Raw genomic sequence first — 72,089 nt, 5'->3', positions numbered from 1 at the left:
TAGAAGAAGAATAAGATGAATAGAACAGAGTAAATAACATAAGAAAAAACTCATTAAAAATAAGATTACAGCAAAGATGAACAAAGATGGAAGAGCAGAACAAAAGATGAGAGCAAATGACAGATCATGGATTAATAGACAATGTGTTTAGAGTTAAACACTATCTGTATCAACTCATCAGGACAATAAGACAAGTCATTCTTTTTCTTTTTAATTCACACCATTTTTTTCACTGTAATTTTACTTCAACTAATTTGTTGAAGTCTTAAATAAACAGAAAAATATTTTAGTATTAAAATGTGTAAGATGTTTTAATATTTATTTTTATAACCAAGCAAGTGGTGCACTGACAGATTGTGTATGTGTGGATTTGGTCTGGATTAGATGATGGGATTGAGAAAACTATGGCAAAAAAAAGGGATTAAGGGGAAAAATCTGTTTTGGTTTGCGGTCAGACAATGATGTCACAATGAGCTCAATGATGTCGATGGAGAAGCAACTGTAAGTACAACGATAACCTCATGTGCTTTTCACTTCTCAGCAATAGGAGGTGGCAGCTGAGTGTAGAGACACACGTGAGCACAAATTATAGGGACAAAGCAAATCAATAGGACATTTCTGACAGTAGGTTTTTTACCTCTTTGGCTCCAGGTTAACAATTCCCATAATAAGGATTTTCTTTCCTGGTCTCAGGCCTCCTTTTATATGACCACAGAATGGAACAGTCTGAAATAAAACACAAGGTTTGATTTCATCCAAAAAAGAAACACATTTCAGATACGTACAATTGTATTGTGTGTGTGTGTGTGTGTCTGTGTGTGTGTGAGTGTGTGTGTGTGTCTGTCTGTGTGTGTGTGTGTGTGTGTCTGTCTGTGTGTGTGTGTCTGTCTGTGTGTGTGTGTCTGTCTGTGTGTGTGTGTCTGTCTGTGTGTGTGTGTCTGTCTGTGTGTGTGTGTCTGTCTGTCTGTGTGTGTCTGTGTGTGTGTGTGTGTGTGTGTCTGTCTGTCTGTCTGTGTGTGTGTCTGTCTGTCTGTCTGTGTGTGTGTGTGTGTGTGTCTGTGTGTGTGTGTCTGTGTGTGTGTGTCTGTGTGTGTGTGTCTGTGTGTGTGTGTCTGTGTGTGTGTGTGTGTCTGTCTGTGTGTGTGTGTCTGTCTGTGTGTGTCTGTCTGTGTGTGTGTGTCTGTCTGTGTGTGTGTGTGTGTCTGTGTGTGTGTCTGTGTGTGTGTGTGTGTGTCTGTGTGTGTCTGTCTGTCTGTGTGTGTCTGTGTGTGTGTGTGTCTGTGTGTGTGTGTGTGTGTCTATATGTGTGTCTGTACAAACAAATGAATTGCATTTCAGCGGCAGCATGTTTAGTCTGTGTACTAGAGTCAAAGCATTACTTGGTGTCATACAAATGCATCACCGCATATTGTACACTTTTCATCAAGAATGGAGCTGTATTCTGATATAAAGGTACAAACATCTGCATGGCCTACACTGTGAAAGGTGTAATTTTTGTAAGCGATTCATCATGTTTTTTCCCCCACAATGCAGCATTTCCCCAAAATTCTAGAATCATTGCTGCCAAGTAGCAAGTTATGTGCACCCCAGTTGTGTGCGATGCATCAAAAGATACAATTTTGTGTTTGCAGTTTTTATATCAGGTGCTATTTACAGATAATATTTGCAGAGTGCATGCAGCGGCGTAACTATAGCTCTATAGCTAATAATCAAACCTCCCCAGCTGCTCACTTACCTGCGGCAAGGAAGGGGGACGCATGTCGGCACAGAGTGGGCGGAGGCAGGATGGGAAGTGGGCGGGAGGATCGGAGTGTCTCCATCAAGTTTACATAATTTATTTATACAATGTCAGCATATCTTCCTCTATCACATAATATTCAATAACTTTGTGGGATATGCGAAAATATAATATAGAAACATCAAATTGAATTGAAGGGAGGGGGTGATATCAGTCCAACTTGCAGTACAGCAGTAAAGAGTGACTGAAGTTTATCAGAGCACAAGTCACATGACTTGGGGCAGCTGGGAAACTGACAATATGTCTAGCCCCATGTCAGATTTCAAAATGAAATATAAAAAAATCTGTTTGCTCTTTTGAGAAATGGATTTCAGTGCAGAATTCTGCTGGAGCAGCACTATTAACTGATTCATTTTGAAAAAAACATGTTTTCCCATTGCTGGTATCCTTTAACTCCCCTGATAGATTTGAAAGTTTCATATATATATCAGCTCTCTCCATTCTCTCTTCTCAATTTTACATTTATGTCTTCAAGGCTTTCCTGATGTGCTTTGTTATTCAGGCCATAAGTAATCTTAGCCGCCATTTACTTGCCATCTTATATTTTATTTATATATACATCGTCTATCTATGGATTGGCCTAAAAATGAAATGCAATCAAGGTCAGGTCTCAGTGGCCTATACAATAACCAACCTCTTAATGCTTTTTATACTTCTTCCTATGCAGGGGTAGGATTGCATAACAGGAACCAGAAAACTAACAAGGAGTTGAATACATTTCTGTAAAATCAGAGGTGTAAGGCTGCTGGCCTTGAGAAGTATCACAGTACCCCCAATAAAATAAGATTATAGTTACAAAGAGCTTTATTTAGCCCTTCAAAGAGCATTGTCAGCTACGTTTAAATTACATATTACTACCATTGTTTTATATCTCTCTCCTCTCATTGTCATGTATACTGTTGGTAACATAGAGAAAGGAAAACCCTATGCAATAATATATTGTATCAGTTATTTCTGTCTAATATTATTAACCCAGACCGGGATATTTCATTTGCAGTTGATCTCCATTTTGTTATACTAGTTACTGATGATTAATCCAGAGACTAGATAATTAGCATTTTTATTATTTATCTTTTTGTTCTCCTACTTACCTCCCAGTCTACAAAATCACTGCCTGGTTCTCAGGGTAAACTAAAGACCATTTTAAAAGACAAGGAACAGCATTACTACTGCAAATTTGCTAGTGATCCCCCCAATGAATTTAACTGGAGAACCTGAGCTGGTGCAAAAGAATGAAAAGCAGTCGCACTAATAAAAGTTAATTTTAAGGTGAACCTTTAAACCAAAAAAAACACAGGTCTTAAAAGATCTGTGCTAAACACAGTATAGTGAAGGATTAGTACTGTATGGGATCAGTTATCAGGAAACCCGTTATCCAGAGAGCTCTGAATTACGGAAAGTTCGACTCAATTTATCCAAATTTTTAAAAATATTTCCCTTTTTCTGTGTAATAATAAAACAGTATCTTGTACATGATCCCAACTAAGATATAATTAATCCTTATTGGAAGCAAAACCAGTCTACTGGGTTTATTTCATGTTTTCTAGTAGACTTAAGGTATGAAGATCCAAATTACGGACAGACCTGTTATCCAGAAAACCACAGGTTCCGAGCATTCTAGATAACAAGTCCCATACCTGTACTGTTGGGGTATATCAGATACATGCAAAACTCATGGGATGAGCAGGTCTGGGTCCCAAAATAGCGATGCTAATGCAGGTTCAGGAAGTTTTAGCTCCCTCACTCCCTTGAAAGACCCCCTACATGACATTTGGATGAGGTTTGGGTTGAGAATAGGGATGCACCGAATCCCCTAATCCTTGGTGAAAGATTAGGGTCAGGAAAGGAAAAAGTGGAAAAAAATTCTCTTTTGTGATGAGTCACGTGATTTCCCTATCATCCCCTAATTTACATATGCAAATTAGGATTCGGTTCGGGCAGGCACAAGGATTCTCCGAATCTTGCTGAAATTCCATACTGAATCCTGGATTTGGTTCATCCCTAGTTAAGAATAATGTAAGGGTACACAAGTTGGATGGATGTGGGTCCACTAGAGGTAAGTGAGGGTTGGTTAGTGATGAGGCTGCACTTACTGTAAACCAGGGATCCCCAACCTTTTGAACCTGTGAGCAACATTCAGAAGTAAAAAGAGTTGAAGAGCAACACAAGCCTGAACATTTTTCTTGAGTTGTCAAATAAGAGTTGAGATTGGCCATTTGGTAGCCCCTATGAGGATTGTAAACATTGAGACTCTGTTTGGCAGTACATCTGGTTTTTATACAATAAAACTTGCCTCCAAGCCTGGAATTCAAAAATAATCACCTGCTTTGAGGCCACTGGGAGCAACATCCAAGGGGTTGGGGAGCAACATGTTACTCACGAGCTACTGGTTGGGGATCACTGGTGTAAAGCATGTAGCTTACTATATAGTGTTTATACAAAGGAAAGGAAAAGCAACAACAACACCTCTAGTGGTCTGATCAGAAAACATTTCATTTAGGGCACAAATTCCCCAATTTAGTCAGGTACTTGATGCTGTAGAGCTCAGTTATGCACAGGTGCACTTGCCAATAGTAACCTTTCAGCAATGACCTATGGATAGTCTAGTACAGGGATCCCCAACCTTTTGAACCCGTGAGCAACATTCAGAAGTAAAAGAAGTTGGGGAGCAACACAAGCATGAAAAATGTTCTTGGGGTGCCAAATAAGTGCTGTGATTGGCCATTTAGTAGCCCCTATGTGGATTGTCAGCCTACATTGAGGCTCTGTTTGGCAGTACAACTGGTTTTTATACAACTAAAACTTGCCTCCAAGCCTGGAATTCAATAATAATCACCAGCTTTGAGGCCACTGGGAGCAACATCCAAGGGGTTGGGGAGCAACATGTTACTCACGAGCTACTGGTTGGGGATCACTGGTCTAGTACAAGACAGAAAATAAAGCAAAGAATTGATTTGTTGCCGTAGGTAGCAGGTATAGCAACCCCAGTATGTGAAGCAACTCTTCTAAATGACTTAAATCATTAGCACTGAATTTATTTATTTACAGAGGCTGCCGAACTAATGCTATAAATAAATCTCTTGGGCTAGAATGATCTGCAATTCATAAGTTGTGGTTGTTGTATTCCTGGAATTGGCACAGTGACTTCAGAACACACGCTGGTCTAATGAGAGAGCGCCTGGTCACTATATGAATAACACACAAGTCAGTGACTTTATGATCAGTCTAAAAGAATGAAAATAAAGTGTAAAATAGCAGCTTTAGTCCAGGCAGAATTTCTGTGTTATGTGTCTATATTTGTGTGTTTAATGAGACGCAGAGTGAGTGGGGGTAGTGGGAAGCTTTCCCATAGGATTTGCTGTGTTTGGGCAAAGCAGTGGAAAACTTGGCCTACCTCTCACTATAGAGTGGACTTTGTGAAGTGAAGAAAGTCACTGTTTGGGGATTTATTTATTTTTTTCCCATCCATATGGACAGCAGATTGATTTTAATAAATAAAATATGTACATCAGTATATTCATATTGTTCGTCTTCAGTAGTGGAAGCCGCATGCTGTTGACATTAGCGAGGGATGAGTTTTTTTTTTGATTTTTTAACCTATACACAGTGTTAACAAAAAGATACAACAGAAAGGGAACAGTAAAAAGGGCAAAGATACATGAGTTGAGCTGGCATTTGTAATTATTATGGTTAGAACTAAGTGGTTCGCTTTTATGTTAACTTTTACTATGTTATAGAATAGCCAATCAACTTTTCAATTGATCATTATTTATTTTTAAATTATTTGCCTTTCCTTTCTATTTCTTTCCACTTTTCAGATGGGGGTCACTCATCCCATCTAAAAAACAAATGCTCTGTAAGGGCAGAGACACACGCTCAGATTCGGGGAGATTAGTCGCCCGGTGATAAATCTCCTCTTCTTCAGGGCGACTAATCTCCCCGAACTGCCTCCCGCCGGCTAAAATGTAAATTGCCAGCTGGATGGCACTCGGAGCGATTCATTTTCCAAAGTTGCCCGAAGTTTCCCCGTGAGGCAACTTCCGGCGACTTCAGAAAACGAAGCACACCGATTGCCATCCCGCCGGCGGGAGGCAGTTCGGGGAGATTAGTCGCCCCGAAGAAGAGGAGATTTACTGTTATTGCTACTTTTTATTTCTCATGTTTCTATTCAGGTCCTCTCTTATTCATATTCCAGTCCAGTCTTTCATGGTTTCTAGGGTAATTTGGACCCTAGCAACCAGATTGCTGAAATTGCAAATTGGAGAGCCGCTGAATAAAAAGCTAAATAACTCAAAACCCACAGCTAATAAAAAAATGAAATCCAATTGCAAATTGTCTCAAAACTCTCTACATCATACTACATGTTAAATCAAAGGTGATCAACCCCTTTAAGGGACATTTGAAAACATAATAAACATCCACATTAACCCCTTAGCATTGGGTGACATATTGTATCAAAAAAAAGCCCAGATCTAGCATGGGTGTATGACAGATGTAACCAATCATACTGACCCTTGATATTTCACGTGAACATTTTTCATATAAATGCATTAGTTTAAGCACATTCCTGATGCACTCAGGGTCGGACCCAGATTCGCACCCTGTGGGGCTTCTTCCTGCCGCAACCTACCTTCATCGGGACGGTCGCAGCAAAAACATAGTGAGCATGCGTGCGCTTGAGTGGGGAGCAGAGGGGGGCCCTAGGACAGCAGCCCCGGACCCCCCAGTCCGAGCCTGGATGCACTTTATTATTAGTTTGCTTAGCTTTGCCCCATTGCCAGAACAACATGTACACACAATTGTGACGTGTTCCGGCAATAATTGCCACCTATAAACAGTTATCTGTATTGGGTGAAAAATGATTCATTGTGCTTCTGACACGGCACATGTTGCTAATTTCTACAGGATTCTTGTCAATATGTAAGTATACTGAAATCATACACCGGCCTTGTGTCTGGATGTGAACTCTAACACCACATTTTAGCTGAAGGTACAAACACCCCTTGATGATCCCCTTTTCAGTCCCTGGCGCAGCACCAAATTGTTGTTTTTCTATGTAAATTGGTCCCTAATCCACACAAAATTCTTGGTTAATAAAAAAAGAAATAGATTGCTTACCAGCCGTGGGAAATAAACCTCCGCTTGTACAGGTGATGTCAAGGGACTGCTCAAACGTCTAACGCCCATCTGCTGAAAGAGAAAAATATACAAATCAATCAGTACACAAGAAGTAAGGAGATATTTAGAATAAAATCTGAGATTATCCACCATTTCATTGTTCTGTTGAGGCATGAGGATAGCGAGGGTAGGGTTTCATTTAGAGAAGAATCACCTGATGCAGTTGGCAAGAATATTATATATATATATATTATAGGATTATAAGAACAGAGTTATATGGCACATCAAATGCAATGTGCAGGCAGCAAACACGCAATCAGCAGTCATGTGACTGTGATAATTAGCAGGTTTCTGTATCTGCAGAAAATTAAAATGTTGCATCAGGGATAAATAATAAGGATTATAGCCACTGAAACATCTCGGAAACTGTAAAATATCACTTTCTGCAATGAAACAAATGCATATGTATATTAAGCAGACATACCCCCAAATGTAATAAAATGCAGTCATTTTGCCCAGGAGCAACAAACCATGGCAACCAATAAGAGGTTTGCTTTTAAACAGGTGACCAGTAAATGCTACCTTCTCATTGGTTGCTATGGGTTACTGCTCCTGGGCAAACTTGGTGCCTTTTATTACATAACCCCCTAAACCCATAGAATGGCGTTGGTCATTTTACCCTATTTTACCCTATTATTCACTGTCCCCTCGACTGCACTGGCTTTTCATTGAGATTCCAGAATAATGAAAGTTCTGAATATGGACAATTAGATATTGGCATCACTGCTAGAAACCAGTCATTTATTTTGAGTTGCAGAGATATAAAAACAGATGTTTCCCACAGCTGGAAAATAATATTTTTTCAGCTTGCGACTTTATAGCCGCAAGCGCGTGGCTATAAAGTCGGAAGCCAGCAGTTGAAGGTGGCAGACAGGGCGAGCTAGAACCCCTCCTTAGAAATAGTATTAGAGTTGAGCCAATATTTCTTATATGTTTTAAGGTAAAGTCTCTTGGCTCTGAGTTGATTTCAGGTTTTACTGAAATATTCCTAGCAACAGGAAGGTAAATAAAGTGGGATGTTCTAGAACACACTAATGTTAAATTCCTTTTAACATAAATCCTTATAAAATGTTCCCTAGGGCACAAACTGTCATGTAGGATTAATTTCCAACCCATGTTCTATGTGCGTCTGACATGAATTTTAGGTATGCATTAAAACAAGCTCCTAAAAACAAAAAGTTTTCCTAGACTCACAATTAAAAGGCACTATTATTTTAATTCCAACAACATTCCAAGATGTTGTACTTTGCACTGCTGCCAGTTTATACTGTACTCCGCGTCTAATGTTCAGTTAAAACACGTGGCATGCCATGTGGGGACTGCAAGCAGATTACTATAAATACTGGGCGAGACGTAGTATACTCAACATACACATCAGAACTAAGAGAAAATACACTCTCATACAGAAATAGCACCCCGAAAAAGTTCCACTTAACAAAATGATATTCAGGTGTCCAGGTCAATCTTTTGCAAGTTCAGCATTGAAGTGAATGGGTGCCACATAAAGTGATCACAGACGCTTTTCACCAACCTGAAATGTCAGTTTTTAGCTCCCTGGTCTGTGTGAAATGGCCGTACTATGCTGTTAGAACTAAATATCAGTAGGACATGGAGAACCTCTCTTGTTTTTCTGAGCTAAACTAAATGCATTTTATGGTTTCTAAGCCTCTAAGGGTCGGGGCACACAGGCAGATTCGGGGAGAGTAGACGCTAAAATGTAAATCACCGGCAAGATTGCACTCGGAGCGATTCGTTATCCGAAGTCACCTGGTTTCCTCGTGAGGCAATTTTGGACGACTTCGGAAAACGAATCGCTCCAAGTGCCATCGCGCCAGCGATTTACATTTTAGCCGGCGGAAGCCGTTCGGGGAGATTAGTCTCCCCAAAGAAGAGGTGATAAGTCGACAGGCGATTAAATCTCCCCAAATCGCCCTTACCCTTACTGATCGGTTTCACCTCATGATTGCAGGGAGCATGGGAAGCAGTAACTGGCTCGTTTCTCAAACAATAGGAAAATAATCAGAAAGATATGTTGAAGGGTAACACAACTAGGTTAGATTAACCAGGCTTTTTTTATGTTGAGGAATTTGGATCAAAGAATGAAGTCCAATCGCAAATTGAAGGGTGTGTTTCTCTGCACGTAAGGATAATATTTATTTATGTGGTGCCTTACGTGTGCTTTCCAAGGTGACACTTCAGAAAATGATAAATGCAAAACAGACACAGGGGATTAAAGCAAATCTACTGGAGACTAATTCCTTTCTAACAGCCCATTCTCACGGTCCTGATTGGGACAGCTCCACGGTTCTGGGACCCCAATAATGTCAATCCTTTTCATTAGTGCTCCTACAATGTCAGAAACACGTGGGGTTTATTTACTAAAGCTGGCCATAGACGCAAAGATCTCATCGTATGAATTGAGGATTCGTATGATTTTCAGAACGTGTGTGGAGAGCCCCGACATTTTTCGTCCGGCGGAGATCGGTCGTTTGGTCGATTAGACAGGTTAGAAAATTTCTGTCGGCTGCCGATAATATCTCTGCGTGTATTGCCGATCGTACGATTTTCAGTGGGAGACTGTCACTAGCTTTGTCTATCGTACGATTACTGTCAGGGGCAGAACATCGGCTGATCTGTTCTTTTACTACTTTATTTGGTCGGAATGGGAAGACTTTGATCTGAATGGTTAGTGGCGGGTCGGGAGATGGGAAAGTCCGATCGCACATTGATTCGTACGATCGGATCTTTGCGTCTGTGGCAGCTTAAGGTGTGTGAAGTCGTCCCGTATCTGGCCAGTCCTACACTCAAATTGCATTGGATTCATTAAGAAATTCTATTGCTTCATTAGTCGCTGTATAAAATGTATAATGAAGCAATAGAATTGTTAATGAATCAGATGCAAGTTGAGTGTAGGACTGGCCAGATATGGGATGAGTTTATTATTAAATATATTGTAATGTATGGACAAACAATCCCTGTTTTGTTTAAAGGGGAAGGCATTTATCAGTAGCTTAAGGCACAAAGTGTCTCAATGTCCTAAATATATTGATAATGAGTTGAGTGCAGACGAATGTCTTGTATTTGTACAAACAACAGAAGCGACTTTGTGCCTGACAAGTAGTGAGAGCAGATTCCATGTCAATTCATATGACTGAGGGAAGATTGAGGGGAGCACCTGAGGTGTTACTGGGGGGCCCTGGAAGTTTTAGTCACAAAGAAGAAATCAATGTCACACAGGGCTCCTCCCACACACACAGATTTGGCCAGAAGAGGAATATTCCAATTCATCTCCCCCAAATTGTGATGCTTTTTTGTTGAACCAGTTGAATGTGTCAGTGATAATAAAGTGTAACAGGTCAGTAACGTGAGTGGAGTCATTTCAACCCTCCTGTAAATAAAGCTGATGGGCTGGTACAGTGTGTGCATAGGAATTGCCTCTATTTACCCTCAAATCTCTACATTGGTCTGTTCCTGGCATTGGCTATAGTTTGCACAAGGGAAGGTTCCACCGATGAATGGGGGGGTGCTTCTCTCCACACACCGATACATAATGCAGATTTGTTGCAGTTGTGATTGATCACATTTGCTAGTGTAGAACCGATATCGGTCAGCCGCATGTGTATTGTATTGTATTCTGCGGCAGCTCCCGCACATAACACGGTGCTCAGGTCACACAGGACAACACTAAGGATCCCGCGGCACCTGTAAAGTGGCACAACCCCCCCCCCCCCTCACTTGGTACATTCCCGGTGCTTATGAAGCGCCAATAGTGTCGGTGATTAATAGAACTTACCAGCGCTTCACTTTCAACCAGGGATCCCGCCATCTTGTACAGAAGCCTCACACGGAGAAGCAAAGGCTGCGGGGGCACCGGATCAGCTGGAGCCCGGGAGGGAGAAGGAGGTGTCGGCAGCAGGAGGAGGGGAGGTCTGAGTCCAACTCCACCAGCAGCAGAGAACACAGAGACCTGACCTGACACTGGAAAACCTTCCCACCAGCCGGGGAGAGGGAGGAGCCGATGAAGGAGGAGGAGGAGTTTCTGTGTCTGACAGGAGAGAGGCTCATAGTGAATCTCTGTCATCTGCTTTGGCTTCTGGAATCTCAAGGGACAGTTTAATTCTCATTTTTCACTAATCCGCTCCCTCCTGTTACTGAACTACAGCTCCCAAACCAGTGTACTAGTGCCACAACAACAGCTTTCTGTTACCTAATACCTTCCTCTACCCACTTACCCTCAGTATCAGCCCCATTCCCTGACACTATAAAGCCAAGTTATAGCCCAATATCCCTCAGTATCAGCCCCATTCCCTGACTGACACTATAAAGCCAAGTTATAACCCAATATCCCTCAGTATCAGCCCCATTCCCTGACTGACACTATAAAGCCAAGTTATAGCCCAATATCACTCAGTATCAGCCCCATTCCCTGACACTATAAAGCCAAGTTATAGCCCAATATCCCTCAGTATCAGCCCCATTCCCTGACTGACACTATAAAGCCAAGTTATAGCCCAATATCCCTCAGTATCAGCCCCATTCCCTGACACTATAAAGCCAAGTTATAGCCCAATATCCCTCAGTATCAGCCCCATTCCCTGACTGACACTATAAAGCCAAGTTATAGCCCAATATCCCTCAGTATCAGCCCCATTCCCTTACAATATAAAGCCAAGTTATAGCCCAATATCCCTCAGTATCAGCCCCATTCCCTGACACTATAAAGCCAAGTTAGAACCCAATATCCCTCAGTATCAGCCCCATTCCCTGACACTATAAAGCCAAGTTATAGCCCAATATCCCTCAGTATCAGCCCCATTCCCTGACACTATAAAGCCAAGTTAGAACCCAATATCCCTCAGTATCAGCCCCATTCCCAGCTTGATTCTAATGAATTAACTGATATGTACATTTTTCTGCTGATAACTGGGCTTTTGAGACAACAACCCTGGGGTTAATCAAAATGAAAGAAAGTAGATGATTAGGGCAACTGACAATTTGAGGAAATAAACTAAAGACAGAAGCGCAGGGGTAATAACAGGGGCACCAGTGGGATGACTAGACCTGGGCAGTAATACACCAAGAAAAGGAACGGTCAATAAATAAATATGGAGGAGTATAAGGAGCAGATAACACACCATACAGGACTAGGCAGAATAACGAGATACAGGAAAGTAACAGCAAACAAGGCCAGAGACCTTTTCCCAATGATCTGAGCATTAATATGGAAGAGGCTCAGATTTACAGGCCCTTATTCATACCTTGTGCCAGAAGGTTTGTACTGGCAGCTGTGAAATGAAAATACCTACAAGTATATAGTTATTGCTAATTTTTGTTACTCGTTTTTCTATGACGCCCCCTCCTATTAATATTCCAGCCTCTTATTTGAATCAATGCATGGTTGCTAGGGTCATTTGGACCATAGCAACCAGATAGCTAAACTTGCAAACTGGAGAGCTGCAGAATTAAAATCTTAATTCCATCTATTGTGTCCCTGTCACATCACGTACTCTAGAAAATGCTACTTTTTTACATATCAAACTTGATGATGATGATTATTACTCTGTGCACCTTTAAATCAGGATATATAATTAACTATAATTAACACTGTATTCAAATGAAACAGGACAAAGGATTTATTTTTTTTACTGAGTAAAGGAAAACTAAACCCTAAAAATAAATATGGCTCGAAATGTCATGTTTTATATACTGAACTTACTGAACCAGCCTAAAAGGTCAGCATCTTTGTGGTAATAATGATTCAGGCCTTCAAAGTTGTCACAGATGCTAATTGCACTGGATTTTCTGCTGCCATGTACCAATCATTTGAATTATTTACTAATCAGACGTATATTGTGACATTTCTATTATACAGTATATATTCAGTATATTGTGATCACAGCTCAGTAAGTGACAGCAACACAGAGCATGTGAATCAGCAGAAAAGAAGATGGGGAGCTACTGGGGCATCTTTGGAGACACAGATCTTTACTGCTAAAGGGCTATGGTTGCCTTGGGCTGGTACACAAGCACAAAACATCATGTACAACATTTCTACCTACTTCTTTAGTTAGGCTTTAGTTCTCCTTTAAAAGGTTACATTCTGTTACAGTTTGTGTGTTTTACATTGCACTCAGCATTCACCTGATGCTCCCTGGAAAGGAACAGCAAATCTCATACAAGTCAGTGGATCAAACTCCAGAGCATCGAAGAAAAGTGTACCGTGCTATCCAGAAACGTTAGTCTGTACCAAAACAAAGTTTGTGTAAATGAGAAATTCTGGCTGTAGTGGAGTTTGCTACAAAAATTGAAAAGGTTATAGTTTTGTAATGGAACATAATGAAAGTGATTTAAAGTCAACAACTTTATTGAGTAAGATGATAATCACAGTAAGTTTTGGGAACATTCCAGTTCCTCTCTCAAGCTTGAGATGCTCTGAAGGCTTGTCGTGAGTATATTGTTTGATACTGATGGAGCAGAAAGAAGGGAAACGAGTTGTCACTCTAGAAAAACACACAACCTGCAGCCACAGTAGGACTTACAATAGGCTGGATACAATTAAGGGCTATTGAGGTCTAAAGTGATTCTTAATATTTAGAACTTTCCATAAAGGCAATTGTTTATAAAGGTGACAATATATGGACTGTTAAAAGCTGCTAATTCAGTCCTTTTGTGGGCAGCTTATTGGCCTGGGTATGGGGCCTTCACACAGGCCTGCCTGACCCATATCTGTCCAAAGGTCAGCAGATATTGATCGGGCAGCAGACCTGGGCTTTCAATCTCTAGATTCTGGCAAATGCCAGAGGGGCTGATGTAAGATGCCATAGACAGTCACTATTTAGTGGACTGGTGGGGCTGTTTGGACCTCTGTGTACTTGAGGACCACATTCGTTCTTTGATTCATTAATGGCCTGTATTTACCATCAGTGTGATCTGATTGCTCAGCCACATGGTCAAAATAATCAGATCAGCTCAATATCACCAGTTTTGCCTGGAAGATGTATTAGAGGTCACTCTATTAAACTCACCAGACATCATGTCTCTCTACATGCAGAATTTGTGCAAAAGGCAGTTATTTTGTTACATTTTGTTTGTACTGGAATCAGTTATTTGAGTGAGCTCTAATTCATCTGCTAGGAAAGGAGCCTCCCTATAAGATGTATTGGATCATTCATCGGACACATCTACACAAAATCTAACAAAATAACTGCCTTTTGCACAAATCCTGCATGTAGAGAGACATGATGTCTGGTGAGTTTAATAGAGTGACCTCTAATACATCTTCTAGGCAAAAGGAGCCCCCCTATAAGATATATTGGATGTAACTGTCAGTGAATATCTGACACCCAACTGCTGCATGAAGAGAGAATGAAGAGAAACAGATGCTGAGAGAGGAATAGTGAACATAAACTTGATTATTTCAGAAACAATGCAGAATATTTAATTGATTGTATTTAGAATGTTTCTTATTTCAGTATGAGGAAGCTTATATTACATTTTCGCAATAGTTCCCCTTTAAGGATGAGGGATTGGAAGAGTTGATTGGGTTTATCAAATTGACACAGGTTTCAGCACATATAATGAGTAGAGTTGGCTAATATACAGAGATCAGGGGCTGATTCTCTTGTTTGACATATATACAAGGCACAACAGCTCTCTTCAGATGTGAGCCTGTCCTGGCAAATACTTTCCAACACCATCATTCTCAAGGGAACAGTTTGATCTATGTTTTCTGTTACTGTTCAATGGATAATATGGAGGTTTGTTAGTACAGGTATGGGACCTATTATGCAGAATGCTTGGGACCTGGAGTTTTCCAGATAACAGATCTTTCTGTAATTTGGATCTTCATGCCCTAAGTCTACTAGGAAATCACGTTAACATTAAATAAAGCCAATAGGCTGGTTTTGCTTCCAATAAGGATTAAATATATGTTAGACAGGAGTGGTTTATTCATTTACATAGTGTTTCTGTATTTCCAGTATTTTTCACTACATCAGATGAATTTGTTTTACTGGCATTTTCCACAAAGATGCTGATATAACAGGAACGTCGAGCAAACACCTTCCTTATGTTCCCACCCAGCTGCTATTAATAAACTTAACTATGAATAAACCTTAATGGTGATATATTTAGCCTATCCCCTGTGGGCAGGGATGGGTGGATATCTCCAAAAGTCTGCATTGCTCTCACTTGAAGCTAGAGGGTTAATAGTACTATATATGTGTGAGTGTATCACTGGCTATACAGTATAGTTTACCACTCCCTGGGCTGATCATTTGCTTGGCAAAGAAGGGAATCACTTTGGGGTGGTACAGTCATGTATCATCATTACATATTGTCATTGGTTCATTTGTTTAACCAAGTCATCAACCCGCCCCTTACAAATACCATTAAAATAGATAAAACTATTTTAAAAGTAAAAAAATACCACTTATTTTGCCTTTTTTTTTTTTTTATCTGTATAAAATTTTAGAGGGAACATATTTTTCTAGTCCAGCCAGGCACAACAACCAACAGCACAGCGAAGTGTCGGACTGATTCCTCCTCACTCAACCTCTTTATTCTCCTAGTCTTTTATCTCTACTTACTCTATTCTTCCATCATTAAGCATTTTTTTCCCATAAAGAAACAGGGAATGACCATGAAATAGGCCAAATGATTAGAAGCAAGAGGACCACTGACACCTGGACCCACTGGGAGTTTTCCTGGTATCCTGGTGGGCCAGTCCGACACTGACAGCAATGCTTAAAGAAGAATTCAACCATAAAGTAAAAAAATAACCACCCCTGCCCTAAATAGACCACCCTTCCTCCTCCCCCCAGCCTAGCCGCCCCCTGGGCAAATGCCCCTAACTCTTTACTTACCCCTAGGTGCAGATGCTGTCCAGTGGAGTTTACGGGAGAAACAGAAAATTGCTCCAACTGCAAATGCGCCGATACAGCACTTACTACACGAAGATTACTGAAGAGAAGAAGATGCAGCTCATGAACTCCGCTGGACAGAATCTGCACCGAGGGGTAAGTAAAGAGTTACCTAGGCTGGGGGGTGGAGGGAGGGGGGTTCTATGTAGGGTAGGGTTTATTTTACTTTACGGTTGATTTCTCCTTTAAACCATATTTAACTCATGTATGTCTCAATACAAGATAGTTTGCTTGTATTGGCATGAGTTCCGTTATTCAGAAACCCCTTACCCAGAATGCTAATTCCATAAGACAATACCTAATTCAGCCCCCCCCCCCTGAACTAGAGCACTATATGTGAGTAGGCACTTGGCCTGCCTATGGTGTAGGCATTCCTATTAGCTCCCTCTCCCAGATATTGATAGGCCAAGTGGAAAAATTCAGTTAGTTGAGGACTATATGCCTGTGTATCTGATCCGTTTGTTGGTGATCAAAGGGATTTGGCCCATCACATTAGTAATCTAAACAACCCAGTTGCATGTTTGGATCACCTACGTGAGAATGGTTCTATGCACAACCAGTACTGTAAATCTGTACCATTTCATTTGCAAAATAACATAACATATTGTGCCACAGTTAGACTGGACTGTCCAAGACCCACCATCTCAGGGGGCTCCCACTTCCCCTCAGCACCCAGCCACAACCCCCCTCAGGGCCCCCCAGCTGCAATCCCCATCCAACACCACCCCGCGATCAGGGGGCTAGCAGTGGAGTTCAAGGGGCAATGGAGCCCACCAGGTTTTTTCCCAGTGTATTTTGCATGAACGGGCTTTGGATACATAATTATAGGTCAAGAAGTGACTTCAGTTCCTTATACAGAGAAAGCAAGAGTACTGGGATATTTTGGAGGACATAAGTGCATCATAATAGAGACAGCATACAGTACTGAATAGTACAGTAGAGGTATGGAATCTATTATACAGAAACCTGTTATCTAGGAAGCTCCAAATTACAGAAATGCCATTTCCCATAAACTCCAATTTATCTAAATAATCCAAATTTTTCTTTTTCTCTGCAACAATAAAAGAGTAACTTGTACATGATCCAAACTAAGATGTAATTAATCCTTATTGGAAGCAACACCAGCCTATTGGGGTTTATTTAATGTTTAAATTATTTTCAAGTAGACTTAAGGTATGAAGATCCAAATTATGGAAAAATCTGTTATTCAGAAAACCCCAGGTCCGGAGCATTCTGAATAAAATGTCCCATACGTGTACAGCGGGAGAGTGACTGGTTGGCCCCTTATAATTTTGTGCATTGTTATCTTCCTAAGATTTATGGGGGTTTCACAATGATTATGCAATTAATCTGGGTAACATCTAGTCACAGTGTTGCATAAATGCCTTTTAAAGTCATTAGTCACTGGCTTAGCTACATGGGAAAGAAAGAATGTCCACAAAGAACTTTGCCAAGTAGAACTGCATGAAAGAGCTGGCATAGCATGGCTTAATCTATTAAAGAAATTGGATTAATTTAATAAGGTACACAGTCAAAACATACTTACTTTTATGAAAAAATTAGAGAGCATGATAGTCAATTACTTCTCTTTAGTTGTAATAGCCAGTTGTGAGAAATGCGACTATTATATTTAATGCAAGACGTGCACAACCCTAAATCACAATCATTTTTTATATTAACAAAATTACTTAATTTTGAATTAAGCACAACTGAGCTCTCCGCACTAGCCATGCGGCATCAGAAAGGCCACCTCAAGGCTGGAACCCCTGAAACACCCCTGGTTTTAAATTGTCTTTATTTTGCACACTCTTCCCTTGGAGATACATTCATATACAGGTAAAATCACTACATTTTAATGTTTCTCTGTTAATATCAATTTGTCAAGTAATTTGCTCCCCCTAAAACTTTTCGCAGTCAATGTTGCCCTTGAAGCCTGTGAAGAGACACCAACCCTGAATGCAAGAAAAAGTTCTTGATCTGTTGTAATGCATTTAGCATTGGAGTCCACCTCCTATAAGTATAGATCAGCTGTGGACAGCTAGGCTGGTCATATACAGGTATATCCAGAATAACTTATTGGCACATGTATGGGGTGAATCAACTAGGTAAGTCAAAATTCTGTCTGTTTAGGACCTCAGTAGCCATTGAAGTGGCCCTATATAGTGGTCTTGTAAAAGATTGTTGGTTGACTTTAACAAATGAGTGGATCTATTAATATATGGCGAACTTTAATCTATGCATGACTGTGAGGCTGAACTATACACCTGTCAGTGCTTTTTGGAAACAGAGCCTAATATCTACAGCAGCCTTCACATACTATGGAACTAAAATATAATTGTTTAATTTGCAGGTAATGTGCTCTAAATAACATAATGAATGAATGAAAAAGTAAATGCAGGTGTCTTCTAATGTCTTTATTCCTGTTCCTATTTTGGCCTGATGAGTGGCACTTTAAATGCAATATTGGGTGTGCATACCAAAGCTGTATTACTGCAAGGATTGGCCAACTTTCATTTGGTATAATTATTCCACCCATCTGATGTGCCCTCAAAATGATGTGTCATAACTATAAAGTCTGCTTCGAATTGGACAACTTACTGTGGCCATTATATTGAGAGGGTAATTACTGACATATGGCTGACCCACCCAGCTCACATCTAGGAGAAGCAAGCAGCTGTTAAGGCTTTGGTCTCTCCAGGAGGCAGAGCACATGGACAGACCTGCAAAAAAGATAGACCAAGTGCCATTGGCCTAACTGGGGGTGGTTTACCACCCAACAAATAAGTGGGCAATCTTTTACACAACAGTACGTTTTGTGTGTGTATCGACCAATACTGTAGCTGCTATAACAGGGGTGCCCAGACTTTGTCACCTCTCGATCTATTCTTGCCACATGATGCCATTATGGGATCTACTTTATGAGAACTCATTACAGGACGGCACAGAGGCAGTCCCTAATGCATTTTGTCCATTCCAAAAGATTTCTCTTTTGCTTCTTCCTGAATTCTGAGCATTCTGCTCTGTCCTTCTCCAGAACTGTAGTGATAAGTAGGTGGGAAACTAGAAATTAAGGTTCGTACCCCATTATTTCCCCATGTCCCTCTTTTATTGCCACAACAACTATTTCACATCCCCAACTATTTCACATATCACCTATGCTGGTGGGAAGCAGGGAGGGGTATTTATTATTGGGGGGGTTTAGTTCTCCTTTAAGCCTGTAACCCTCCAGCTACAGACACACTGCAACAACAAGAATCTACACTGACACCAGAATGTAAAGATATGTAACAATTACAATCTTTCCTTCAAACATTGGTCGCAGGAAAGATTCTTTGTTTTCAATACAAACGTGTTAAGAACTAAATCGTCAGAAACAATAGAATTCTACCTGTATCTGAACATTCAGCACTAACAGTGGGCAATGTTCGGGTGCCTTCAAAGTTTCCTGATCAAAATTTTCCAGCCGGCCTGAACAATATCGAAGTCCATGGGGCAAATTTACTAACCTCCAAAAGTTCGCCAGCAACGGCTTCGCTCACATCGCAACACTTCACCAGTCGTAGATTCGCCAGGACAATGGTAATTCACTAAAATGCAAATTTGCGTCCAGGGCGCCGAACAATGGCAAAGTTGCACTAGTGTTACTGTGGCAAGAAAAATCCACATCTTAGTCAATTTGCGTAGTTACGTCCATTCGCCAGAGCGCAAATTTGCCAGGCGTTAGGGAGAGAAGTAACGCTAGAGTCTATCTCCTTCGCTGCCGAAGTTACACCAGCGAACGCTAGTAAATCAGCAAAGTACCGAAATGACGTCACGTTGGCAAATTTTCGCCCCTTTAGTAAATTTTCCCCCAAGTCGGCAGTGCCGGACTGGCCCACCAGGATACCAGGAAAACTCCCGGTGGGCCCAGGTGTCAGTGGGCCCTCCTGCTTCTAATCATTTGGCCTATTTCATGGTCATTCCTTATTTCCTTAACACAGAGACTAAATAGATGGAATAATAGATTATAGTGTGTAAAGAAAAGAGACTGGGAGAATAGAGGTTGAGTGAGGAGAGGAAGCAAATAGAACTGAGAGTGGGCCGCTGGTCTAAAGTTTTTTGGTGGGCCCCTGTGTCCCACAGGTAGGGTTGCCACCTGGCCGGCATTTTACCAGCCTGGCCGGTAAAAATGATGGTTGATCCCAATGTTATTTGTAGGGAAAAAAGATAAATATATAGGAAGTCCGGTATTTTTTTTTCAGAAAAGGTGGCAACCCTACTCACAGGTCCAGACTGAGAAGTAAAATAGGCCCTGGCATTTCAGGTACACAGAGGCCCAAACAGCCCCCAACAGCCCACTAAATAGTGACTTTCTATGGCACCTTATAGCAGCCCCTCTGGCATTTGCCAGAACCCACAGATTGCCAGTCCGGGCCTGGTGTCCCAGTCCGACACTGCAAGTCGGTGCCTCTATGGTCACCTTAAGGGAAAAAGGCAAATATGATTGCCCTTTGAAGCCTCCAATTTAATCCACTGAACCAAGATATGTACTTTCATTGTTGCCTTGTTCTAATCACCCATAGAAAGAATGTGGCTCCAAAAATTAATGGGGAAACACAGGAAATGTTGTTCCCATAGAAACAAAAGGACTATGAATGAGCGTATCAGTGGCGTAACTAGATATTACTGGGCCCCACAGCAAATTATTTTTCAGGCCCCCAAAATGTTTTGGGGTTGACTTGTTTCTCCAATTTATTGAAATTTTATATGAATTAGGGCCTCATGGGGCCCCTATACCTCCTGGGCCCCCCTGCAGGCGCAGGGTCTGCTTCCTCTATAGTTACGCCCCTGGAGCGTATAATGACACAGACTGGTCTAACAAGGTGAGGCCAAATGAAGAGCAACACTTACAGACAAAACAAGAATTAGTGCTGACTCCACCTAATGACTACTTAATATGAGATGGTTGGTGAGGTGCGGTGTCCCTGAATTAGGGAGTGTACACACACTTTTTTTTAACTTTGATGTTGCGTGGGTTAGAAAAGTGAGCACAGCAATGGGCACCCATCACGCAAACGACTTTTTCATAAAAAATAAAATGTAACATGAATCAACTTTCCTAAAGGCGCTAATTACAACTGTTCAGCGGTTTGTGGTTATTTGTAAATGTTAATGAAATACAAAGGCAACTGAAAGCAGTATTTGTGTAAACAATGTAGTCAGTTATCTGTTACACAGCTGATTTGTGCTATACATTGTTTCAAAAGTCACAACAAGCAATGCAGAAAATAAAAATACATAAATATATACTGATCTCAGTAGAAAACACATTCATTCACAGGGGCGGACTGGGGGGCCCGGGGCCCACCGGGACTCCTGTGCAGGGCCCCCGTAACCTACTTGAAGTGAAGCGCCGCTCGGCACGCATGCTCAAATGGCGCTAGGCGCGCATGCGCAGACGGCGCTGCGATGCGCCAAAAAAAAAATATTGTTATTTTTTTATTAAAAAAACTGTTTGGGGGAGGGGGTCTGGCCCGGCGGGGGCCCACTAGGGTTGGGGCCCACCAGGTATTTTCCCGGTGTCCCGCCGGGCCAGTCCGACACTGTTCATTCAAATAACTTTAATACTACTTGCAGTTTGTAATGAATGCATATTGGAAGGTTGCTTCAAATTATATTTACTTAATGCAAAAATTAGTCTTTGGGTGGAGGACCCCTTTAATCAGCTAAGCACACCATGCACAATGCTGTCTACATGTAATACAGTACTTCTGTAGGTAAATTGCTGTGATGTGAACGCATGTGACATATTAATATGTTGGTACAGGTATGGGATCCGTTATCCAAAAACCCATTATCCATAAAGCTGTAAATTAAGGAAATGCTGTCTCCCATAGACTTCATTTTATCCAAATAATCCAAATATTTAAAAATGATTTCCCCTTTCTCTGTAATAATAAAACAGTAACTTGTACTTGATCCCAACTAAGATATAATTAATCCTTATTGGAAGCAAAACCAGCCTATTGGGTTTATTTCATGTTTACATGATTTTCTAGTAGACTTAACGTATGAAGATCCAAATTACAGAAAGATCCATTATCCGGAAAACCCCAGGTCCCAAGGATTCTGGATACCAGGTCCTATTCTTCTACCAAACTAAGATGTAATTAATCCTTATTGGAAGCAAAACCAGCCTATTGGGTTTATTTAATGTTTATATGATTTCCTAGTAGACTTAAGGTGGCCATACACATGGAGATCCGCTCGTTTGGCTTCTCTCCCAGATATGCCCACATTGAGATGGGGATATCGGGCTGATCCAATTGTGGGCCCTATTACTTGCAGTGTGCTGTACAGAGAACCTGTGCTGAGGACTATGGATAATAATACCCAGAAGGACTAAAAATAGTGCAGCATCTGTGACTTGCGGTATAAAGAGCAGAAGGTGAGAGGAGCTTGAAAAAACTGGATTTAGTAAAATGTCAGCCCCCTGTTTCTTTCCAACCCTTCTGTGAGGGTACCTAGATTAGCGCTGCAGGGACGCCTCCCGCATCCTTTTTCCACACGCGCTGATCCTTCTTTGATGCCGCGCTCGCAGCTTTCGAGTTTTTGATGCACATCTTGCGTGATTGTGCTAGCCGCGAAGTTCAAATATTTAAAGGTGCCATGTCCTTTTTGCCATTGCCCAACATAGGTCTATTTTCATAGTTCCTGGGTGTGATTTCTAGTTTGTCTTGCCTGTCCATGACCATTCCTAGTTTGCTGCCTGTCCTGACCTTTGCCTGTTTATTCACCACTCTCTTGGATCCTGTTTTTGTACCACGATACTCTTGGTTTTGACCCGGCCTGTGACCCCAACTATGCTCTTGACTCCTGATTCTCTACTGCACTGCTTGATTGGTATCAATCAGCATGAAGTTTATTGAGGAATACATTTGGGGTGAAAATTTGTTTGATGTAGAAGATATGATACAGCAATCTTTTCATGGTGTTTGTGATTCTTGGTATAATGGCAGAGATTCAAACATACCTCCGAACTGTCCTGTTTTCTGTGGGACAGTCCCAATATTGACAGCTCAGCTCAGAGTCCCGGATTTTTATTAAAATGTCAGAGTTTCAGTTTGATCTCCTGCACAGACACCAGAAAAAGATACAACATTTCTGAAACTTAATTAAAACAAGAGTCTTTTTGGCAGAGAGCCCAGAACACTCAGTACCTACACAAGATAAGCAAAAGAAACAATTGTAACTATTTAATAAGATAAGCAAGTCTATTGGGCAATTGCACCTTCATTAGCAAAACTATTATAACACATAAAATATGGCTCTAAAGCTCCCAGAAATGTGTTCAAACTTTTCAAAACCTGCCAAATTTTGTAAAATGGACATGGTAATAAGGCGGTGGCCATAAAGTGGGCATGGTCCTAAAATTTCACCGGACTTAGCGCAGCAGATGTTTTTGTACCTCTTTCCAATTTTACATTTTTCAAATGTTGGGAGGTACAAATACTTTCTGAGACTAAAAATTGTGCCTCTCCCTCTACTCTGCTGTCCTCTAACATATGCTATTAAAACCCCTATTTTAAACACCCTTCCAAGGTACAGTAGGTCTATAGTATTTAAGAGATAAATGGAAATCATCACGACAGCTTTCTTTCAGCTTCAAACAAAAAGATGTATCAGCAGCCCATCTCATCATCAGTTACTAACCTATATTGCATGTTGTGAATTAAAAAGACAAGAATAATACAAGAGAACTGTGTACTCACTAATTCAGATATGTAGTTTAAATATTTATGAAAACTACTGTGAATTATAAATATATTCAATTTTGGAAATAACTTTTGGAAAGAAGCACAGTTTAGTTGTTATCATTAGTTATTGGTTTGAATAGCACTCCCTCTCCTGACCTCAAGATAGTATTGCTGATAGTTACACCGTCCTGTGTGTGTAGTCTCAGTTCTGTATTAATTGTAGTATTTATACTCAGTGACCCTCTATCCATCTCCAGCATTAAAATACCCCTCAATCTGCAAGATCACTACACCCCCTACATTATGTAACTCTGATTCCAAAAGGAACACCCACCTTTATTTCTCAACAGATTGCACCATGATCATCTCTAGAATGGCATACATGTGACAAGACATAAACTGTTTGGCACCAGCATGCCCACTAATACTCATCCTGAAAGCAATTGCTAACTGTTAGTACCAGTAATACAGAGTTTGGATCTTTGAAAGTGGGTCTGGACAAACTGGCAATATGGTAGCTAACTGGCGGATCAGATTCAGTGTTGATACATATAAGGTTCTGCACCTGGAAGTATAAATGTTACTTATAATCCAATTGAAGTAAAGTTAGGACCTGGAGATACCTGTGTTAAAGTCCTGCACCAGGTAGGGTACCCGCGGAATACCGACAAAGTGGTAGGGTTTCAGGCAAAAAGTCCCCAATTCCCTGGGAGTGTGGGCAGTCATTGAGTAACCCGGCTGTGTACCCAACAAAGGTGCGGGCATGGTCCCTCCCACCATCACGTGTGGTTCTCATCGTTTTTTCCTATTTTTGTGCAGCGCTGCATGAAATAACTTCCCTTCCGATCCAAGTTGACCTATTCCCGGTCGGCTCGGGTAGTGGATCAGTGGGGGAAAATTGAGGGTTATAGGTCTAGGTTGAGGGTCACGGGTAGGGTTGCCACCTTTTCTGGAGAAAAATACCGGCCTTCCTATATATTTATCTTTTCTCCCTATCAATAACATTGGGATCACTTACCTTCCTATATATTTATCTTTATTCCCTATTAATAACATTGGGATCACTGGCCTTCCTATATATTTATCTTTATTCCTATTAATAACATTGGGATCACTGACCTTCCTATATATTTATCTTTATTCCCTATTAATAACATTGGGATCACTGACCTTCCTATATATTTCTCTTTATTCCCTATTAATAACATTGGGATCACTGACCTTCCTATATATTTCTCTTTATTCCCTATTAATAACATTGGGATCACTGACCTTCCTTTATATTTATCTTTATTCCCTATTAATAACATTGGGATCACTGGCCTTCCTATATATTTATCTTTATTCCCTATTAATAACATTGGGATCACTGACCTTCCTATATATTTATCTTTATTCCCTATTAATAACATTGGGATCACTGACCTTCCTCTATATTTATCTTTATTCCCTATTAATAACATTGGGATCACTGACCTTCCTATATATTTATCTTTATTCCCTATTAATAACATTGGGATCACTGACCTTCCTATATATTTATCTTTTCTCCCTATCAATAACATTGGGATCACTTACCTTCCTATATATTTATCTTTATTCCCTATTAATAACATTGGGATCACTGACCTTCCTATATATTTATCTTTATTCCCTATTAATAACATTGGGATCACTGACCTTCCTATATATTTATCTTTTCTCCCTATCAATAACATTGGGATCACTTACCTTCCTATATATTTATCTTTATTCCCTATTAATAACATTGGGATCACTGACCTTCCTATATATTTATCTTTATTCCTATTAATAACATTGGGATCACTGACCTTCCTTTATATTTATCTTTATTCCCTATTAATAACATTGGGATCACTGGCCTTCCTATATATTTATCTTTATTCCCTATTAATAACATTGGGATCACTGACCTTCCTATATATTTATCTTTATTCCCTATTAATAACATTGGGATCACTGACCTTCCTCTATATTTATCTTTATTCCCTATTAATAACATTGGGATCACTGACCTTCCTATATATTTATCTTTATTCCCTATTAATAACATTGGGATCACTGGCCTTCCTATATATTTATCTTTATTCCCTATTAATAACATTGGGATCACTGACCTTCCTATATATTTATCTTTATTCCCTATTAATAAACATTGGGATCACTGACCTTCCTATATATTTATCTTTTCTCCCTATCAATAACATTGGGATCACTTACCTTCCTATATATTTCTCTTTATTCCCTATTAATAACATTGGGATCACTGACCTTCCTATATATTTATCTTTATTCCCTATTAATAACATTGGGATCACTGACCTTCCTATATATTTATCTTTTCTCCCTATCAATAACATTGGGATCACTTACCTTCCTATATATTTATCTTTATTCCCTATTAATAACATTGGGATCACTGACCTTCCTATATATTTATCTTTATTCCTATTAATACATTGGGATCACTGACCTTCTATATATTTCCTTTATTCCCTATTAATAACATTGGGATCACTGACCTTCCTTTATATTTATCTTTATTCCCTATTAATAACATTGGGATCACTGACCTTCCTATATATTTATCTTTATTCCCTATTAATAACATTGGGATCACTGACCTTCCTATATATTTATCTTTATTCCCTATTAATAACATTGGGATCACTTACCTTCCTATATATTTATCTTTATTCCCTATTAATAACATTGGATCACTTACCTTCCTATATATTTATCTTTATCCCTATTAATAACATTGGGATGCACTGACCTTCCTATATATTTATCTTTATTCCCTATTAATAACATTGGGATCACTGACCTTCTATATATTTATCTTTTCTCCCTATCAATAACATTGGGATCACTTACCTTCCTATATATTTATCTTTATTCCCTATTAATAACATTGGGATCACTGACCTTCCTATATATTTATCTTTATTCCTATTAATAACATTGGGATCACTGACCTTCCTTTATATTTATCTTTATTCCCTATTAATAACATTGGGGATCACTGGCCTTCCTATATATTTATCTTTATTCCCTATTAATAACATTGGGATCACTGACCTTCCTATATATTTATCTTTATTCCCTATTAATAACATTGGGATCACTGACCTTCCTCTATATTTATCTTTATCCCTATTAATAACATTGGGATCACTGACCTTCCTATATATTTATCTTTATTCCCTATTAATAACATTGGGATCACTGACCTTCCTATATATTTATCTTTTCTTCCCTATAATAACATTGGGATCACTTACCTTCCTAATAATATTTATCTTTATTCCCTATTAATAACATTGGGTATCACTGACCTTCCTATATATTTATCTTTATTCCCTATTAATAACATTGGGATCACTGACCTTCCTATATATTTATCTTTTCTCCCTATCAATAACATTGGGATCACTTACCTTCCTATATATTATCTTTATTCCCTATTAATAACATTTGGATCACTGACCTTTCCTCTATATTTATCTTTATTCCCTATTAATAACATTGGGGATCACTGGCCTTCCTATATATTTATCTTTATTCCCTATTAATAACATTGGAATCACTGACCTTCCTATATATTTATCTTTATTCCCTATTAATAACATTGGGATCACTGACCTTCCTATATATTTATCTTTATTCCCTATTAATAACATTGGGATCACTGGACCTTCCTATATATTTTCTTTATTCCCTATTAATAACATGGATCAACTGACCTTCCTATTATATTTATCTTTATTCCCTATTAATAAACATTGGATCACTACCTTCCTATATATTTATCTTTATTCCCTATTAATAACATTGGGATCACTGACCTCCTTTAATTTATTTATTCCCTATAATAACATTGGGATCACTGACCTTCCTATATATTTATCTTTATTCCCTATTAATAACATTGGGATCACTGACCTTCCTATATATTTATCTTTTTCCCTATTAATAACATTGGGATCACTTACCTTCCTATATATTATTCTTATTCCCTATTAATAACATTGGATCACTGACCTTCCTATATTATTTATCTTTATTCCCTATTAATAACATTGGGATCACTGACCTTCCTATATATTTATCTTTCTCCCTATCAATAACATTTGTCCTATTAAAACATTGGGATCACGACCTTCCTCTATATTTATCTTATTTCCTATTAATAACCTTGATTATAACATTGGATCACTGGCCTTCCTATATATTATCTTTATTCCCATTAATAACATTGGGATCACTGACCTTCCTATATATTATCTTTTTCCTATTAATAACATTGGATCACTGACCTCTATATTTATCTTTATTCCCATACATTTCATCATATCACTGCCTCCTTCCTATATATTTATCTTTATTCCCTATTAATAACATGGGATTGGTTATCTTGATACCTATTAATAACATTGATCACTGACCTTCCTATATATTATCTTTATTCCCTATTAATAACATTGGGATCACTGACCTTCCTATATATTTATCTTTTCTCCCTATCAATAACATTGGATCACTTACCTTCCTATATATTTATCTTTATTCCCTATTAATAACATTGGATCACTGACCTTCCTCTATATTTATCTTATATTCCCTATTAATAACATTGGATCACTGGCCTTCCTATATATTTATCTTTATTCCCTATTAATAAACATTGGGATCACTGACCTTCCTATATATTTTATCTTATTCCCTATTAATCACTGACCTTCCTATATATTTATCTTTATTCCCTATTAATAACATTGGGATCACTGACCTTCCTCTATATTTATCTTTATTCCCTATTAATACATTGGGATCACTGGCCTTCCTATATATTTATCTTTATTCCCTATTAATAACATTGGGATCATATCACTGACCTTCCTATATATTTATCTTTATTCCCTATTAATAACATTGGGATCACTGACCTTCCTATATATTTATCTTTATTCCCCTATTAATAACATTGGGATCACTGGCCTTCCTATATATTTATCTTTTCTCCCTATCAATAACATTGGGATCCACTGACCTTCACTATATATTTATCTTATTCCCTATTAATAACATTGGGATCACTGACCTTCCTATATATTTATCTTTATTCCCTATTAATAACATTGGGATCACTGACCTCCTATATATTTATCTTTATTTCCTTATTAATAACATTGGGATCACTGACCTTCCTATTATATTTATCTTTATTCCCTATTAATAACATTGGGATCACTGACCTTCCTATATATTTATCTTTATTCCCTATTAATAACATGGGGATCACTGACCTTCCTATATATTTATCTTTATTCCCTATTAATAACATTGGGATCACTGGCCTTCCTATATATTTATCTTTATTCCCTATTAATAACATTGGGATCACTGACCTTCCTATATATTTATCTTTTCTCCCTATCAATAACATTCGGATCAAACATCTTTTTTTACCAGCCAGGCCGGTAAAATACTGGCCAGGTGACTCACGGTAACAGGTAGGGCCCAGGTATGGCTGTAAGAAAATAGACCCACGCAGGACTCTAACCTGTGTAGAAAGCAAGGCCAAGTAGTCAGTGCTGTATTCAATAGGGAATCTGTGCTGAATCATTGTGACCTGTGGACACCTGTACATAGCAGATCACAATACAATTTGCATCCAACTGACACAATTTATAGCCTCTTACATGCTGACCTCTAGTGGTTGAAATGTAACCATTCAAAACAGTTACGTTCAAAATACTGGTCCAAATATATAGCTTTTTAGGGCAATGGCACATGGGGCAATTGCTACTATTTGGCCTCCCATGCAATTTTAAAATTAATTACAGCTCCATTGCGATGAACTGCTCAAAAAGAAAATGGTTGGCCACTAAAATGCAAGTTGTGGGTAAAACTACATAACAAAAAAAATCTCAATGAATCCGATAAAAGTGGGTGTAGAACTGGCCAGAACAGGGAAGACTTTGGTATAGTTGGCTTGCTTGAAAATATTGTAATATATGGACATGTATTCAAAAAAAGAGAATAGCATCATTTATTACCTTTATACACAGATGGGGGAATGTAATACAGTAGAACCCCCATTTTACGTTTTTCAGGGGACCAGAAAACATTGGTGTAAAATCCAGGATAATGTAAAATCAGGGAAATGTATTATGCATAATATATAGGTGGGACCACAAAACACCAATGTAAAATGACGGAAAACTTAAAATCATGGTAATGTAAAATTGAGGTTCTACTGTATGTGTCGTTAGCGTCCTGTCTGTTGCCTGTCCTGATTATTGCACGTTTTGACCACTCTTCTGGATTCTCCCTGGTACTGTGATATTGGCCTGTTTTTGGTTTAACCCGGCCTGTTCCAAACATGTTGCTTGTTCTCCAATCCTGTACTATGTGCAGTTCATGTGCTTACCTAGAACTCTCCCCTTCTGGGATTTGGGATTTCAATCGTAACACTTTCCATACAGTATTGAGCATTTGAGGGAGGATAGTAATATGTATAAATGTGCTCTACCCAAGTAGTTTCACACTGCCTTGAAAAGATCACTTATTGCATTTCAATGAGCCCTATACGCCAAACCACACTGCTCCAATTACTTTGTCTCCTGCTTCAGCTCCTAACTCTTCTCCAGCTCCATCTTTGGTTCCAGCTTCAGCTCCTCATTTGGCGGTTGGCAACTCAAAGGGGTCTGGCTAATCTAGAAAGTGCAGCATGGCCAGGCCCCCCTTAACAGTTAAAAACCGCCAGGCCCAGGATGACTGACCCCCCCCCAGTGCCCCCCGATGGCAGCCCTGTATACAAGCTCCACAAGCTGCTGATACATCATGTAACTTCTCCCCATGCATGCCCATTAGATGTTTTCTCAGGAACAGAAAGAAAGCTCCATAGAGCAATTTTGCATATGCAAAACTAAATATTATATTGGAATTGCCTCCACTTTACCTATAAATGGTGTAGGCAATTCATATTACTGTCATAGCTGCCAGAGCAGGTCCTGAAGTGCCTCACAGAGTGAACATTAGATTCATAGGATTCTCCGCCACATTAAAGTCATTCCATTGCATTTAATAACAATAATTCAAATGCCAATTGCTGACAAAGCTATGATTAAAGTGTGACAGGTTGTGATGTTCTGGAACAGCTTGTATAACAAGTTATGTGGCCTCAATTCAATGTGTATAACCTCTTGGTTTAGAATGGTAGAACAGGCTAAAATAGCAACCATTGTGTCCCCCAGCATCCCATGACAACTCCTTAATAGTCATTGGATTGGATCAGACAAACATGTTCTCTATAGATATGAGATTGTACTCTTAAATCAAAGACAACTAATAGTAGACTAACAATATCACTGTGTGGCTGACAATGTTCATTGGGACCATATACTGTATTCATAATAAAAGTATAAAGACCTACCATTAATGCGCATTCGTACTACAGAGTGCAAAGATGCCCTTCTGAACCCTTAATAAATAAAAGTGCACGTGAAATAGATACGACCCTTGTCCAGTATCAATATTCTGTATGATCTAAACAACGGATTCATCTTTTGTCTCCCACAAAGCAAAGCCATTTTCTAAAACATTGTCTCTCACATCGTGCATCATGTGACCAGGCTGGGGGGGCTCATTTTTTGGACAAAATCAATAACGTAACTAATTAGGTTCGGGCCCGGGTGCAGCCTGGGCCCCTCCACCCCCCTCTAGTTGTGCCCCTGAACAAAATGAAACAAAATAACAACTATGAGGCTGCAGTTGCCAGGGAGACCGTGTAATGGTTTTGGGAGAGAGGCAGAGAAATAGCCATTGCTGAGATTTTAAACACCATTATCATGACCAGAGCCATTACTCACAACCTGTTTGAGGGGAAAAATCCTAGGGGAAGCCAGGCAAGGAGGGGGGGGGTTGCCACATTTCTAGAAAAAATACCAGCCATTTTATGTTTTTATGGTTTTTCCCTTTAATTAACATTGCGATCATGCAACATTTTTACCGGCCAGGCTGGTAAAATACCGGCGAGGTGGCAACCCTAGGGGGGGGGTCTATTGCCAACTACCCTGCATTGTCAGAATGGAAATATCAAAATCACTGCTAATACTGCTTTATCGCTATATTTTCCTTTCATAATAATAGTCAAATTTGTCAGCATGATTAAAAAAAAGGCATAATTTTGGTGTGGTGAATAAAGTGAAACGGGGCTGGAACTAGCAGTACGGGGAGCGAACAGAGGACTAAGAAGGGGCCATGCAGATAGATTGGTGGTGGTGTGTGTGTGTGTGTGATTGAGTGTTTTAGGGGGGTGGAGGCAGGCAGGGCCTGCTCTGTGGTAAAAGCCTGCCATTAAAACAAATGGTATCTGCAAGTGTCAGCTGACTCTGATCAGATGGCTATTTAGCCTAAGTCAAGCTAAAGCAAGTGCGCATGGCAGTGCGGTTTCAATGGTTTCAGGAAAGATTCTGCACATGCATCACACGTAACTTCTGCTGACGGCACAAACCTTGGAAAATTTTCAACAGCGCGATGCCCACACCCCGGCAAAACAATTGTAAACGTTGACAGCTCTGTACTTATTTATGTTCTTCAAAGAATGTGACACGGAAAATCCTATTTGCAAAGGGTAGGGAAGATATTGAGGCACCTGAGGGAATGTGTCTTGTGTGGCGGTTTTAGAGGGTGCCTATTAATAAAAGAATTTATTTTGCTCCAGTACAGTAGGGTAGAAAATCATCTTGTCATCTTTCCACGTCAACAAATAGAAGAACAGAGTTGCATTGTGGGCAAAAACATGACAAAACAGTGGCAGTATTTCGTAGTGTGATTTTGTTTTGTCTTTCATGTGCCGTTTCTCCAGGAGCCGAGCTTAGGATATTACTTTTTACTTCATCAGTTCTCCTCAGATAAACATTACAACCATTTTACTTCATCAGTTCTCCTCAGATAAACATTACACCCATTTTACTTCATCAGTTCTCCTCAGATAAATATTGCACCCATTTTACTTCATCAGTTCTCCTCAGATAAATATTACACCCATTTTACTTCATCAGTTCTCCTCAGATAAATATTACACCCATTTTACTTCATCAGTTCTCCTCAGATAAATATTACACCCATTTTACTTCATCAGTTCTCCTCAGATAAACATTACACCCATTTTACTTTGTCAGTTCTCCTCAGATAAACATTACAACCATTTTACTTCATCAGTTCTCCTCAGATAAATATTACACCCATTTTACTTCATCAGTTCTCCTCAGATAAATATTACACCCATTTTACTTCATCAGTTCTCCTCAGATAAACATTACACCCATTTTACTTTGTCAGTTCTCCTCAGATAAACATTACACCCATTTTACTTCATCAGTTCTCCTCAGATAAACATTACACCCATTTTACTTCATCAGTTCTCCTCAGATAAACATTACACCCATTTTACTTTGTCAGTTCTCCTCAGATAAACATTACACCCATTTTACTTTGTCAGTTCTCCTCAGATAAACATTACACCCATTTTACTTTGTCAGTTCTCCTCAGATAAACATTACACCCATTTTACTTCATCAGTTCTCCTCAGATAAACATTACACCCATTTTACTTCATCAGTTCTCCTCAGATAAACATTACACCCATTTTACTTCATCAGTTCTCCTCAGATAAACATTACAACCATTTTACTTCATCAGTTCTCCTCAGATAAACATTACACCCATTTTACTTTGTCAGTTCTCCTCAGATAAACATTACAACCATTTTACTTCATCAGTTCTCCTCAGATAAACATTACACCCATTTTACTTCATCAGTTCTCCTCAGATAAATATTACACCCATTTTACTTCATCAGTTCTCCTCAGATAAACATTACAACCATTTTACTTCATCAGTTCTCCTCAGATAAACATTACACCCATTTTACTTCATCAGTTCTCCTCAGATAAATATTGCACCCATTTTACTTCATCAGTTCTCCTCAGATAAATATTACACCCATTTTACTTCATCAGTTCTCCTCAGATAAATATTACACCCATTTTACTTCATCAGTTCTCCTCAGATAAATATTACACCCATTTTACTTCATCAGTTCTCCTCAGATAAACATTACACCCATTTTACTTTGTCAGTTCTCCTCAGATAAACATTACAACCATTTTACTTCATCAGTTCTCCTCAGATAAATATTACACCCATTTTACTTCATCAGTTCTCCTCAGATAAATATTACACCCATTTTACTTCATCAGTTCTCCTCAGATAAACATTACACCCATTTTACTTTGTCAGTTCTCCTCAGATAAACATTACACCCATTTTACTTCATCAGTTCTCCTCAGATAAACATTACACCCATTTTACTTCATCAGTTCTCCTCAGATAAACATTACACCCATTTTACTTTGTCAGTTCTCCTCAGATAAACATTACACCCATTTTACTTTGTCAGTTCTCCTCAGATAAACATTACACCCATTTTACTTTGTCAGTTCTCCTCAGATAAACATTACACCCATTTTACTTCATCAGTTCTCCTCAGATAAACATTACACCCATTTTACTTCATCAGTTCTCCTCAGATAAACATTACAACCATTTTACTTCATCAGTTCTCCTCAGATAAACATTACACCCATTTTACTTTGTCAGTTCTCCTCAGATAAACATTACAACCATTTTACTTCATCAGTTCTCCTCAGATAAATATTACACCCATTTTACTTCATCAGTTCTCCTCAGATGAATATTACACCCAATTGTACATTTGCACGACAGCTGAGATCAGCAACACAACATACATAGTGAGTCAATTGTACAGTAGAATAAAATCACTTGGTATTAGAGAGGGACATGTCGTGTAAAAACAGTAAAGTGTGTTTATTTGTAAGGAGATCCTACTATGCTCGTAGACAGGTCAGTGAACAACAATGTCTAGGAAAGAGGAGTGGTACAGTCCAGAAGGTGGAGCGAGTTGTATAACTGTTCTCTTTTCTATAGGATTTCATCAGCGCCCATTCAGCATATAACAGCCAATCACATTCACCAGCTGTGACTCACCACTGTCCATCCTCCCTCTACTATTGGTTAGCCGTGATTAGCACCGCCTCCGCCAGAAGTTCTATAAGTTGTATTGAGTGTTATTGTGCTGAGGTACCTCAGAAGTAACGAGCGTGTGGGACAGAGGACAGAGTGGAAGGAGTGTCAGTAAGTAGGGACTGTGTGTTTAGAGTATAACGTTATTATGTCCGCTTGTGGCGTTTGTTTGCAGCACGTGGTTCCCCTGCTGCTGTAGCAGAACTACAGCTCACAGCAACTGACAGCAATGTGATAGATCTCTGCCTTATTCCAGTGCTACTGTATGTATCACTACATGAAATTTAGTTTTCCTAGGGTTAAATGATAATCAGTTACCTCAGGTAAATTAACTCTTCTTTACTATTCACTATTCTGTCCGTTAACCTTTACTAGTTGCAGCCATTGTGCCAATGGGCTTGTTCACCTTTAAATTAACCATTAGTGTCATGTGCAGAGGGATCTTCTGAGACTATTTCCAAATTCATTTTCATTTTTTATTATTTGTGGTTTTTGACTTATTTATCTTTTTATTCAGCAGCTCTTCGGTTTGCATCTTAACCACTCTGGTAACTAGGGTCCAAATTCCCCTAGCAACCATGCACTGATTTGAATAAGACACTGGAATATGAATAGGAGAGGCCTGAGTAGAAAGATGAGGAATAAAAAGTAACAATAAATGTTTCGTCTTAGGGTCGCCCGGCAACATATCTCCTCTTCTTTGGGGTGACTAATCTCCCCGAATTGCCGGCTAGAATGAAAATCACCGGCGGGATGACAATCGGAACGTTTCGTTTTCAGAACATCTCCGTCATTTCCTCCTGAGGCCGGTGATTTTCATTGTAGCTGGCGGGAAGGCAATTCGGGGAGATTAGTTGCCCCATAGAAGAGGAGATTTGTCCCAAGATAACAAATCTCCCCAAATCTGACCATGTGTCTCTGCCCTTACAGAGCATTTGTTTTTTTAGATGGGGTCAGTGACCCCCATTTGATAACTGAAAAGGGTCAGAAGAAAAAGGCAAATAACTAAAAAACTACAACATATAAACAATGAAGACCAGTTGCAAAGTTGTTAGGAATTGGCCATTCTATAAAGTAACCTCAAAAGAGAACCACCCCTTTCAGTTCACTTTTAAAGTAAGTTATAGCATGTCTAAGCACTCTTTCAATTGGGCTTCATTTTTTCTTTTTGTTTTATGTATATTCAATTATTTTCCTTGTTTCCAGCAAATGAGAGTCGCTGACCCCACGGAGAAACCAATGCTCTGTAAGGCTACACGTTTATTGCTATTGTTACTTTATATTCCTCATCTTTAGTGATGGGCGAATCTGACCTGTTTTGCTTCGCAGAAAATTTGCAAAATTTCACCAAATGCGTTGAAGTCTATGGGCAACATTTTTTTTAGGGTTAAATGTAAAAAGCGTTGAGTGTCGAGTACAATGAGTTGAAGGGCTAGCACATACCAGACCACACTCCTTGAGTTGATGTAGTTAAAAAGTATTTATTTAGCAAAAAACATCACAACAAAGCCTTACGCCCCTAAAGCACGAAATGCGTAAGGCTTTGTTGTGATGTTTTTTGCTAAATAAATACTTTTTAACTACATCAACTCAAGGAGTGTGGTCTGGTATATGCTAGCCCTTTATCTTTTTTGAAAACATTTTGGTTCATCCATCGGAGTCATCACAACCTATCTTTCTACTCAGGCCTCTCCTATTCATATTTCAGTCTCTTACTCGCATCGGTGCATGGTTGCTAGGGGAATTTGGACCCTAGCAACCAGATTGCTGAAATTACAAACTGGAGAGCTGCTGAGTAAAAAGCTAAATAAGTCAAAAACCACAAATAATAAAAAATGAAAACCAATTGCAAATATCACTCTCTTCATCATACTAACAGTTAATTTAAAGGTGAACAACCCCTTTAACTTCTACTATTTGGAACTATGTGTATAGCTGTGGATGTTCGAAAGTCATAATTGTAGGGTGCGTGTCTGTATGTGTGGGGTACAGCTCTGCACCTGTTACACACCTGTGCTCATGGATAAACCACAGCTTGTGTGGAGATGTATGATTGTTATACACATTATGGAAACATCACACACAACTATATGACTGTGTGGTATCATTTAGCTGATGTTCTCCTTGTGCGCTCCCTCAAATGCAGTAAACAAAGTGCAGTTTTTAGCTCAATCACTATGTTTTTTCCCCCATAATGCAGCGTTCTCCCCCACCCAGAATTCCAAAATTGTTGCACTTGACACAATTGTGAGCAAAGTGTCAAAGGGTTGTTCAGCAACTGTCAGTATGATGTAGAGAGGGATATTCTGATACACTTTGCAGTTGGTTTTCATTTTTTGTTATTTGTGGTTTTTGACTTATTTAGTTTGTCATTCAGCAGCTTTGCTGTGTTTTGGTGATCTGGTTGCTAGGGTCCAAATTCCCCTAGCAACCATGCATTGATTTGAGACTGGAATATGAATAGGAGAGTTCAATTAAGGACACATTCCATTCTGGATACGTTATTTATTTATTCATATATTAAAAGTTGTCAGTTGTATGAATAAATAAAGGATGTGAAGATTTTTTTTAACGTATACAGAATGGAATGTGTCCTTAATTGAAGTCCGTGTAGTGAGAGAGTTAAAGTAATCCAATACCAGGATGTGGGATTGGAGGTCACGTGAGTAGTCTGGACGAATGGGGGAGCTCCACACTCGCAGAGAGGAAATCTGGAATGAATAGGAGAGGCCTGAATAGAAAGAGGAGTAATGAGTAATAACTATACATTTGTAGCCTCACAGAGATTTGTTTATAGATGGGGTCAGTGACCCCCATTTGAGAACTGGAAAGAGGCAAATTATTCAAAAATTATAAAAAAATAAATAATGAAGACCAACTGGAAAGTTGCTTAGAACTGGTCATTCTATGGGTAGACCTACACGGTTGTTTTCAGCGTGATCCGACTAGCTGCGACAAATCACATGCGACGGAAATAATGTAAGAGATAGAAATGTCGGATGAAGTCGCAGCGTTGATCCGACGGGATGCGACCGTCTGATGCAGACGATGCACGCTGCATCTGCATCCAACAGTCGTGTCACGATGCGACTTCATCCGACATTTCTATCTCTTACCTTATCCACAGCCTGCATGGCTAATTGGCAGTTCGTTTAGATGCATGATGCATGGCTGCACATAAATTAGTTCAGTGTGCAGCATGCATCTAAATGAATTGCTAATTAGCTATGCAGGCTGTGGATTCCATATGTGTTCAGTTTAAGGGCTCTTACCTGCATTCCCCTGTGTTTCGGTTTCATGTGTTCAGCCGCAGGAGTAGACGCACTGAATTCTTTTCAAGGGGGCTGTACTCACACAGACGCATGTAAGCGCTGAACGCAGGTTGGGACACAGCAAGTTGCATTTTTTGCTTACATGCGTCTGTGTACATCCCCATTGAAAAGAATTCAGTGCGTCTACTCCTGCGCTTCCCTGCGGCTGAATGCATGAAACTGGAGCGCAGGTAAAAACGCTCGTCTGTAAGAGCCCTAATGGTAGAACTACACAAGCGATTTTACCTGCAATAGCATCTGTTCCGACGCGCTGAGATGAATCGCAGGCATCACGTCGGATGTGCTTAAACTAAGATAAGTAATTGGAATGTCGGACGTTGTAGCTGCGTGAACGCTGCATGTTGCGTCTTCATCTGACAGCCGCGTCGGTTGCATGAAGCGACAACGTCCAACATTCCAATTACTTACCTTAGATTTGGCACATCCGACGTGACGCCTGCGATTCATCTCATCACGTTGGAACGGATGCTTTTGCAGGTAAAAGTGCTCATGTAGTTCTACCCTAAGGGCTCTTACAGACGAGCGTTTTTACCTGCGCTCCCCTGCGTTCCGTTTTTCTGCGTTCAGCCGCAGGGGAGCGCAGGAGTAGACGCATTACATTTTTTCCAATGGGACTGGACTCACACAGGCGCGTGTAGGCGCCGAACGCAGGATGAGACGCAAGATGCTGCATTTTTCATGCATTCGGCACCTACACGCGCCTGTGTGAGTACAGCCCCATTGGAAAAAATGTAATGCGTGTACTCCTGCGCTCCCCTGCCGGCTGCCGCTAAACGCAAAAAACGGAGTGCAGCTTCAACCACTCGTCAGTAAGAGCCCTTAAAGTACAATACTACATTTATCAATAGGCTTACGTATTCAATTTAAACTTTAGCCTCAGGAGTAACACTAAAATGATTGGTATAGTAGGTTGCACTTCATATAAGTACTGCTATAACTCTTAACAGGTTTTTACAATGTTTTCTGTCTTTAACAGGTGTGAAAATGTTTGAACATAACGTATTTAGAATTCTCCTGATTTTCCTGGCTTTTGCTGTTTATACAACAATGGTGGCTTTCAATGCTATAGCTGGTGCAGGACGACAAAGAAGTAAGCTTTAAACCTACACACACTGAATTCATCTTTGAATTTATATTTATTGCTATCCTAGGACACATGGGCTGATTTTCTAATATGGGTGACTCAGCTGCCCATAGTAAACAATCCAATCTTTTATTTTCCCACTGGTAACTATACTAGTGCTATGAGCAACTGCATCACTGAAGTGTTTGTAAATGATCCGTATATTATATTACGTACTTGTATGTACTTCATTTAGTTTGTATTTTGTTACAACGCAGAAAGGATTAAAAATTATATTTTTTCTCTTTTGAGCTACTAAAAGCAGACACAATCACTTAGCATTGTGTGGGACCTGGGTACCCCTAAAATATATATGTAATGTGTATCCATAATGTAGACTTTGTGGGTTCTATCCATCGGACAGCAAGTTTCATTTAAAGGGTTGTTCACCTTTAAATTAACTGTTGGTATAATGTAGAGAGCGATGTTCTGAGACAATTTGCAATTGGTTTTCATTTTTTTTATTATTTGTGTTTTTTATATTTATATTTATTCAGCAGCTCTCCAGTTTGTAAGTTCACCAGTCTGGTTGCTAGGCTCTAAATGACACTAGCAACCATGTACTAATTTGAATAAGAGACTTGAATATGAATAGGAGAAGACTGAATAGAAAGATGAGAAAAATTAGCAATGACAATACATTTTGTAGCCTTACAGAGCATTTGTTTTCAGATGGGGTCAGTGACCCCCTATTTGAAAGTTGGAAAGAGTCAGAAGAAGAAGAAAGCAAATAATTACAAAACTAAAACAAATAATGAGGACCAATTGAAAAGCTGCTTAGACTTAGCCATCCTATAACATACTAAAAGTTAACTTAAAGGTGAACCACCCCTTTAAGCAAACCGAAACCATTAGGCACCATTGTCTGAGCTATTTATGGGTCTGTATAGAACGTTATAAAGTTCCTACGCAAAGCCATAGTACAGGTATGGGACCTATTATCCAGAATGCTCGGGACCTGGGGTTTTACAGATAATGGATCTGTAATCACAATACCTTGAGTCTACTAGTAAATCATGTAAATGTTAAAGAAACCCAATAAGATGATTAAGGATAAATAAGGATTAATTATATCTTTGTTTGGATCAAGTACAAGGTATTGTTTTATTATTACACAGAAAAAGGAAATAATCTTTAAAAATTTGGATTTTTTGATTATAATGGAGTCTATGGGAGACGGGCTTTATGTAATTAAGAGTTTTCTAGATAATGGGTTTCTGCTTAACGGATCCCATATTGGGTTTCCAGCACAGATGCAGGGTTTTGGCAATCAAAACACCACATGAGACACCAGTTGATGAATCAAAGCATGCTCAAGGTTTAGTTGAATTATTTGCCTTTTATCTCTAATGAAGGAACTTTGCTTCTTTCTTGAGACGCTTAAAGTAAATTGGGTATAAGGAAAATGTGGTGCAGTTAGGGTTAGGGTCAAATTGGCATTTTGATTTTGAAATTTGAGTTTTTTTATGGTCAAAACTGTCAAATTTGGGTAATGATTTTTCAAATTCGATTCGAGTTTTTCAAAAAATTAGATTTCATATTCTTGCCCTTAAAGAACTCAAATTCAACAATTCGCCGCCTAAAACCTGCCGAATTGCTGTTTAAATCAGTGGGAGAGGTCCAGGGATCGATTGGGAGTTGTTTGCAGCCTTCCTGACATTCAAGGTTTTTTTCAGAGAAAAAACTCAAATCTAGTGTTTAAAAATCTAATTTGATTCGAGTTTTCAGGTCGATCCTTTTCACCAGAGTTTAAAAAATTAGATTTTTATAATCAATTTAGATTTGTCGACTCACAAACTCACATGGATTCGAAATTTGACCCTTGATAAATATGCCTCTGTGTATAATATATCAGCTGGTTTCTGCCGGTGTGAATCACAAACTGAATAACACATAATCCTTTTTTTCTATCCAATAGATCTATTCCTGCAAAGTGTGGGAAATATTTCCAACAAATTCAACACAGACATTACCCCAGCTGGATGGACATTTGCCTTAATCTGGAATGTCATATTTTTCTGGCAGTTCCTCTGGTTTGGATACATTCTTTCTGGAATCTGTAGAAGGTACATTTTGGTGTAATAATCAGTTGCTGTGCCCCACTGCAAAATCCATTTAGTACCCCCAAATGTTGGAAAAATATTTTCTGTTTTGCGCACAAACAAGGCAAGTATCTTTCCTGGCCACCCCCCCGTCAACATGGAAATCTATACTTATGGGTAATCTCCTACTGCTTCCCAGCCTGGACAGAAGAAACGGTTAATTTTCCAACCCCATAAAGCCCACCCCTTCCTATTCCTTCTCAGTCTTTTCTTCTGTCCCAGCCTGGATGCAGTAGGAGATTGTTCCCTCTGTATCTCAGGTAAAATCCTACTCACACCAGATTACCGGGTACAGTTCTTAGGAGATTCTCTGTACCTGAAGCCCCTATCCTGTGTGGCAACGGCGTTGTCTGGAAGGGGAGGCACGGCGGGGCTTGAAGTTTGCCGCATTCGCGGCTCCGGGTTGCGCTGGTTAGCGCGATGACGTCATCACCCGGCGACGGCTGAGAATTTAAAAGTCTGGCACCAAAGGTCAGCACTGCTGTTATTGTTGCCGTTTTTGCCGCATATGCAATATGGATCCAGCTGCCCCAAAGAGAGCCGCTTCCAAGGTGTTAGTGTGAGTACATCCTTCTATTGGGTTTCGAAAAGAATCTCCCCTAAATAGTGGCTTATACTGTGCCCTTATTTTTATAGTGCCTCTGTTCCTGAAGAGCCCAGTAAGAAGAGGGACAAACAGGATGCTGAAAGGAGATGTCGGGCATGTGATAATTTGGCTATGAAAGATAAAAGATTCTGCCAAGACTGCTTTGATGAATACCTCTCTAGACAGGTTAACCCTTCTGTGGCCAGAGAGTCCTTTCAGGATATGCCTGTTCCTTCTACTTCTGCCGCTTTGCCTGATCAGCAGTCTTTGATGTCATGGATTAAAAGTGCAGTATCACAAAGTCTTAAGGAGACAGTACTCTCTACCCCAGACTGTATTTAATAGAGAATCCTCTATTCAGGAAATTTTTTTCAGATATCAGTTCTTCAACTGATGAGGAAAATGCTGAGGACGAGATTTCAGTATTTGATCAAAAACATCTGGGTCCACTCATTAAAGCTATCAGATGTACTTTAAATCTGGAGGATCCAGGTCAGCTTTCCACCTCCATTGTTTTTTCCAAAAAAGCGAAAGTTGCTTTCCCTATTCATAAGGAGGTGCAGGATTTAATCCATTTAGAATGGGAAAAGATTTCTAGAAGAATTCCAGCTGAAAGAAAGATTGAGAAATTATACCCTTTTCTGGATGATATTCAAGATATTTTGAATACCCCTCCCTCGGTTGATGCTCCGGTAGCAAGGTCATCAAGGAAGACTGCATTACCCATAGATGATATATCTGCTTTTAAGCATCCTATGGACCGCCGCATGGAAACTGAATTGAAAAGATGTTATATGTCAGCTGGAGCAGCCTGTAAGCCTTCTATAGCGCTGGTGTAGGTTACTAAGGCACTCTCCCTGTGGGCAGAGAATTTAGAGCAGGCTGTTAAAGATCGTATTCCCAGAGAGAAGATTTTAGAAGGTCTTGAAGACTTCAGATTGGCTTCTAATTTTTGCCTTCAAGCATCTCTGGGCTTAGTGCAGTTGTCTGCTCGCTCAATGTCCTTTGCTGTAGCAGCTCGTAGAGCCCTCTGGGTAAGGTCTTGGATTGCGGACACCACTTCCAAGAATTCACTTTGTAAAATGCCCTATGAGGGTAAGAAGTTATTCGGTAAGGCCTTAGATGACATTATTTCAAAATCTTCAGGAGGCAAGAGTACCTTTTTGCCGCAAAGTAGAAGATTTCGTGAAAACTTCCAAGAGGAGGCCAGAGAATTCCTTTCGAAGAAAGATGATACTAGAGGATTCAGATTCGGAAGAGATTTCAGAACCTCAACTTGGCGCTCAGGTCAGACATCTTTCAAGTCCAAAGTTAGGCCTCCGAGATCCCCAAGGTCTTCCTCAAAGGCTCAATGACGGTCTCTCTACCCATCCTCCTGTGGGAGCAAGACTTTTGGCTTTTCAAGGAGTATGGGCCAAAGAGTTTTCAGACGCGTGGGTAGTCGCTACAATTCAAAGAGGCTACCTTTTGGAATTTTCTTTAAAACCTACCTTAGACCATTTCGTTGTTACAGATGTGCCCAGGGATCCAGAGAAAAAAGAAATTCTTTTTCATTATGTTCAACAACTGTTGATGAAACAAGCAGTTTCAAAAGTTCCTTTTCAGGAGGAGGAAACAGGATTTTATTCTCCTCTTTTTCTAGTCTCCAAAGCCACAGGAGATTTACGTCCAATTCTGGATCTTCGAAAAATGAACAAATTTCTGAGATATCAACCGTTCAAAATGGAAACATTGGCGACCATAAAAGCAGTCATTCAGCCAGGAGATTGGCTAGCATCCTTGGATCTAAAGGATGCCTACCTTCATGTGCCCATTGCTGTAGAGCATCAAAGATTTTTACGGTTTTGCCTAGAAGACCAACACTATCAATTCCGATGTCTTCCGTTTGGGCTAGCAACATCGCCCAGAACCTTTACCAAGATCCTGGTAGTAATAATAGCCAAAATTAAGACAAGAGAAGATAGAAGTCTATCATTATCTGGACGACGTACTTCTTGTAGCCAGAGATCCGAAAATGTTATCTGTCAACCTTCAGAGAACCAAAGTAGTTCTGGAGAAATTTGGCTGGATCGTAAATACTGCCAAAAGTCAGCTGATACCAGTTCAGAGGATGGTCTACTTGGGCGCTCAAATAGATACAGTTCTAGGTATGGTGTCTCTTCCATTACTGAAGATCCGGCATATGGTTCTGCAGGTCAGTCAATTCCTGGAGAATTCCTATACATCAGCAAGGAGATTCATGAGTCTCTTAGGTCTCCTCACCTCGACGATAGGTCTAGTGAAGTGGGCCAAATGGAGGATGAGACCGGTTCAGCTTTCGTTCCTCAAGCAGTGGAATCCTGTTGTACAGGATTGGTCTCGATCAATTCGAATCACCAGGGAATGCCGACAATGCCTTGCTTGGTGGAGGGTTCCCAGCAACCTTCGGAAGGGGTTTCCTCTCAAGGAACCAGCTTGGTTAGAGATATTTAAGGATGCTTCCGGTCTAGGTTGGGGAGCTCACCTTCTGGATCTTTATGCTCAGGGAGTTTGGAGAGAAGATCTCTCCGAGATTCCATCCAATGTCTTGGAGATCAGGGCGATTTTACAAGCACTTCGGGCATTCGAGAAGATCATTCTCGGTTCCTCTGTGAAGATCAGGACAGACAGTGTCTCAGCCGTGGCATATATCAGGGGCCAGGGAGGAACGAGAAGCAAGACTCTTTTCAGAGAGACGACACCGATCATGCAATGGGCTCAGGTTCACCTTCAGGACCTTACTGCTCAACACATTCCGGGTGTTCAGAATTCATGGGCAGACTGTCTGAGCCATCACCATTTACCGAAAGGGGAATGGGAGCTGAAGCAGGAGATTTTTGTCTGGATAACATCTATTTGGGGTCGCCCACAGATAGACCTGATGGCGACAGATCACAATGCCAAACTTCCGATGTTCTTTTCCAGAGCCCCTTGTCCAGGAGCAGCAGCAGTGGATGCCTTCTCCCAGGATTGGGAGAATCTCTTTGCTTATGTATTTCCCCCAATACCGGTAATACTGAGAGTCTTACGGAAGGTTTTATATACGAGAATGGAAGTAATAGCAATTCTCCCCAATTGGCCCAGGAGACCCTGGTATCCTCTGTTGAGGCGCTTATCAATTGCGGATCCATTACCAATCCCGCAGACCAAGGACCTGCTACTTCAAGGCACTTGCAAACATCCCAATCCAGTCAGTTTCAAACTGACGGCTTGGAGGTTGAGAGGACGATTTTGAAGGAATATGGCTGTTCTAATTCAGTCATTGAAACCCTTATTGGGTCCAGGAAAAATAACACCAATTCCAAATATCACAAGGTTTGGAGAACCTTTCATTCCTGGGCTACAAATAAATTCCTCTATCCTTTGAAACCTACTGTTTGTTATATTAGAGTTTCTTCAGGAAGGTCTTCAGAAGGGATTAAGCCTTAGTACCTTGAAAGGCCAGGTTTCAGCTTTGTCAGCGGTTCTAGGGAAGAGATGGTACAAGGAGCCATTAATACAGAGATTTTTTCAGGGAGTAAAAAGAATTCGACCTCCAGCTAGGTCTATTTGTCCTATTTGGGATCTTCCACTTTTCCTGAAAGCACTGTCGACTAAACCTTTTGAACCTCTGGAGCAGGTATCGCTATGGTTACTTACCTTAAAGACTTTCTTTTTGGTTGCTATTACGTCAGCCCGTAGAATTTCCGAACTCCAAGCTCTTTCAGTGGATCCGCCTTATACCATTTTTCATGAAAAAAAGGTGCACCTTAGACCAGTTTTCAGTTTCCTTCCTAAAGTTGTGACTAAATTTCACATCAATGAGCCAATTATTTTACCTTCATTTAAGAATCCTACATCTTCTCAAGAGAGAGATTTATCACTGGATGTTAAAAGATGTTTGGAAATATACATCAAAAGAACAGAGAGTTTCAGGAAGTCAAGAATGCTTTTTGTTATTCCCGCTGGGAAAAGAAAAGGAGAGCAAGCCGCTAAATCAACTCTAAGCTCATGGATAGTCAAGGCTATATCGAAGGCATATAAGGAGCAGGGCAGCTCTCTACCTAAAGGAGTTAATGCTCATTCGGTTTGTGGTGTGGCAGCCTCTTGGGCAGTGGAGGCAGGAGTCTCACCTGAAGAGATATGCCGAGCAGCGACCTGGGTTACACCCAATACATTCATTAGGCATTACAGATTAGATGTGATGTCCTTTTTCTCAAGCCCAATTTTGGCAGTCTATACTTTCTTCTGCTTCTTCTGTATAATTAAGCAGCATTATATCCCGCCCCTGTTTTTTTCTTGATTGCTTGGGTATAACCCATAAGTATAGATTTCCATGTTGACGGGGGGATGGCCAGGAAAAGAGAAAATTGATTAATACCTACCGGAATTTTCTTTTCCTGGCCATCCTCCCCATCAACATGCCCGCCCTGTTGTGACTTTATAATTTGACTGAGGAGGAATAGGAAGGGGTGGGCTTTATGGGGTTGGAAAATTAACCATTTCTTCTGTCCAGGCTGGGAAGCAGTAGGACTTTACCCATAAGTATAGATTTCCATGTTGACGGGGAGGATGGCCAGGAAAAGAAAATTCCGGTAGGTATTAATCAATTTTCTCTTATCCCAGATTCTTCACCGGACATGCTGTCTTTATATGCAATTATGACTTTTCCCTCAAATTCTTAAAGGAATTGTTCAGTATAAAAATAAAAATTGGGTAAATAGATAGGCTGTGCAAAATAAACAATGTATCTAATATAGTTAGTTATAGGTTGTTCACCTTTAAATTAACTGTTAGTATGATGTACAGAGGGATATTCTGAGACAATTTGCTATTGGTTTTTATTATTTGTGGTTCTTGAGTTATTTAGCTTTTTAGTCAGCAATTCTCCTGTTTTTCATGTCAGCCATCTGATTGCTAGGGTCCAAATGACCCTAGTAACCATGCACTGATTTGAATAAGAGACTGAAATATGAATAGGAGAGACCTGAATAGAAAGACGAGCAATAAAAAGTACTTTTAACAACAAATTTGTAGCCTTACAGAAAATGTGATGAAGGCAAATAATTAAAATACTGTAAAAAAAGAAAAAATGAAGGCCAATTGAAACGTTGCTTAAAATGAGCCATTCTACAACAAACTAAAAAGAGAACTTAAAGGTGAAGCACCCCTTTAAGATGCAGATGCACTCAGAAGACTCCTCCATTGCTTGCTTTTGGTTCTAATCGACAGAAGGACAGACTGAAAGAGCTCCTTGCTGATCCAACCCAGCATTCATTTTATATCCAGGCCTTCAGCATGGGGAACGGCTAGGGGGTTGCAGACCCGCAGGAGCAAACAAATGCCAATCTTGCAACCAACAAATAGGGTTTCTGCAAGTTATCTAAGGGGCATGTTTGCTAACATTGGAGAGATTTTTGGAGATGTTACCCATGGCAACCATTCAGCAATTAGATTTAAACAGCCACCTATAAGTTAGAAAACAAAAGCAAAAATCTGATTGGTTGCTATGGGCAACATCTCCAGATATTTATCTCCAATGTCAGTAACATACCCTTAAGTCTAAAATGAAAAGTGTGCACCCAGGCAGTGGCTCCTGAGATTCTATAAATCCTATAATTTTAATAAGAGAGAGAATGACTGATCAGTATAATGATGTTATTGATCGGTTTCCATAATGTTGCATTGTTACTTGAATACTATGAGATGTACACACCATTGGTAAGTTGTGCCAAAAATATTGGGATCTTGAAGCCGTTTGATAATACAATATGGCTAATAATAAGCCTTTTTACCATTGGCATTAATTAAGGTATTTTTCTCTGTTTTGTTGAATAGGAGTCAATTGGGATGGATGTATCTGCAACCAAATGTCTTCCCAGTGCCCTTCTACCTTGTTTGGATGTTGAACAATGTCTTAAACATAGGATGGCTTTTCCTTTGGGACAGAGAGTAAGTATCTGTAATGCTACTCTGGTTTGCTAGAAATGGTCACAATTAGTAAGTGAGTGAGTGGAAACTCGCATATAAAAGTTAATTCATATAATGAAAGAAGTGAAGCTGACAAATTCTTCCTTATGTACAGTACTTAACGGCCAGTCCGTGTGTCCTTTGGGGGGATATGTACAGAACTGCAGCAACTAAATGTTTAAGAGCTTGTTGCATAGGCCTTAAAGGAGAACTAAAGCCTAACTAAAGAAGTAGGTAGAAATATTGTACATGATGTTTTATGCTTCTGTACCAGCCCAAGGCAACCACAGCCCTTTAGCAGTAAAGATCTGTGTCTCCAAAGATGCCCCAGTAGCTCCCCATCTTCTTTTCTGCTGATTCACTGATTCACATGCTCTGTGCTGCTGTCACTTACTGAGCTTAGGGAGCCACTCACAATATACAGTACACATAGAATAGAAATGTCACAATATAAGGCTGATTAGTAATTAATACACAGAATTACTACATGGCAGCACAGAAACCAGTGCAATTAGCATCAGAATTGAATAATCAGCAAACCTGTAGCATCAGCTTATATTACAGCCAGGGAAGCTCATTTTCTGCTGGATAATTAGTGACGAGCCCTAAGCTTAGCTTCTCAACAGCCAATCAGAGCCCACTGAGCATGTGAGTGTCACAGACACTTTCCAAGATGGTGACCCCCTGTGACAAGTTTGAAGTCCTGGATCATTGCTGCTATTAACAAGCTGAAACTTTAGGCTGGTGTAAGAAATGCAGTGTATAAAACATGCCATTTTTGGCCATATTCATTTTTAGGGTTTAGTCCTTTAAACCCATAACATGTTTAAAAGGAAAGGGGGTGGCAAAATATTAAATACATTTTCTAATGTTGCGTGATAAAACATTCTAATTTCCAGTATATAAACAATACAAATTATCTAACCTTGTACATATATCAATGTCCCTTGCTCCTTAATTAAGGAGAATTCAACCTGTGGGGGAAAAAAACCCCGTACTGACAGTTACTGACCAAGGTTCTCAGAAGCCTTTAGTACAGTTCAGACCACCAGCCAATAGTAAAGTAGTTGGTCTGTTTGTTAACTTACTATTGGTTGGTACTCATCACAATGCTAACAATAAGGGGAATGGAAACTTAGGAGAAGTGAAGGAAAATAAAAAAAAGGCTTGAAGAATGCTTTCTACTGTATTAGCACACAGATATTTTTTCATGGGTGTATATTGGAAATATGTTTTTCATCACTGAGAATTAGAAAACATTTTGGCCTTTCTGTCCCTTTATTGGAGACATGAAAAGTTCTGCTTATACCTGCCCATTAGAATGTAAACACTGGAATACTTTATAAAATAAGTACATTGTGAAAGGTATAGTATATAGTGATTTAACTGATATAAATATTAGTGCATGCAAATAGTGCTATGTATAATTTTCTGCATGTAAGGCAGCCAACCAATGTACTATGGTTACAAGTTGTTTTGGGGATCGGGCATTCTTGAAAATGCACAATATGTTATTAGTTTATGGTAAATAGGCAGATATAGACTAATAGGACTTTATAGCTCCACGCCTCTTCATCTTCATGAAGGTTTTCATTTTGCATTTCTATTTTAAACAATACAGAGGGGGTTAAGTCCTTTTAGTTTACCTCTTCATTTTCAATATACACTAATGAACATTCAGTACGTAAGTCCGTTATCAAGAAACAGAAACTGCATATATTTTAAGTGTGTCATTTGGTTTTTCTAAATTCTACCTTATTTAAAGGTAAAGCTGGTATTTTATTTATTTCCCTTATTATTATTTTTTTAATTTAATTTTTCATTTTGCATAGAAAACAATAACGTAATAATCATGCCTGGCACTTACAAGAAGACTGGGTACAATTGTTCACATGTGATCAGTGACTGTCATAACACAAAGGGAGGCACATGTAATAGCCAAACGTGGCCACAAGAAAGTCATATATTAATTAGCATTTAAAACGAATTATCAATGGGTCGTAAGGTGGCCATACACAGGCAGACATCTTTGTTTGAAACAACCAGTTTTAGATTGATCCAATAAATTCATTCACTTGTCTTTACACTGATGGGGCGTGAACAATTGTATCATTCCAACAAAATTGTTCCAACAGTCAATCGGACAGGTTTAATGTTTTTGGAGTGGAACGATGAAATGAATCAGTGCTGCTCCTGGAAACTTGAATAAGAGCTGAATTTCCGGTTGTCAAACCACAAATTCAGCTCTTCTAGTGCAGAGAGAGAGCGCAATGCAGTCCTGGTGAATCCTGGACCCCTCTCATGGCATCACGGAAACCCCCTGGAGCCCCTCCAGCGATAAAAAGGGGGGGGGTGGACGGCAGCAGAAATCCACATCAAGAGGCAGAGAGGCCATAATCTTTGCAACAGGTTTATTCACTATCACTACAGTATTTAATGGTTACCTATTTAATAGTGGTCTGGGCAAGGTTTTGCTTTTTGGTTTTCTCTTTAGACTTTCCTGTACAGAAGTAACGTGGGATGTTGTAAATCTCATGGAAAGGGATGTACAGTGTAATTATTGCCCTTTTTGCTCCTTTCCCCTGATTACATTAATGTATAATCTTGTACTGCAACAAGCTGTGCTGCCAACGCAGAGTCCATCAGTAGCTAAGATTATGCCAGTTTACCATCATGTCATGCCACACAGCTAGTAAGGGAATTAAATAAATACTAGCCTCATCTAATGTTTATTATTATTTTTTTCTCTGTGTTCTTATTTTACCAGATACCTCATTCCTGCTCTGGTGTTTCTGGGTGCCATTACCTTTACAAACTACATAGTGCTCTTCATTTCTTACCGAGCCCTCTATCTTAATGGAGACTGGTTACATGCGCAGCGCAAAGTGGACTTGTGGCTTATTCGCATATTAGTAAGTTTCACTAAAACTTGCCCTAGATTATAAATCATTCATATAATTGACCTTCTAGATGAGGCCACAGTTTGGCAGAAAGACACAGTGTAACACTATTGAAGTATGGAAAAGGGCTGTGAGAGCTGACTGGAGCAATGCTGTACTGGTTTGTACTAGAGAAAGTATGGATAGTTTGTACTAGAGAGAGTATGGATAGTGTGTACTAGAGAGAGTATGGATAGTTTGTACTAGAGAGAGTATGGATAGTTTGTACTAGAGAAAGTATGGATAGTGTGTACTAGAGAGAGTACGGATAGTTTGTACTAGAGAGAGAGTATGGATAGTTTGTACTAGAGAAAGTATGGATAGTTTGTACTAGAGAGAGAGTATGGATAGTTTGAACTAGAGAGAGTATGGATAGTTTGAACTAGAGAGAGTATGGATAGTTTGTACGAGAGAGAGAGTATGGATAGTGTGTACTAGAGAAAGTATGGATAGTTTGTACTAGAGAGAGACTATGGATAGTTTGTACTAGAGAGAGAGTATGGATAGTTTGTACTAGAGAGAGAGTATGGATAGTTTGTACTAGAGAGAGAGTATGGAAAGTTTGAACTAGAGAGAGTATGGATAGTTTGTACTAGAGAGAGTATGGATAGTTTGTACTAGAGAGAGAGTATGGATAGTGTGTACTAGAGAAACTATGGATAGTTTGTACTAGAGAGAGACTATGGATAGTTTGTACTAGAGAGAGAGTATGGATAGTTTGTACTAGAGAGAGTATGGATAGTGTGTACTAGAGAAAGTATGGATAGTTTGTACTAGAGAGAGAGTATGGATAGTTTGAACTAGAGAGATAGTATGGATAGTTTGAACTAGAGAGAGTATGGATAGTTTGTACTAGAGAGAGAGTATGGATAGTGTGTACTAGAGAAAGTATGGATAGTTTGTACTAGAGAAAGAGTATGGATAGTTTGTACTAGAGAGATAGTATGGATAGTTTGTACTAGAGAGAGAGTATGGATAGTGTGTACTAGAGAGAGAGTATGGATAGTGTGTACTAGAGAGAGAGTATGGATAGTTTGTACTAGAGAGAGAGTATGGATAGTTTGAACTAGAGAGAGTATGGATAGTTTGTACTAGAGAGAGAGTATGGATAGTTTGTACTAGAGAGAGAGTATGGATAGTGTGTACTAGAGAAAGTATGGATAGTTTGTACTAGAGAAAGAGTATGGATAGTTTGTACTAGAGAGATAGTATGGATAGTTTGTACTAGAGAGAGAGTATGGATAGTTTGTACTAGAGAGAGAGTATGGATAGTTTGTACTAGAGAGAGAGTATGGATAGTTTGTACTAGAGAGAGAGTATGGATAGTTTGAACTAGAGAGAGTATGGATAGTTTGTACTAGAGAGAGAGTATGGATAGTGTGTACTAGAGAAAGTATGGATAGTTTGAACTAGAGAGAGTATGGATAGTGTGTACTACAGAGAGAGAGTATGGAAACTTCGACCCCCTAGTTCGCCATGTAAAAGCTACGAAAGTCAATGTTAGCCTATAGGGAAGGTCCCCATAGGCTTGCCTAACTTTTTTTGGTCGAAGGATAATCCTTCGATCGTTGGATTAAAATCCTTCGAATAGTTCGATTTGAAGGTTTTAATCGTTCAATCGTACGATTATTCCTTTAAACGTTCGATCGAAGTATTTGCGCAAAATCCTTCGACTTTGAATATCGAAGTCGAAGGATTTTCATTTACTAGTTGAATATAGAGGGTTAATTAACACTCGATATTCCACCCTTGATGAATTTGCCCCTATGTGTTTGTGTCCAATTATAATAAAAACTGAGAAGGTGCTATAAATAACTAATGGTGATGCACTCGCCAAGTTGGAATGGTGATCCAGGTTCACTGGCCCCAGACCCTTAGTTGGGGGGCGGAATAATCCAACAGCAATACCAGGGGGCTTCAAGCACATTACAGAATCCACAGGGCCACAAGTGTAACATAAAAAAAATTCTATTAGTCTCATACTCATTAGTTTACATTAAATATCTCCCTAATGGCCCTACGCATTTCATGCCCCTAGGGCACTTAGTCATGGGCTTGTGTGTTTTGTGTATAAGCCTATGACTAAGTAGCTTTTTATGCGTAAGGTGATTTAGATGTGAAATATGTTAATGCTATATAAAATAAGAATAATTGATTTTTTATTGTTCTGTGTTTACAGGCCCAGAATGGTATTGCTTTGTATACAACATGGACAACAATTGCCTGCTTGTTAAACTTTGCCGTCTGCCTGACATACAATGGAGGAATTAGCAGTAGTACATCAGCCACTGTAGCTCTGGCCATCCTGGCTTTTGAACTGCTTTTATGGTATGTGGTGGCCAGTGGTTTCTGTTTGGTGTTTAGATCAAACAAACAGGTATGGGATCCGTTATCCCGAAAACCCGTTATCTAGAAAGCTCAGCATTACGGAAAGACTTTCTCCCATAGACTCCATTGTAATCAATTAATCCAAATTTTTAAAAATAATTTCCCTTTTCTGTGTAATAATAAAACAGTAGCTTGTACTTGATCCCAACTAAGATATAATTAATCCTATTGGGTTTATTTAATGATTTTATAGTAGATTTACAGTATACAGATCCAAATAACGGAAAGATCCGTTGTGTCACTGCCAACACTACAATAACACTTTTTTAATAAGAAGCAAATACTAGATATAGCAGGTATTGTGTGGATCTGTATCCCATAGGCCTAACTGTTCTTTACTAGATTTTACAAAAGGGAAGGCAGTGTTTTTCTGGTTCACATCAGGCAGTGAGATCAATAAATTGCATTTACTTATACCTTACTCTAGTGGGAGCAGTTGTTCATATTATGGGCAGTATTTGCTGCTGATCACTGATGTGAGAATAACAAAGGGAAGTTAGAATTTAAATGCAACTGGTTCACTACATGTAACATGGGATGCACTGAATCCAGGATTCGAATCCTAATTTGCATATGTAAATTAGAGGAGGTAGGGAAATCACGTGACTTTTCGTCACAGAAGAAACTTTTTTCTACTTTTTCCTTTCCTGACCCTAATTTGCATATGCAAATTCGGATTTGGTTCGGTATTCAGCCGAATCTTTCACCAAGGATTCGGATGAATCCCAAATAATGGATTCGGTGCAACCCTACACTTAACAGAGTTGATGAACAAAAAACTGTGCAGTTATGGAATTTATTCACACGCCATGTTGTTTTTTCCCTACAGGTTTTGCTTGGAAAACTTTGTGTTTGATAAATATGTTAGATACACAATAACAGTATATCCTATAGTCATTCTTGGTTTATCTGGAGCCTTGGACAAAAACTTCATCAAATCTGACCCGGACCAAAATGGTATTTTTATAGGTAAGGATAATAAAAGCCGTCATAATGTATTTAATGTAGGAGTAACATTTGCACCATCTTCTAAATGAGTTTATTGTTAGGAGAATATTTCTTTTCATAATGTACTGGGAGTAGCTTGCATCTTGCCGCACCCCGCTGACCACAAATGAGATTTAAGTTTAAAGCTATTTTTATCAAGGAAATGTTCAAGGTTAGTCAGATGTAATATGAGCAAAACCAATACTGCTTTTTACATCTTGCCCCCCCATTAGTTAAAGGATAAGTAAACCTTTAAAATAAGTGAGTGTAAATTTGATGAGAGTGCTATTCTTAGACCTTTTGCAATTTACACTCATTGTTTTTCTTTTTTCCCAAGATATCAAGGGAACTATGTGCTGTTAATATGAATGAATTTTCTTTCTTAATTTTGTTACAACAGCGCCACCTGCTGGTCGGTTTCCCACCAGTCTGACCAGCAAGTAGTCAAGGAAGTTGGCAGGAGAAAGAAAGAGGCTGCTCTGATGTTCTTCTGCTTAGGAAAGATGTGAGAAAGGTTTCCAATTCTATTCCTAAGCAGAAGAACATCAGAGTAGTCTCTTTGCTTCTCCTGACAACTTCCTTGACTACTTGCTGGTCAGACTGGTGGGAAACTGACCAGCAGGTGGCGCTGTTGTAACAAAATTCATTCATATTAACGGTAATATCTTAATATCTTGGGGGGAAAAAAAGAAAATAAATAATGTACATTACAAAAGTGCTTCAAATAGAACTCTCAGCAATTTTACATTAACTTATTTTAAAGGTTTACTTATTCTTTAATGAACCCTGTTGTGTTTCAGGCAGATTTATTACATTTGCTAAATTTTGGCATGTAAAAACAGAATATATGACTATGTGTTGGACTTCAAACTTGCTGCAGGTTTATAACCATGTATCCTTACACCCTCATATAGGCTAATGGGCTATAGGGGGTGAAGTCAAAATCTTAAATGTAACAATTTAAAAAAATGAATGGGATATTAAGACTTTTGAGAAAACTGCTCATAGGACCTATTATCTCTCTAATCCCGCTTTATTTTTTGGACCACATTTTCTATATAGGCGCCCACCAGTCTATAAATAAAGCATCAGCTTTAAAAGGGGCTTCCTTCAGGTGCCTACATAGAAAATTATATTTTTCCCAAAACTTTTGGGCTTCACTATAGTTGCACCTTGTATTAATTCAGTGCTGCTTAGGGCTGCAACCCCCTGAAATTTGGGCCCAATCACTACATGTAGTGCTGGAATTCAAACTCCTTCCCACTTTTTCACATACATCCTAGAGATATCACAACATCGATATTAAAGGGATTGTACACCTTAAAAGTGATACTCTGAGACCATTTTCAGTTGGTCATATTTTTTGTAGCTTATGAATTGTGCAGCTTTTTATTAAGCAGCTGTACATTTTGGAATTGCAGTAGCTATCTGGTTGCTAGGGTGGAGTTTACATAGAATATAAATAGGAGAGGGCCTGAATAGAAAGAGAAGTAATTAAAAGGTAGCCTCACTGACAACTAGTTTGTAATGATGGGCAAATTTGCGAAACGGCGCCGGTGAATTTTCACTAGTGAATTTTCGGGAACGTTTCACGATTTTTTTTCGCCGGCAGCGAGTCGCGCAAATCCTCCGCAAATTCGCGTCTGGCGAATAAATTCGCCCATCACTGCTAGTTTGTTTGGCTGCTGGGGTCAGTAAAATTTTTCAGTATTCCTTTTTTTTTTCTATTTTAATATATTTAGTAATAATGCTTAATCACAAATGTATTCTGATTCTTGGTAGTTCTATAATGATAATATACAAGATGTTTGTGAGTAATTATGGGGCTGTGCCTAATTCTGATCTATGTTTCCAGCTGTGCTGCTTGCCGTGGCTTGCGCTGCATTTGCCGTGCGACTGGTGTTGGTTATTTGGAAGCACTTCAAATATCCACTTTATGGACCCATGTCTCACAGGAGCGCCTTCCCTCTGTCCTAAATAAAAGAAAGAAGAGCAGTTACTTTCCACTACAGCACTAATACTGATGCACATCACTCTGGTGTAAGTACTGTTACTGGGACTATACTTGGCTGCACTCACCAAAAGTCATGATTGACATTTACATTCCGTAACTCTTAGCGGGGAATTCACAAAAGTGCTGATATTGAGACAAATAAAAGTGGAGATAAAAATATCGGATTTCCCACCAAATTCACAAACCTCTATCTCCAGTTTCGTGAATTTGTCTTTTAAACAGACACTTTTCAGATTTCGTTTTTCACATGGCATTTTAACAACATTGTTTGTTGAATTTGTTTTTAGCTCTTACTACACCTGTCAGTCAGACATCAGATTGGAATTTCCGGGGGAGGGAGTTTATGTTACCTAGGAAAATTAGACATCATGTTTGTTTTAATTCCACTTCTGTAACAAGACATAAGGGTCTAAATACAAGAAATGCTATTTTGCATAATATAGGGATTTGCATCAGAAATATGTTTTATTATCTCAGGCCGAGTGTCTAATTGCTGCTAAAACTAAAAAATTGCCTGGGAGGCTTTACTTTTCCTTTAGATAATCTATTCACTCAAATTGCTAATATTGCCTCATTCATTAAGTAAAACTAGTAAAATAATACAAGTGTGAATTAAAACTTTTTACATTTCAAACTGTATAAAACAAACGTATTTTGTTGAATCAGTGTTTTACTTGTTTAGTTAATGAGGCTTTTACACCTATAGGGTTGACACAAACTTGTGCCCTGACTATAAAATGCTGATCCCTATTAATATGATAATAATTCCCCAATGGGGCACCTACAGGAGGGGTGAAATGAAGATTGGCTGAACCAAAGCAGATTATATTAGAATTCATCTGACACACGGGGACGAGTTACACTGAGCTTTACTCCATTTTTAAAATATCGGGAGAAAATGTTGTTTAAAATGTCGTTTTTATGTCATTTGAAAGACAAATTCATAAAAGTGTCTGTAAACTTTCTTTCTTTCACTTAAAAATGAATAGTGGCGGTTGAGTTGGAAATTTCTGTTTGAGAATATGGAGAAAGTATTTTACACCACTTTTACTCCAAAAATGTGCTCTTCTCCACTCTTGTGAATTCCCACCTTAGTCTTTTTTTCTGTTAAAGTGATCTGTTTGTAAGTATATTCACTGTTAATACAAAGGGAAGTTATATTATTACTACTAATGCTAAAATGCTGTCACCCCCCAAGGGATAGGGAGAAGTAATGGTTTAGAAGTTCCTTCTGCAAGTGGTACCTTTGTGCCTTAATATTTTAAAGGAGAATGCGACCCTTCTGATAATCCAGACCCCTGTCACAGTCCTCCCTCTCCCAAACTGCACTACTGGGATTCACCAAACAGAAGACAAGTGCAGGGTTGACAGATGCCATCATGCTTTGCTCAGGTTATCATTGTAGTCCTTGGCATGGGAGCTTGCACTTTTGAAGCTAATGTGAACCTGGCTTGAGCTGTGCATGTTGTGAAGAGGACCTGCGCTATGCAAGATGGCATGGATACCAAACCTGCTACTGGAAAAAAGCAATATTGTCTCAGGTCGTGTGCTAGTGGGGGGTCTGGTTGTCAGAAGGGGTTTGTTCTACTTTATGCTCTGTAGCAGCTGTATTTTCTATGCATTTCCCCCTGAATAGACCATACAGCAGGGATCCCCAACCTTTTGAACCTGTGAGCAACATTGAGAAGTAAAATGGGTTGGGGAGCAACACTAGCATGAAAAATGTTCTTGGGGTGCCAAATAAACCTACATTGAGACTGTTTGGCAGTACAACTGGTTTTTTTATGCAACTAAATCTTTCCTCCAAGACTGAAATTCAAAAATAAGCTCCTGCTTTGAGGCCACTGGGAGCAACATCCAAGGGGTCGGAGAGAAACATGTTACTCACGAGCTACTGGTTGGGGATCACTTCTGTAGAGTATAAGGGAACAGGCGTATTTTTTACACATGAGTTAATATTTAGAGAACTCATTTACTAATGCAAAGTGTCAAAATTGACTCAAACACACACATTTAACCACTACTGACAAAGGTACTTACACCGATACCTACCCCTTAGCACCTTGTAAAGAGCATGAGTGCACCTGTTGAGCCGGCTCTGATAAATGCCACTGCAAAGTGAACAACAAACACATTCTGGGAAATAAAGTGCACTAGTTAGAGGACCACAGACTGGATATCCCAGAGCAAGAGAGCTGGCAGTTTGAGATCAGTGCTAGAGCTTATAATATGGAAATGATCAAAACTGGACTCAGTCTACTTCCAGTGACACTCAGACTATTGGTTTATAAACTCATGTCTCATACGCTCAATACTCCTTTACAATGAACCGGGGTACAAGTGCTGGAGGGTTAAGACTCACAAAGTTGCAACTTTTAGATCCCATACACTTACCTGTTGTACTCCAGCTCAGTCTCTGTTCTGCTGCTCTCTCTGCCTTGTTCCTGATTTGATAAATGATTCAAGAAGTGGAGTGCGGGGCTGACAGTTGGAAGGGGGAACTGTAATTACCGACTGCTGTCAGCAGTACAGGGCTCCTCGCATCATCTCCTTGTAGCTTCTTCTAAACATGACCATGTATCTCCCCATGTTTTTTTTCTCTGAATTTGAAACCTTTGTAAAATATTTAAACACGTTTGTGTTTTAATAAATGCTTTCTCTTACAAATAGAATTGATGGTGTTTCATTTGGTCCACACTGAAATGTGTCTTTAACAGTGAGGGTTTGTCAGAAGGCAGTTGATGATATAGCAGCAATTCTTTACAGGTATAGTATGAAAGGCTTTCTGTGTGTGACACAATGACACAAGTGTTCCTAGCTGTGCACACAACACAACAGATGACACCAGTTTACACAAACACAATTCAATACATACATGGACACAGACACAAAATAGTGTTAGCGAACCCTAGTTTTTGTATATTTTAGTAGCAATGGCTTCAGCATGTACAACATGGCACAATATAGTGAAAAATTGTACGGTGTCTGATTTGGGTAGGGCTTTACCCCATGTGCTCAGATGCTGTGCCCTGTTTCCTTTCACTTCTAGCACAGACACCGCAGCATGGCACTCAGACACCGCAGCATGGCACCCAGACACCGCAGTATGGCACCCAGACACCGCAGTATGGCACCCAGACACCGCAGTATGGCACCCAGACACCGCAGTATGGCACCCAGACACCGCAGCATGGCACCCAGACACCGCAGCATGGCACCCAGACACTGCAGCAGCATGGCACCCAGACACTGCAGCAGCATGGCACCCAGACACTGCAGCAGCATGGCACCCAGACACCGCAGCAGCATGGCACCCAGACACTGCAGCAGCATCGCACCCAGACACCGCAGCAGCATGGCACCCAGACACCGCAGTGTCTTCGATACATCTGTATTGATTAGACATTAGCAGTTTACTCGTGGTGCAGTGTAGCAGCTAGTGATTGGGGAGATGGACTCAGCTTCTATTCTTTATCTTAGGGGAGCAACCAAATGGTATTAGTTTATAGCTTCAACCCAATCACCCCAGACTTTATCATATTTATGCGGGCACCCTCTTGCCATATACTGTAAGTTGTATCAGTGGGAGATGCGCCCTGATTAGAGTGAGCCAACTGGTGAGTGTTTGATAGGAGTGGGTCATCCAATGGAAAATTATAGATTTCCTGGCATAAAATAACAGCGTTCTAAACAGAATACGAGCTGCTGAGTCTACATCAATACCATCTACAATACCAATAAGGCATGTCTTGGGTGTGAGTTTTTTCGATGTGTTCTGAATGAAATTTTGGACTCATTCTCAAAAATGGTAGATTTGTGGGCACAACCATACTTGGTGAAGGTAGTCATCTTCTGAGGCGCCACATTTAGGGCAGCTGGAGGAGTCACAAATTCTCATAAGATGTATACAGTGCCACGGAAAGGCCGTCTCCCATAGACTCCATTTTATCCAAATAATTCAAATTTTAAAAAATGATTTCCTTTTTCTGTGTAATAATAAAACAGTCGCTTGTACTTGATCCCAACTAAGATATAATTAATCCTTATTGGAAGCAAAACCAGCCTATTGGCTTTATTTCATGTTTATATGATTTTCTAATAGACAAAGTATGAAGATCCAAATGACATAAAGATTCAATATCTGGAAAACCCCAGGCAGTGTCGGACTGGGACACCAGGGGCCCACCAATTAATCTTAGACCAAGGGCCCACTCTACCTCTCCTTTCTTCCTCTCCTCATTCAAACCCTATTCTCCTAATCTCTTTTCTTTACATACTATAATCTATTTTTCCATCTATTTAGCCTCTTTGTTCTCATAGAAATAGGGAATGACCATGAAATAGGCCAAATATTTAGCAACATGAGAGGCCACTGACACCTGGGCCCACTGGGAGTTTTCCTGGTATCCCCGTGGGCCAGTCCGACACTGACCCCCGGTCCTGAGCATTCTGGATGGCAGGTCCCATACCTGTACTGGTCTTGTAACACAGCAACTAATCAGCAAGAAACATTTACTTGTCATCTGTTTGAAAATAAATATCTGGTTGCTAAGGGTTACTAGACTCTGGCAAATGTTGTGCCTTTTATTATATTACACTTTGGGTAGGTGGTTGCACAAATAAGTGCCCTCTCCTGCTGCTTTAAACATTCAGATTTTTATTTTCCTAGAATCAGTCCATATCATTCAGACTTTTCCATCTGTTTCATACAGGAATTGTAACATTGCACAGGTGCCCTGACTGTTGTTTTAGGGTTAATTAGTTAAAAATGTCCCAAAACAAAAGTTTCCATCCAAACTCTTGTATGATGCTGCAGCACCGCTAATTAAATCAACTAGTTCCACTGCTCAAACAACTGTGAATATGAAGTGTTTCCCTTTAATGACGGAGCACAGGAGGGAGTATGAAGAGAGGTTCTAACAACATCTCACATAATGTGACTGATCAGAACAAAGAAGGTAAATGTGGGTTGTGAGGAAGAGGTGGAGTGGGAGGCTGAGAATATTTCACAACACACTGGGGGTCATTTATCAACACTGGGCAAATTTGCCCATGGGCAGTAACCCATGGCAACCAATCAGATTGCTGCACTCATTGTTCTACTTGCAGCTGGCTTCAAAAAGCTAATCACTGATTGGTTGCTATAGGTAACTGCCCATGGGCAAATTTGCCCAGTGTTGATAAATGAGCCCCACTGACTGGGACTCATTACAAAGGCACAATATTAGTCAGCAAGCGACTGTGATACCCAGGTTTCAGCTGGTGTCTATACTATGCCAAGACATTCATTCTGTACCCTATGTATGAGTGTGCTTTTATCAATCTTTTATCTTTAATGAACTGGAAATATGAGGGCACCAAAATGCCATATTAGCTTGGTGTGACATCACTTCCTGCCTAAGTCTCTCTGCTCACTCATAGCTCTGGGCTCAGATTACAGCAGGGTGGGGAGGGGGAGAGAAGCAAACTGAGCATGCTCAAGCCCTAGCCCTGGAGGTTTAAGCTGAAAACAGTTAGTCTGATACAGAAGCCCATGAGTACACAATAGAAGGAAAGAAATGTGGGGTTTCTTTTAACAGAGGACTCAGAGCAGCATTACTTTGAGGGTTTACTGGTGTATTTACCGTATATAGACCTTTCTGATAAAACTTACTTAATTTAAACCTTTCTTTCTCCTTTAAAAAGTACTGTTGGGGTCCCTCAGCCTAGGCAAGACTCTTGTCATCTCAAAGAGCATTTACTGCACACTGTAGATGGAATTTATTATATCCGCTGCCACAGTGGTAAATATGTGTTGTAAGCACTTTGCACCTGATCCCTAACCCTAATGCCTCTGCCAGGGTCACTGCTCCCAACCCACCTCTCATGAATACAGTGCTGCCATTGTGTATAACTCACATCAGCACATGCGGAAATGCAGAAAATCCACATATACCTTCCAGCACTTTGCCTTAAAGACATACGGACATCAGAAATTAAACCATTTTTACAGCTTGTCTATGAGGGGGCCGCCATATTTGTGCAGCAGGAGTCCGTTAGCATTAGAAACTCTAACTGACAGGCTGAGATGGGACAGTCAGGTTGGCAAAACAGTCAGGTTTAGGAACTAACAATTATTTACAATAACAAACTTCTTAGCAAGAAACATGTTATTTTTCAATGCACATTCATATTTTAAACAGTAGTTTTTTAACGTTCGAATCACTTTAAGCAAAAGACTGAGTTGAACAGTGAATTCAACATTCCTGGGGGGCGACTTTGATTGTAGCCAACGAATGGATTGTTTTGTCACCTGCCATGGAAAATGCCTCCTTCTGTCAAAAAGTGGGATGTTTTCAGTCAACCTAACAAAGATGGTTTTCTCACATAATTACTGGTAATACAAAGGGCAGCCATACAGTGCATGGGCCAATCAGGTGCACTTTCCAACCAGCTGACCCCAGGGCCACCATCAGACATCACGGGGCCCTGTATGACACATTTACAGCTCCATTTGCAACCGGGTCTTTCGCTTTGGTTCCGTTTGAGGCTTTGTGTCTTTGGCTTCATTTGCGGCTTCGGATCTTCATCTGTGGCTCCATTTGCGACTTTGGGTCTTCCGATTCGACTGCATTCGATGTTTCAGATCTTTGGGGGGCCCGGCTAATCTGGAAAGTGCAATCCAGCTGGGCCGCCCTTCACACCTAGATTCTGCCGGACCCCGGACAACTGTGCCCCCCTAATGGGGCCCTGGCTGGTCTGATGTGGCACGGCTGATGCTGGTGGTTGAGCCACAGGAGGCAGTGTGGTTGGTGGCAGGAATATTATGTGAATGACGGCTTCTCCTGTCTATTCCCGGGCCCATGCCTTTAATGCAGCTGCAGGCAATAGTCTAATGAAAGGGCTGTTTAAAGGAACAAAATGAAAGTGTTTTAAAGTAATTAATATATTGTGTACTGTTGCCCTGCACCGGTAAAACTTTTGCATTCGCTTCAGAAATATTACTATAGTTTGTATAAATAGGTTGCCTTGTAACCATGGGGCAGCCATTCAAAAAGTAAAAGCTCGGGATGCATATAAGATAATAAGCTCTATAGAATATACTGTATGTAATGGTGTTCTACACAGGCCCGGATTTGTGGAAAGGCCACGTAGGCCCGGGCCTAGGGCGGCAGGATTTTAGGGGGGCGGCATGCTCCCTAACCACACCTACATTGGTTCAAAAACACTGGGGATGCGTTGGAGATACAATCATTTTTTAAAATTTCCGTGCATCAATACCTATTGCTCCAGTCCAGATTATGAAAATTTGCATGAATAAAGGGGAGGGGACACGGGCAATGAACAGCAGTGGGCCTAGGGCGCCCACTATGTAAATCCAGCCCTGGTTCTACAGAGCTTATCTGTTATCTGCTTATTAACCTGTGCCATTTAGCCCTATTTCAATTGCCTCCAGCAACAAGTGAAGACACTTTCTCATCTGCTGATGTACCATGAAATGACCAAAACTGAACATTGTCTGATAAAAAAATTCCAGTTTTGTCTGATCCAAAAATCAGCCAATATCCAACAGTGTTGTATAAGTGAATGTCCCTTGTAGCTTATGTTATCTGAGGTGACTGCCTCTAGTCTATATCATTTTATCCCATCTGATGACCTTGTTAGTACTTGTAGAAACATTGATTTTGGCAGGGAAAGGATCTGTTAATCCAAACATATGGTTTTCCATCCATAGATTTCACTGCAAGAAGTGAGTGCTCATTATGGAGAGCTGAAATCTGTGGTGTAGATCATGTCTGAGCCACTGCCAAACATCTGTTGTACTTCTGAATGTAACAGTCGGTGTCTGGGGATCAGTTTCTCAGGACCTGGAATAGTGAAAATGCTGACGTTTATGTATTTGGGTTGAGGTTTGTCTCTAGGCTCGGAGTGTCGTGGAGTAGAAAGAGACTGTTCCAGTGCCTCATCTGTATATGTAGAGACGAGACACCAGCAATAAATATAAGGGAAGAATAAAATGAGCACAAAAGTGGAGAGAAAAATCTGTTTAATAACATTAAATCCAATAACACAGGATATTATGATCTCTCCTGTTTGTTTTATTGTATCTCACTGTATGAGCTAGAAGGAGATGTAGAGGCTGCTTTATGCTTTCATTTCTGAGGCCGGTGTACTTACTGTGTGTGAAAACACATAATGTCTGATTTACTATACAATTGTATTCATGCCATTCATTAAAGGAACCGCTGTACTTCCAAACCAGGGGGTGCGGAACTAGGGGTAGGCAGATAAGGTTCAAAGCGTGAATTTGTAGAGCAGGCAATCAAATGAAGGCAATCTTCAATCAGGCAATACATGTAAGTAAAATTGTTATGTCACATGTATAGCCTTATGCGTTTCGTGTTACAAACACTTAGACATCGGCAGAAGAGGCACCTGCTTAGGGAGTGATAGGAGGGTGCTGGACAGGTACCTGTTACATTGTGTTTGCTCCCCTCACCTCCTTGGATGCGTATTTGGACTGACCCACACTTCTACTCTGCTGCTTCTGAGCACGAGAGAGAGATCATTTAAATCAATGGAACAGAGACACGGAGCGGATCCGCTTCTCTCAGCCGGCAAAAAAACACTGAGAGAAGCAGAGCCTTCCGATCAGGTGCCCATAACCTTAGGCTAGGCCCAAATGCATTTCTTCAGCTCTCCTTCTGCTGCTGCTCTGCCTGCACCTTGAAGCATTATCTCCACTCCAGTGCAGGCATACACAGCAGATTTTGGCAAAAAAATAAATAGAAATGTTGCATTTCACAGCTGATATTCATGGCTTGGCCAGCACCCGAGCAGAGACAATGCTTCTGGGTGAAGGAACAACAATCAGAACAGCAGCAGAGAAGCAGATTCTTGAACTGCTTTCTCTGCAGGCCAAGATCTGCCTAGTCTGGCCCTACCTTATAGTTGCAATAAAGCTGGCCATCGATGCAAAGATCAGATCGTATGAATCATGGTACGATCGGACTTTCCCATCTCCCGACCCGCCACTAACCATTCAGATCAAAGTCTTACCAGTCAGATGAAATAAAGTAGTTAAAGAACAGATCAGCAATGTTCTGCCCCTGACGCAATCGTACGATATCTATGTCCAACCAAAGCTGGTGACAGTCTCCCACTGAAAATCGTACGATCGACAATACACGCAGAGATATTATCCGCAGCCGACAGAAATTTTCTAACCTGTCCGATCAACCAAACGACCGATCTCCGCTGGACGAAAAATCTCGGGACTCTCCACACATGGTTCGAAAATCGTACGAATCCTCGATTCGTACGATCAGATCTTTGCGTCTATGGCCAGTAAGTCTTTTGACCAACAGCAAAAGAATCATATGCTACTTCTGTTTTAACATAGTCCTCACTCTTAGAGTAGTGGCAGATGGGGAGATTAGTCGTCCAGCAATAAATCTCCCCAACCTTCGGGTGTCTTCGAATCACCAACGGGATGGCATAAATTTCCAAAGTTGCCTCACAAGGAAACTTCAAGCAACTTCGGAAATCCGAAGCGATTCGTATGCCATCCCGCGGTGATTCTTATTCTTGTCTGTGGGAATGCATTTCGGTGAGATTAGTCGCCTGAAGTAGAGGAGATTTGTCACTGGGCGACCTGCAACTGATTTGTAAAAACACACAACTGCCTTTGTTTGATAGGGAATTAGAGGGAACATTGGCAATTTGCTCTCCTAGCTTCTTCTAAAGGGATTATCCCAATGGAAGGGGGCAGTAGGAGTAATTAGGGTGACTGCAGAAGGAGTCAGAGAAAGTGGCAATTTAGCAGACCCTGCAATGCAAGAGCAGAAGGGGGCCTGGTAAGGGAGGTTGTAAGAATGGAGACATGCAGGGGACATGGAGATGAAGTTACACCCCCTGGTCAGAGAGCAATGGAAGACTTGTGCAAGGAGAAAGCTACAAACATATATTTATCCTTTCATTAGAAACATTCAAAGAGAACATTGATATAGTATATATGAAGCCAGGGCTATTGGTCTACACAACAAGGCGTTTACTGAGACAACAAAACTTGTGATTAAAACATCTTTAACTGTTTCCATGGAGAACTTTTTAAATTAATAATCACCCTCTTCTTTGTCAAGCACAGCTATAGTAGGTGCTGATAGTATCCCATGCTGACCACTATGGGTGACACCCTTGAAGCAGCTGTAGATACCTTGGAAGTTGTAGTAGGTGCAGTTTTGTCCCAACATAATTGTCTTGAGCAGTGTCTTCAACCTTGAGTCTTCTGAGCCCATACAATCTCAAATACTGTATGGAGAACAATATTGAGAAACTGAAATGAAGAATTGTTCCCCACTAGAAGATATTGTGAAGAATGAATTTTCTGGTGGGATCTGTTAGCAGTTTTTGTTGTTCTTGAAGTCTGCTGGAAGATGCTACCCAAGAGCAATAATACATTAGGTTGCTACTGTGAGCCATAACATTTGAAATCAACAGACCCAAAAAACAAAACTACTTTACGCTGGGTTTTTACTCAGGAGAAAGCACATTTTCATACCATCACCCCTTAGAGAGGAACTGCTATGTTTCAGCACTGTGAATGGGTCATGAACATTGAGAAGGACCCAAGACATGACACATTTCAGTAATTAAGATTATGTTGTGTCAGTTGTGAAGTCTCTGTGAGACTCCCTGGGGCCCTTTGCAACCTCTGCCAAGCCCGACAGATCTTGACATTCAATCATACACCTTCAAGGTGTTCACGTCCGTCTCTTCCCCGGTGAAGCTTACAACCTAAGGTACCTATCTTATTCAAACACTATAGGCTCCATATTATGAGAAGCCAATTAACCTTATTTTTGGGAGGGGGTTTCTGAATGTGGGAGGAAACTGAAGTACCTGGATTTAAGCCACACGGGCACAAAACATACAGTATATCAGTAGGGTTGCCACCTGGCCAGTATTTTACCAGCCTGACCGGTAAAAATGATGCTTGACCCCAATGTTATTAATAGGGAAGAAATCTAAATATACAGGAAGGCCGGTATTTTTTTCCAAAAAAGGTGGCAACTCTATATATCAGTGATCCCCAACCAGTAGCTCGTGAGGAACATGTTGCTCTCCAACCCCTTGGCTGTTGCTCCCAGTGGCCTCAAAGCACGTTTTTGAATTCCAGGCTTGGAGGCAAGTTTAAACTGTATAAGAACTAAGTATAGTGGCAAGTAGAGTCTCCTGTAGCTGCCAGTCCACATAGGGGCTCCCAAATAACCAATCACAGCCCTTATTTGGCACCCAAATGGATTTTTTCATGCTTGTGTTGCTTCCCAACTTTATATTTGAATGTGGCTCATGGGTAAAAGAGGTTGGGGATCCCTGCAGTATATACTCTTTGCAGTGCCTAGGTCAGAATCAAACTTAAGACCCAGGGCTGCAAGGTAGCCACGCTAATCACGGGTCCAACATGCCGATAAATAAATAAAGCAATACAAACCTCCTAATTTTCAAAAAACAGGATAAAGGGGGGAACAGACCAGCCATTTTCTGATTATAAATAACTGTTTAAAATGATATTTTGTATTATTGTCATTTACTTTTTCAGTGCCGATATATTACACCGCACTACACAGACATCATTCACATTCGTCTGAGGATGCACCAAATCCATTATTTTGGGATTTGGCCAAGTCCTGAATCTTTCATAAAGGATTTAGCCAAACCGAATCAGACCCCTAATTTGCAGATGCATTTATAAGTAAGGAAGGGTTAAAAGAAAGTGTGCTGCATGGCAGAAACGTTATTTTCCGTGTGTTGAAGTCTTATGAGTATTCAGCTTTAGTTCAGCCAGGCACTTGGATTTATCCGACTCTTGCTGAAAGGGGCAGAAATGTGGCCAAATCCTGAACCCAACCCTGGATTCAGTTCATCCCTAATTCCTGCCCCAGTAGATCAATCAAAGCAGTGGCATCAACTATAAAGAGATTCAGGGAACAACTACAATTTCCCCGCGATTGTGCCAGATCCGACAAGCTGCACCAAAACGCAGGCGTCAAGTCGGATGCGACGGAAAACAAGGTAAGTCTCAGCAACGTCGGATGGTGTCACAGCTTTTGTCTGACACGACTGTCGGATACAAACGCTGCATCTGCATCTGACAGTCGTGTTGCGTTGGATGAACTCTGCGACACCATCCGACATTTGTATTTCTTACCTTGTTTTCCGTCGCATGGGGTTAAAAAATCGACCAACTACTTCTTTATTATCATAACTGCTCTTCTAAGAATCTGACAGCCTTCCAACTATTGTTCACTACGTTTCCCAGCATGCTTAGCAACAGCTCAGTGCCCTAATATATGAAAAGCTCTGTCTTCTTCTATTACATATAAATCCTTTCTATATGCATCACCTGATGTATAATTACATTACCCAACCTCTCCATGAACATTGAGCAGTATTGCATTTGCATAATGTGATCCAAACAAAGAGTTTCAAATTATAGACCAAATTGCTCGGCGTCAAACTCAAAAGTCCTCCATTAGAGAAGGAGAGAGAAGAAGAAACCCGGGGTACAATGAGCCGGGAGTGGGAGAAGTTCTGCATTGCTAAAGACGGATCTTGAACTTTATTTAACATTACAAAGTGTTGGCTGTGGCAGTTATTCAAGTGAAAACATTTGACTCTACAGACACACGGTTCCCAGGGCAGCAGGAAAAACAAAGAGTTGGCTCCCAAACACCACCGAACCGCCACTAAAAATAGTTACTTTCTTTATAAAAACAGGCTCAGTATATGAATGTAATGTCTACATCCCAACACAGCAACACAGGGGTTGTCTCAAAGATCAGCAGGTCAAGCACACACAGCACTTTTATATTCCGTTATCTCTACTCGACTTTCTTTAGCTCTTTTTTCTTGGATATTAGTTACAAAACATTTGCCCCCTTAAAGGGATCCTGTCATCGGAAAACATGTTTTTTCCAAAACACATCAGTTAATAGTGCTGCTCCAGCAGAATTCTGCACTGAAATCCATTTCTCAAAAGAGCAAACAGATTTTTTTATATTCAATTTTGAAATCTGACATAGCTAGACATATTGTCAATTTCCCAGCTGCCCCTGGTCATGTGACTTGTGCCTGCACTTTAGGAGAGAAATGCTTTCTGGCAGGCTGTTGTTTCTCCTACTCAATGTAACTGAATGTGTCTCAGCGGGACCTGGATTTTACTATTGAGTGTTGTTCTTAGATCTACCAGGCAGCTGTTATCTTGTGTTAGGGAGCTGTTATCTGGTTACCTTCCCATTGTTCTTTTGTTTGGCTGCTGGGCGGGGTGATATCACTCCAACTTGCAGTACAGCAGTAAAGAGTGATTGAAGTTTATCAGAGCACAAGTGACATGACTTGGGGCAGCTGGGAAATGCACAAAATGTCTAGCCCAATGTCAGATTTCAAAATTGAATATATAAAAATCTGTTTGCTCTTTTGAGAAATGGATTTCAGTGCAGAATTCTGCTGGAGCAGCACTATTAACTGATTCATTTTGAAAAAAAAAATTTCCCCGTGACAGTATCCCTTTAAGGATCCCAAAGCATTGGATGAGTATCAAATGAATAGCAAATAGATATGACACGGGGGTTTATTTGTCTTTCTGGAAAGCATTGTATATGCCCTTAATCTTGTTAAGAGTTATTGGAAGCTCTGAATAAAATGTTAGCTTTTAGCCAAATCTTGGGTCATAGAAAAGTTGTTCCTACACTGCCACCATAGCCCACTGTCCAACTGATTGGATCATGTTCAAGGCTTGTGCATGGCCAAATACTGTATCTTTCATCCAATCAGATTGCAGGAACACAGCAAAGCCAAGTTTCAAGCCTGAAGGGCAATTTAATCCTGGGGAACAAGCCTTGGCAGAATCATCGACTCTAAGGAAAAAGACTGTTGATTAGGAGACATAGAAACATTATCTTGATTAGTAGTGGAAACATAAGAAAGTTAAGCAAAACCTAAACAAATAAGAGCATAGAAACTGGATGTCTTACTTATACAAAACTAAAGCATATAAACTAGTACCTGAGCAAGATATAAGTTCAGTGCAGTTATTTTAACATTTATGACCATAGCTATAAGTTCTATATATAAGTATAAGTACAGGTATGGGATCCATTCTCCGGAGTCCTGTTATCCAGAAAGCTCCGAATGACAGGAAGGTCATCTCCCATAGGGGTATAATTTATCTAAATATGGTGAAAGTTCATCCTTCGATAAAGGCGCCTTAAAAAATCCCATAGAAATGAATGGAGAGTGGTGGAATTTCACTCTAGTGGACTGTGGGGATCTCAAACATAAACCCCAACGACTCCATTTTATCCAAATAATTACATTTTTAAAAAATGTTTCCTTTTTTCTCTGTACCGTATATACTCGAGTATAAGCCGAGTTTTTCAGCCCCCAAAATATGCTGAAAAACTCTACCTCGGCTTATACTCGGGTCAAGCACAAAAACGGTCGCCTGCGTCCAAGAATAGTCTCCAAGAATATTCGCCGGTGTCCAAGAATAGTCGCCGGCGTCCAAGAATGGTCGCCGGCATCCAAAAACGAGACGCCGGCACCTCCAACGGGAGCAGAAACCCTCAATTTTTTGGTTGAAACTTACCAGAAGCTGCTGCATTTCTCACCCTAGGCTTATACTCGAGTCAATAAGCTTTCCCAGTTTTTGGAGGTAAAATAAGGTACCTCGGCTTATACTCGGGACGGCTTATACTCGAGTATATACGGGGTAATAATAAAATAGTACCTTGTACTTGAAACCAAAAGAAGAGTTAATCCGTATTAAAGGCAAAGCAGTCATGTTGGGTTCAATTTATGTTTTAATGATTTTTAGCAGACTAAAGGCATGTGGAATTAAATGAGGGAAGGGCCCATTATCTGGTTCAGAGCATTCTGGATAACAGGTCGGATACCTGTACTACTTCATACAAATGAATAAGGGAGCTGTGATGTCTTTGCCCTCAAGGAGCGATATACAAATAAAAATATATATACGGTACATACATTTCTTTTTTTTTTTCTTGTTTTTCAACATTTTTATTGACACACATTTCTTCTGTTTGATAATTAATCAGGCCTATTTCCATTGAGGTTTTTAACAGGGACAGTCCGACTCATTTATGAAAGTTGTGCACAATAAATGCACAATAATCACCAAGATTATATTTCTGCTCAATGCATTATTTTCCCTAATTAAAGCAATCAGGCATAGCCTTGGCAACAGATACCAGAAGTGCAAAGATTTGGGCACAAATGATTCATCAGCAATTTCATTATATATTGGTTAAACAGGTCAACCCCAATCCAGAGATGTGGGGTTTGCATTGGGGTTCTCTGGCCTTGTAACTCTAAATAAAACTATTTCTTCAAAATGGGTTGACTTTCTATTTCTCACCCAAAATCTTTTCTCATTGCTGGGTACATCCCAGTGTTTATATTGACATATAGTGGATGGACTTTTTGGAGGCCCTAGATTAATTTGCTATGAGATCCTAGTAATATCTAATCAACCCACTGACAAAACAATACTTTCTAAGTGCACAAAGTCCTTTGAATCATGACACGGCTGAGACAGAACAGGGTCCATGACGGTGGCACAGCCAAGGCTAATGTTGCTCTTCTTGGCACATGAAAAGCTTCACTGTTCCCAATAGCTCAGTGCTCAGTGTCATTTGTATAACTGAGAAACATTTGCCTTTGCCAAGAGACAGCTAATAATAGTATTAATAATAGTATTGTGTGTGTCAGAGAGTGCAGAGGACTGAGGCCTTCAGAAGCTCAAACACAACATTGGGTGTCAGGCTAATGAGCGTCGATTAGGAACAATTCCCTCTCACATACCCAGATAGACAAAGTCAC

The 72,089-nt window shown here is 40.0% G+C and overlaps 2 protein-coding genes across 4 annotated transcripts in view; one reads left to right on the top strand and one right to left on the bottom strand.

Annotated features, from left to right (window-relative positions):
• Nucleotides 1-11,626, bottom strand: part of lgalsl.S (lectin, galactoside-binding-like S homeolog) — a 17,419-nt gene extending 5,793 nt beyond the window's left edge. The window contains exons 1-3 of one of the 2 annotated variants that reach the window (XM_018264614.2): nucleotides 10,770-11,626; nucleotides 6,917-6,985; nucleotides 638-726 (exon numbers count right to left, since the gene is read on the bottom strand). In XM_018264614.2, coding sequence (XP_018120103.1) covers nucleotides 638-726; nucleotides 6,917-6,985; nucleotides 10,770-11,057 — 446 coding nt within the window. In that variant the 5' untranslated portion in view covers nucleotides 11,058-11,626. 2 annotated transcript variants of the gene reach the window in all.
• Nucleotides 11,627-34,753: 23,127 nt separating this feature from the next.
• On the top strand, nucleotides 34,754-56,192 carry LOC108717622. Of its 2 annotated transcripts, none has more exons than XM_018264836.2 (8): nucleotides 34,754-34,880; nucleotides 39,078-39,191; nucleotides 41,143-41,290; nucleotides 47,748-47,861; nucleotides 50,647-50,791; nucleotides 52,998-53,146; nucleotides 54,036-54,175; nucleotides 56,049-56,192. In XM_018264836.2, the coding sequence occupies exons 2-8, from the start codon at nucleotides 39,086-39,088 to the stop codon at nucleotides 56,168-56,170; spliced, it is 924 nt and encodes a 307-aa protein (XP_018120325.1). In that variant the 5' UTR covers nucleotides 34,754-34,880; nucleotides 39,078-39,085; the 3' UTR covers nucleotides 56,171-56,192. The 2 variants fall into 2 exon arrangements, with proteins under 2 accessions (XP_018120325.1, XP_041420111.1); XM_041564177.1 differs by lacking the exon at nucleotides 34,754-34,880 and adding an exon at nucleotides 37,335-37,516.
• The last annotated feature ends 15,897 nt before the right edge of the window (nucleotides 56,193-72,089 follow it).

This window comes from Xenopus laevis, chromosome 5S, assembly GCF_017654675.1.
Source record: "Xenopus laevis strain J_2021 chromosome 5S, Xenopus_laevis_v10.1, whole genome shotgun sequence".
Taxonomy (NCBI): Eukaryota; Metazoa; Chordata; class Amphibia; order Anura; family Pipidae; genus Xenopus; species Xenopus laevis.
The sequence above is the reverse complement of the archived record's forward strand: the minus strand, read 5'-3'. Positions and strand labels throughout refer to the sequence as shown.

Coding starts and splice junctions, on each gene's coding strand:
- LOC108717622 (XM_041564177.1), top strand. CDS start 37,486: ATGAATAGGAGAGGCCTGAATAGAAAGAGGA. Junction 47,862..50,646: donor CTTTTCCTTTGGGACAGAGA/GTAAGTATCTGT, acceptor TTATTTTACCAG/ATACCTCATTCCTGCTCTGG. Junction 53,147..54,035: donor GCTTTTGAACTGCTTTTATG/GTATGTGGTGGC, acceptor TTTTCCCTACAG/GTTTTGCTTGGAAAACTTTG.